Genomic DNA, 54,575 nt, shown 5'->3' with positions numbered 1-54,575 from the left:
CATGGAAATTAATATTCAGCATTCGGCAATTCGATGATTGCCATAATAACGAATTTAATGTAAAATATGTAAAAATAAAAGTACAAAAACCTTTTATCGTTTTCGTGACAATGATCAAACGACAAAGATAGCTATATGCGCAATTTCATATCGTCATCCTTGTTCTTCAAAATGTATAACAATAATTTTTTACTTGTTAGTTACTAAATAAACGAAAGATATGTAAGAGTATTCGCAATAAAAAAATATTTAATAATGGCAACATGGCTTGTCAATTGAAATAAATATGTCACGAGGAGGTTTATCAGGGGTTTTGTCACAAATTGCATGCCATGCTACGGCCACTGGTTAGCTATATTTATAGCGAGATTTTGTTGTTTAGAGAATTAATCAAAAAAATTTGCTTTAGCAACATTAACACTGAAGAATAGGCTTTTGTGAGAATGCTATTGTTCAGGTATCACGTGACGAAGCAGCAGCTGCTGGCGATGATGGACACAATGATGGGTGGTCGCGCCGCTGAGGAACTCATCTTCGGACCTGACAAGATTACCTCAGGCATGTATTTATTTTTTGTTAGTGTTTTTTCATCACACCTGCTCGTAAATAGTATGATGGCATGGTGGTTAACTTGACTCTAAAGTCTAAAACTAAAACCCTCGGCCCTATTTTCTTTCCATTACGGCCATGGTTGGTAAGGATTTTTTAATTTGTAGCACATTTTTTCTCAGATAGGATCAGGTTCAATTTCAATAATACATACATGCTATTTAAATACGTAATTGTTAAGATTTTTTTATAATTGTTTAGCAAATTTTTATTTAGTTACAATCCATAATGGCTGTATACATCTATGCTGTTTGCAACATTGTAGTTCAAGTTGTATTATGTTGGTAAAAAACAAAAAACAAATCGCCATTTGCAAAATGTATAATTATTGTGTTGTGAACCATATTTATTCGTACAAGAAATAAACATTGTGTTTATTTAACTGCCTCCGTGGCCAAACGGTTACCACGCCGGACTGCCACGCAGAGGTCCCAGGTTCGATTCCCGGGCCGGGAGAAATATTTGTATGGCCTACAATTATTTCTCTCGTGAGTTTGGGTGTAATTTGTGGTTGTCTATGTGTTGTAGTGCAGGGCTATGTTGAGTGTGTGCGTTATTATTATTTTTTTTATTTCCTCGCAAATGTGGTGAAAAACATTGTACGTATCACGGACGGTACGCAATGCACCATTACGCCTTTCCTAAGCGTGAGATCCGCCCCGCAGGCGCGTCGTCGGACCTGAAGCAGGCCACGTCCATCGCCAGCCACATGGTGCGCGAGTGGGGCATGAGCGAGAAGGTGGGGCTGCGCACCCTGGACGTGCCGAGGAACTCGCTCAACAACCCCGACCAGCTGGGGCCCAACACCAACGAGGTGGTGAGTGCTCTACCGTCGAGTTAGAACCAGAAACAGAGACGAAATCCCATATTGCCATATTGGACAGTAAATAAAAAATGTTATAGCAACTATACTTCCAAGTCGACTAAAAGCCAAAGGCAAAGACCCCACGACAGCCGGAACACGAAGTTGGCCGAGAGACATTGCGAAAATAGAAGCACTGTACATTCCTTCTTGTTCAAAATCACATGATACCCTGAACAGCTGGCAATAGTAAGCCCGGTGAAAGGTCTTTAATATCTAACTTAACGTTGATGGAAGACGTCGTAATCAGACGTGTGTAAGAGCGCGTTCCCACTATGTCGTGACGACAGATTGTCGTGCAGTTTACAGTGTCCTGGCTTGTATATTTAAATGAAGTTGTTCACATATAGCACGACACGATTAATTGTCGTTCACGATTTTTTATCGTTACAACAAACTGTCGTCACAGTGGGAACAGCTAGAACGACAGTCGTCAGACGATAAAAAAAGTCACGATAAAAACGTGACGACAGATTGTCGCAGCTCCTATTGTCGTCACGTTGTATTTTCTTTTCTTTGTGTGCTTCCTCTTCCGCATTTTTAAAAGTAATATATTATTAATATTTCGTCGTCATCCATTTCGAGCGAACACACACTAACGGCTTCCAAAAGAACATATAAGCGACTGCAGTGCATCATACGATTCTGTCGTGCAAACGACAAGGAGGCTGTCGTGAAACAATAAATTGTCGTCACGATCTAGTGGGAACAGCTTAGTCACGACAGTCGTTCAACGATAAAAAATCGTCCACGACAGATAGTCGTGATATGGGAACAGGCTAGACACGACAGTCGTCTAACGATAATAAAACGTGACGACATAGGGGAACGCGCCCTAACAACGAAGCCCTAAACTCCCTTACACTCAATTTACATTCTCATCATTTGCAGAATCTTTGTAACCAAACTATATTCTCGCCAAATTCGGCATATTTTTTATGTATGTAAGCGACACGCCTATTCATAACAGTCGCAGTGCCACTCAGAGCTTTAAATCGCAAAGAACTGAGGGGCAATATCGCTGCGTTCGTCACTTTGAGACGCAGTTGTGAAGTCCCATGTGCCTGTAATTACATCAGCACCCTTACCCTCCAAAACCGCAGCAGTAATGCTCACATCACTGCTTGGCGGCAGAAATAGGTACGGTGGGCTTGTAAACATTACTTCTATATCGTCGCTTTACTTTCTTAAACTCGTATATTAAAACACAGAGCTACTGAAATGCAAGAAATGGATTGTATATACAAATTTTGCAGGCTGATTTCAGATCACATTTCCTTCGTATTCACACACTGGCTTTTACATATTCTTAAAGTGTTACTCATCCATCCAAATTAACACCCTGGATAAGAAATTTAAAATAAATAGAACGTTTTTCCACCTCTTGAATAATTACTCTTTATGAGATACGAGTTTGAGAAAGTAAGACATAGATGTGACCCATTTACTTACTTCTTATTTAAATTCTAATTACGTGAACAAGCCGTGGACAGAATTAGCCTAAATAATGAACATTGGCCATTGACTTACAAATAAATGGACGACGGGTCTAATACAAAAACCACGAAAAAAATGTCCCATGTAAAGGAATATGAAAAAGCGAAAACGTTAAATTTAAATTGTAATGTCATCGCAGTACTGTCTAATTTTGCTTGCTTCGCTGTCAGTCGAACAAACGAAGACTAAAGCGTGAATGACGCTCTGTATACGATTTTAACGCCCTAGAAGTTCGGACACTTTTTAGCGCGGACCCGACGTCCATATAATTGTAAGTCAATGACATTGGCAATCAATTTTGTTTTCCTTTGCTGTCATTGGTTGCCATGCATCGTTTTGTTAATAGACATTTTATGTCGAATTTGGCTAGTGTATAGGCAGTAGATACTTTGGCAGTTGTTCCGTGGAGTTGGAACACACAGAAGTATGTGTTTACATTAAAAGATATAAAGTAGAATTATACTCCAATTAGTGCGAATCTTTGATACATCCACAACACAACGGTTCGAAGCCCAACCTACATGTAGTCCCGTGATGATAGAGTGGTTTGGAGGAATTATTTCGTGCAATGATTTGCGGCTACGTTGTTCCAGATCACGAAAGAAATAAAAGCAATTGAAGCGCCTTAAGCCTCGATTGTTGTCAGAACCGATGTCGTCAAAACTTACACATTTTTAATTTGAAACACTACAAATTCTGGATTGTTAATATAATTTGAATTTTATTCTGTTGGCATATCGTTGAAAGTTAATACCATCAATACCTATTATTGCAAGTTGCAACGTTTTGATATTATATTGAAATTTCAATCTATGTGCTGCCCTCTAGCGGTTAATTGCTGAACGACGACGAATTGAAGTTATTGAGTTCTCAAAAAAAAAGAAGCGACTATATTGCGAGGGTCTAATTTTTACTTTCGTTCCTTGTCTTACTTCTTTCTTCCACAAAAAAATATTTCGACTGACAGAAATTTGAAAATGTATTAAAATAAGACACGGGAGATATTTTTGGTGCGGCTATCATTCTTCCACTCCAAAACGGCTCAATAAGACATTTTTCTAGGATTTTAGAGAATTTGCACGAGAGACGTACGAAGCGAAAACGGCGAACTGAGCTCAGATAGGTGTTTCGAAACTTGTACTGTATCTACTGTTCCGTGCCCCAGATCGACGGCGAGATCAGGAAGATCTTGAACGAGAGCTACGAGCGCGCGAAGGCGATCCTGCGCATGCACGCGAAGGAACACAAGGCGCTCGCCGAGGCCCTGCTCAAGTGAGTTTGTTGCCGCCTAGTCAAAAGTCAAAGATTATTTATTCCATAGGTAAAATAAATTTACACTTGAAATCGTCACATTTAAGCTACTGCTCGTTCACTACGCTGACCTCCCTGAGAAGAACGAGCAAGAAACTCTAGGGATTGCTCTTTTCAAATAAACTTAAATGCTACGGAATACACTTTGAATCAAATTTGTGTGGATTCTGGAGCCGTGTCATCTTTCCATACATCTTTATCTAACACGTAGTCTTCAATTTTGTAATATGATTTTTCGATCAAAATATTTTTTATGTAGTTTTTAAACTTAGGAAATGATAAACTTAATATATGCTCCGGAATCTTATTGTAAAAACGTGTACAGTTCCCCATAAAAGAGTTGTTTACCTTGGTTAAACGGGAGCAGCGCCGGTGCGCGATTGTTGTAACGAAGGCCGTGGCAGGTACGAGACGCTGGACGCCGAGGACATCAAGGCGCTGATGAGCGGCGCGCCGTCCAAGCTGGAGCGCGGCCGCGCCAAGGAGCCGGGCGGCGCGCCCGCGCCCGCGCCGCAGCCCGCGCCACCGCTGCTGCCCGCGCCGGCGCAGCCGCAGCCCGCCTGGTGAGCGAACGGCCGAGCCCCACTGCTCTTTCTCCCCCTGCAATCCTAGTCTAAACTTCTAAACGTCGACTGATTCATATTGATGAGCACCTTTCCGCGGCCCGTATTCGCCCATGTAACCCCTATTAAAAAAAAGTACCGAGTGCGGGGGTGATGTTCGTTAGTCGAAATACCAACGGCGGGAATCGCGGGATAGACTACAAAAATAACGCACGTAATGTCAAAATAATGAGCAATTTCTATCTAAAGTCACAAAAATGCGTATTAGGTTTACTCTGTACGCTATTTTACTTAAATCAATTTTTTTAGTCCTCAAAATTGTTCCTTTCAAATACCATCTCTCGTAATCATTGATTGTTAAACGTAAACTATGCACTCTACTAACTCTACTTTGTTTCAGAGCCGGATACCTAAATTGTACAAAAATAGGAGCAAAGTGTATTGAAAATTTTGCAGGCCGCTTGTAAAGAAATAAACATAAGCAAACTAGTTAGAGTTACTGCAATGGTGATTAACGTCTCCACTAAATATAGTTTTGAGTCAAATACAAACTTTTTTTGACATAAGCATTTTCATTGATCGATAATATGCCGTATGCGGGATTTAGGAGATTCTCATTGGCCAATACACTAACCGTGGCAAATTACATTAAACTTTCTTCCGAGCACCAGCATTAGTAAATACAAATACGAGATTCGGGTCAAGTTTACCAACGACGGGAAGCGCGGGATAAATCGATATCATAATCGCGCAAACGGACACCGCTATCATTAAATGATAAACTCGACTGCGAAAATTAGGAATTTTTTACTAGACATATTAACCGTAAAATTATATTTAAGTCGCATGCAGGCACCACATTAGTTTAATTACTAAATAGAACCAAGTCGGGTGATGTCCCTTAGTCAAAATACTAGCGACGATTAGCGCAAGATAAATCTATATAGTACACTCGGTAGATTTTCATTGGTCGACACGTAACACTTACACTCGAACTCACCTGCGGACACCAGCATTCGTAAATAGAACCGGGTGCGGGATTCGAAAGTTGTTCGTTGGTCAAAATATCAACGACGTGAAGCACGGGATAAATAGCTTATAAAAATCCCGCGCACGGACATTATTGTTATGACAATGTCACAAATATTATTGTGACAGATTGAGATTTTTAACTTTTTATAATAATTAAACCACAGGTTAGATAAAGTAACTGCGAAAGATTTCTGTAACTTTTCTTTAAAATAATTTTCGGGATAATTCCTGAATGAGTTCTGTGAGATTCGCATTCGTATTGTTATTAGTTAATAAATAAAAATATTTAATAATAAAAGAAAAGAAAACATGGCGGCGCGTAGGAGACTATAACGTGTACATTTAGCGTTAAAGGTACTTTTTTTATTTATTCTTTAAGTTAATTTTAACGTAAACATTATTATGAAAACTAGTAAAATGTTATTAAAACTCGTTTGGAAATATCTTACCGAACTTGTTATAAATAAAAAAATATTTTTTATTCAAAACTTTTGCTATATGCGGAAATTTGTGTCACTAGACAATAAAATTCTAGTAATTTTCCCTTTAATTTTCATTCTTAAATAAATAGATAAAAGTTTATTTTTAGAATTGTACAAAAATCCGTAACGACTAGCTTCCTGATTGTGTAACATAACCCAGACTAAGTTTCGAATAAAAATGTTCGTGAAATTTGACATTTCAATCTGAACTTCAGACTGGGTTTCACAGTTACACAGCCGTCTCCTCTCATTATCGATTAATAAAAATGCCGAAACTTTAGAAACTGTATGAGATTAATCAACCTAAAAAACCTGTGTAAGGCTTTGTCGCGTTTTTATTCTGATTTTGTGGAGTAAGACGACTTGTTTGTTTTTATTATACATATGTAAAATCGCAAGAGGATGAGATATATCGAATTTTAAATTAAAAATTGTATCGTAAAGCTTTTAATTATTGTTTAAAAAAAGAACCTAAAACATTAACGTAAAATTTTACTTTGCCCCACAAAATCAAATAATCTAGACAATTTATTGTTAAATAATAACATTGTATCAATAAAAAATAATGTCTCTCGAGTGCGTTAACGGTCGTTTGTTCATAATTATAATCCCATTTTGTAGTTCTATAATATAGTTAATCGAAAAACTGGTTCAAGTTGAATAAACAATTGAAAATACTTAATTGTTAACTCCTTTTTGTAATGGTCATAAACTGCAAGTCGTCCCTATCGTTGCCAACTACTTTTCTGACAAATTATTCGTAACTTAGTAAGACGTACGATTTGACTCTATCTTTATATGTACCATCAGCAAAGTTAATGCGTTACCACCTTAGGGGTTCTTTTTGCAAGCGGGTAACAACGGTCACCCGCAGCTTATTTGTTCTCGCCAACCGACGACGACGATAATAGGCTAGACCATGTTTTTATAATAAACAAACGGTTTTAACAAAAAAGTTTCAACAAAACAAGGGCTAGGTACTATCGACGGCCCTACTGAATTAAGGTGTATGATCAAAACTTCAACTTTTGAGGAAAAATAAAGAGTATTTTTTAAGAATATTTCATGAATAAAAAAATACCAGGTTCATACTAGAACATTATAGCCTAATAAAAAAATATAAAATATGTAAAAAACAAAGAGGCCGCTATCTCCACGTGGAACGAAACCTGTAATGGAATTGGTAAGCCTTCAACTTCGCTGATAGTACTTCTACGTTTTTCATATATGAATACAACTTATTGATAGAGTGTGACACAAGCTACAACTCTAGATGTAAAGTTACGATAGTCAGGAGAGGGATTATATGACTGTAATTACATTTTAACATAAGAAGTGATAATGGAAGAAATAATTAAACAAAATTCTTATAATAAGAGAGAGGAGATGCTGAAAAACAACCAATGAGAATTAGTTAATTTGACATGTCCTCGACCTCGGGATGAACCCCGGGTCGAGCACAGACGGCTCAACAGGCGTAGTATACCACCGGTGGTTACCTCAGGAATCCTTACCGTCTTGACAGAAAATACTAAATTTAAGATTCCCGTTTTACGCAATATCGAGTTCGATATTGTGTAAGTTAATCAATCCAAAAACAGAACTGCAAATAGCATATTGAAAAAAAATCGTAAAGTCGGCTAGTTCGTCGGCACGGTTTACTGGAAGACGTTGGTTCGAATCCAGCCGGTTCGAAGGAAGTTTAAGTGTTCGATCTTTGTATTAACAATTTTAAAAATCAAGTTTATATTATAAGTATTTATTTGAAAAAAGAATCCGCTAACAAACAAGATACCACGTCTCACAATACATTTTGTCTATGTGGCGGTGATGTCCCACCGGTGGCCATATGTAAAATTTGTTCTGTCGGATATCAAATATGGTCATTTTGATCCCGGTCTAAACGTGTTAAAATAACTGGATTATCTTGGTTGTGCTAGAAAATGAGCCTTTAAGTGTCCAAGTGAAGCGTGGCAGGTGCACATGAAGCACCACCAGCCACATAACCTGGTTCCGCTCCACGCGACATTCGCCTATAGTACTGATAGGGAGCTTCCAATTATGATAAGGGTTGTCACTTAATCATTTTCATATTTTACATAAATTTAATTAAAATGTTTATTATTGGTATCATAAAAAATACACTTAATTCATTAGTTAAAAGTAAAGTTCTTGAAACTTATTAATGAGTGACCTTTGTTATTGTGTTGCTATGGCTCAACTATAGTCTGATTTTTAATCTATAGCTATATATATTTATAGTATAGTGATGTGTTTTCTTAAAAAGAAATTTACAATTTTTTTACCATTAATTTGCTAAATAATATTTAATTTATATTGAGTTTTTATAGTTTTCGTAATGTAAAATTCTCGATTAAAAAAATTAACATTGCATTTTTTTTTTAATTTATCTAAAAGAAAGCAATTGACAGTGGTTCTTAAATCTGACCTACCTTCTGCAATCCGTTTAACTGGTTTAAATACAGGTGGCTACAGCTACAGTCGCCGCACAGCATTATGCGCTTTCTTTTTAGAAAAATATCAGTATAAAAGATATATGACCTACCGAGTACCGACTCCGTCATAATCATTAAAGACAAAGAAATCAATCCTTTAAGACAACATTGTTTTTATTTCATCAGTAACTAGCAACCCACTTGTGCAGTGCAGTGCTTCCATTTACTATATCCAATTAAAAATCAGACTGTACACATGTTATTAAGCACCTTTGAAGGGGTTGTTTGGTGCGTGCTCCAGTAATTGGCCGGTTAAGTAGTTTTTTAATCTAATTTTTACTTCTTATGAAATCATATACTGTTTATATTGCAAGCAACCCTTTCGAATGTTTGCAGTGAATAGACAATTGTATAATTTTTTTTTTTGCCCAAGAACATTCATGTTAACTTTTTAAATTCAAGGTCACCGTAAATAAAACACTTGTTTCTTTAAAAAAGAAACAAAAATCTTAAAATTCGTGTCTGAAATGGCCTTAAGAAGTATCAAATTATAGGTTCTTTCGCAATTGTAAGGTGGTATCACGTGTTTATAACTAGTGCGAAATGTAACATGTAAGTAAACAATATCATTAAAAATATTATATATTTTTTGTTATACACAGTTTTCAGTAAAACATAATATAGTTTGTAACGGTAGTAGAATAACAAAACGGAAACGCCCTCCAGTTTGATGACAATGTTTGAGCGATTGCATGCCCAACAGATTGCAATTTTTTAGAAACAAACGGCATTGAAATTGCAATTATGCAAACTGCACGTAAATTGCAACTTTGCAATTTAAAAAAATATTTCAAATGGTGTATTTTTTCACTATTTCAAAATGCTGTGCGATTAGAATTAAAAATATATTATAATTTATTGAAAACTGTTAGTAATTTTTCTCCTCTCTTAAGGTCGGAATAGACAGTATATATTTACCAAAACTTCAAGTAATAATATATGAGTGTATTCTTAATAGATCTAATACATGGTCTCACGCGCACATGTATCAGTTGGCAGAGGTAGCTCGACCAGGTTGGACGTGCTATTTGATCAGCTATTTTGTGTGTAAGTGAGCTAGTGTTACAGAATACTGTTAAACAGATTTAAAAAGATGCTACCCTCTGAAATGCCGAAATTATTGTATTGTACGTTGCCCCACATTTTTTATTTGTAACTAGTAATTATGGTAGTGTGTTTAGAAGAAAATTTAGTGTGTATTGACTAAACTAATGGACAATTAATCACGTATTTGAGTTTAATTTTTGCTAGATATGTTTCAAACCAGTCTGGTTTGTTAGTTAACGTTGAGTTATCGCCACGGAAGCTTGTGATTAAGAACCACGGTCTGGTTCGAACCACGGTCTAGTTCGAACCACGGCGAGCATTAATATAATATAAATACGTGCGGTATTTCTTACTTTAGTTAATACGTCAGAGTCTCATGGTAGTTTACTATTTAAGAAAGTTTAGCAATTGTAAGTAAAATGTAACAGTTATTGTTTTGAGTTTGTTGCCTTTTATTTTTAATCATTCAATGGGATATCAGAGGGAGGTATTTCCACTCGTAGAAGTTGAGATAAATATGATTTGCCTATTTCGATCTTTGCTCATTTCACAACAGTCAAGTCTGAAAATTGTAGTTTAGTTTGCATATTTTAGTTAATAATAGTAGAAATAGCGTTGTAACTGCCATTTGTTTCCTGTCGTTCAGAAATGTCCTTATAAATACTGAAATGTTATTTTATTTTGAAAATAAAAATGTAGAAAAATGAAAAGAATTTTCTGCGACTATTTTTTCCAATTTAAATTCGTCAACGTCATGACCATGAAGAACGTGATCTACATGTGACTTTTCTATAGTACTAATTTCTTCCATGTCTCTATCAATTAGTGATGTTAGGGTTTTTTTTTCAATGAGACAGTTTGATGAAATCTGAAACCATAGAAGGTACAAGGAATATGTCTTAGGAAGTGTAAAGTCTTTTTTTTGTAAAAACAATTTTGACATAGTAAATTTTTTGGCCATCGTGACTAAAAAATGAATAAAATTGATCAAAATTTTTTTAGTGCTGATCAATACACACAGTTTCATGAAGCGATCAATTGTATGCGACGAAAAAAATAGAGGCAACAAAATTTGGTGAAATTTACTAAAAATTTTTACTAAAACTTTTTTTGAAACAAAATTAATAAAATTGATTGATTTTTTTTTAATGCTGATAAACTCAAGTTTCTTACAAGAACGATTTTATTGTATTGAAAGAAAAGAAATTGGTCAAACGCAACGATCATTTTGAGCCATGTCTTTTTGTGTAGTAGGACAACCAGTACTTATTTATTTTATTTTGAAACTAATTATTATTTACAATTAAATTTTAATATTTACACAATGAATTAAACCTATTTTATTACAATAAAATTTGATTATAACGTATTCTAAATATTATTTACAGATTCTTTTCAATATGTACACAATTCATTAAATCTATCTTATACAATAAGATTTTACCTAATACTGATTATTATTATTTTATTTACAAATCAATCTCAATATTTACACTAAACATTCAATTTTTAAACGTTAACATTTCTTCTACGCCTGAGTGTCCCTATGCGCTCTCGCTATTGTTCTCGAGCGCATTCTTTCGTTTTCGGTTTTTTCTTTTCTATCTTTTTTCATTCTAGGCCGCTGCTAACCGGCCGCTCGTCAGTTCGTCTTATATAGTCATACAGAGAATATCTGTGCGTTCAACGTTCAGATTGTACATAGGGCGCACTATAAGTTTCCGGAACTGGCCACTTACAAAAACAATATTTAAAAAGTAATTACAACATTTGAAAATGGAATTCTTTAGCTGTAGAGTACAGTTTGTTTCATCTGACTGTCACTTGTTATTACATTGTGGCGTCATTTTAGAAATTGGTTGTCTACATCACCAAGGATTTAACTCGTGAAAATTTTCATAGTATGATTTTCTACGACTTTAAGTGTAATTTAACAGCTCAGCGGAACTTCACTCGACTTCAAACTGTTTTTGGCGATGAAGCACCATGCAAGACGACTATTTATAGCTGGTTTACAGAATTCAAACGCGGTCGTGTGAATCTCAGTGACGAATTTCGTGATGGTCGCCCGTCCACTGCTGTGAACAACAAGAACATCGATGCTGTGCGCCGTATGATCAAAACAGACAGGCATGTGACATGCCATGAGACTCGGGCATCTTTAGGCATAGGCATGAGTCAAATACAATCACTACACAAACATTTGGGTGTGAAAAAGCTGTGCTCTCGTTGGATCCCATACAATTTGACTGAGGCTATAAATACGGATCGCGTCACTTGGTGCAATGCCATGATTACCAGATTCAACGAAGGCGCGTCAAATTTGGTGTGGGACATAGTAACTGGTGGCAAAACATGGATTTATAGTTACGATCCCAAAACAAAGCAGCAATCGAGCGTATGGGTTTTTCGAGATGAGCCGAAACCAACCAGTGGCGCGCGTGCAAAGTGCCTCACGGCCAGACAGACAAAGGAATTTTCGAAGGTGAACAACGTTGACCTTATGAACCGTCTCGCGTACAGTCCCGACCTGGCACTTTGTGAGTTTTATTTATTTCCAAAAATTAAGAACCAGTTACGCGGTTAACGAATTTGATCACCTGAAGAAGAGTATGAAAAATATGTTTCAGAGATTGTCACGGAGGAGTGGCATAAATGTTTTCAAAATCGGTTCATTCGTATGAAAAAGTACATTAACGCTAACGGAGAATATTTTGAGAAACAATAAATTCATTTCTGACCATTTACAGTATTTTTTCTTATTCATTCCGGAAACTTATAGTGCGCTCTACTATACTATAGCGCTCGGCGGAACAGTTGAACATTATGTTAAAAGTTTTATACATTGTAATTTATCAATATTCGCAAGCGAACATTCCAGTGCACCCCCGACGTTTCTTCGGGGTACCTTTTATCAACGTAATTAAAACATCTCTCACTCAATTTCGGTAAGTGCAAAGCGTTGACCGTTATTTAAATATTGTTAAGCAGCTTAGCTGTAATCGGAATCTATATCTATCTAAATTGTAATCGTTTTTGTGATTAATATACATATTTTTATTATATTCATGCTTGATCATCTTAATTATTGATTTTATCGAGTATCATGTTATTATTAATTAACATTGTAATCATCTTAATTATATTTCATTTTCTGCTAGAAAGTCATTAGTTAATTTTATTTCTCTTGACGGTGGGCACCACGTAGGTGCCCGCTTGTTTAAATTAGTGCTTGCCTTCTATGATTGTTATATTATGCTTTCTGTAACTCCGTTCTGCTTGTGAACAAAAACACGCTAAATTTCTAACCGGCTTGACCCTACAGTCCCATCTTCAGGGTGTTCACAGGTTTTAAGACTGTGCATTGATTCACCGGGTGCAACATTCAATTTAAAAAGTACTCCTGAAGCTCGAGCAAACACACCCCCGTACCCACCATCACGGCGACGAGCTGACGTCTACATCTTCCTCTCGGCGCCGGTCCTAAAGCTTGTAAACAACCGCTGGTCGTCCAGGCCACCGTCTCCGACGCCTACGACTAGTCAAGGGGAGTGAACCACTCACGACCCATTTTGTAACTTTTTGAAGGGGAAGTATACCCATTTAAAAGGGGAAGTATACCTCCTCATTAAATGTTAAATTATTGATGACTTCGTAGGTTTATTTATTATAATAGAACTCCAAACGTCACAGCTCCTAAAGGTAAGAGCATTTAGTAGGAATACGACCGCAAAGAGGATTATACAATGCTGGTTGAAATCTTCATACGTTTTCATATAGATCTGAAACGTTTAAGTTTACTACACAATGCGTGTAATGAGTGCCTGCAAGCAGTCTTAATGATCGGTGCTACAGACCGAAAAACGAAAGTAGTCTACAAAAAAGGATGAAACAATGAGAACAAAAACAACCTTCGATATGTATCCTTTATTTATAAAAACATCGCAACATTTGTAATACAATAGCCTAAAAACGATTAGAGAAGAAGCTATACATAAAACCCACTAAAATATTTATACCAAAACGTCATTGGAGTACACATACAAAATAAATTCTTTTTAGCCTCCAAGGTTGTCGTTGACCTTCATTTTCCAACAACAAAAGTGACAATGTTGTGCATTTTCTACTATTCATATATGCTAATAAGTGTCACTTTCGCGCCGAGTAAGGTCAACTGCACAGTCACTGCGATATTGCAGTTGACTTGCAGTTCAAATGCAGCAAGTCTGTATAGGCCCTTAGGCCTGTATTACATTCAGAGCGGCAACAGTGCCGCCACTAACAATTCTTTCTCACGTATTAATTATAAAGACAAAAAGTCGCATTATTTTCATTATCATCTGATGATATTAAAGATTGGTGTTTCTTATAATTTGTCATGAGCTTGTAGACGACAGATTTATAGTAATGCTACACTGTAACATTGTAATCATGAATACAAACACATAGGCCGTAACTACTAATATGGGTCTATCTTTAAATTATATAAGTAGGCACTAAAATAATAGCAAAAAATTTTGTTCGTCTAACTTTAGATACAATTTTACACATAAAATAAAAAAAAAACATTGGATAACATTTTTGCAAAATAATGGTCGCCATTTTATATTGCGCACAGTTTAAAAAGTACCTAACAACGGATAATAAATCAAGCCCATGTTAAACTACTGAGCACGGATTTTTTTAAAGACAGATGATTTTGCATTAAAATAAGTTAATAAAAAAATAAACAGAATATTTACCGATTATTACCGAATTTATACCGACACAATCATATTTATCAAGAACTTGTTCAAATCACAATTCTCCGAAAAAAATCTTGCAGTCGGTGCCCTCACTTAGGTATCCACTATTTCTATAGCACTTAGTACAAATAGTGGATACATAAGTGAGGGCACGGACTGTACTTCCGAATAATATTCTAATCTTCCGAAAGAAATACTAGCTGACCGATTTCCCTATGTTGTCACTCATAATAGGTGGGTGATTTATTTTAAAAATGGCTAACATTTTTTAACAAAATATAAAGTTGGTAGTGTAATATTTTATATCTATTAGCAAGTTTTTTCGGAACTTTCAGTAACTCAGCAAACAACGCAGTAATAATCATATGTTAAATAAGCTCATTTTTAACATTTATGTTCAGTGAAATTATTTTTAAGAGAGGTCTCTTCACAAACTGCCGCTAAAGGCTTCATATTTCAGACTGGTCGAAATGACGAATTGAGAGTATTTATTTATATCGTTAAAGATTAACTTTTTTTTAGTTAGTAGCGATAAATAGATACGATTATCGTGACAATTGGAACGAGGCATCGTCTGTGTATGGAGGGGTCTTCTCACTGGTACCGACAGTGTCAGGGAGAGACATAGATGTCAATATTTGCAAATTAAAATAATTACAATAATAGTGCTAGACTGCACTAAGGTTCAGTTTATATTGGCGAGTTAATGTAACCATATAGGCAGCGTAAATGAACTGTATGGCTATTGTGGTAACGTGCAAACTTAACGGAAGAAATAATTGCCCGTGGTCCACCCAGGTGAACCGGTCTCAATTTACTCAATTTATCTATAGACATAATGTTTATTTTCTAGCTAAAATCCTTAAAACGGAACATTTAAATGATTTCAACGTATTTGTTTTTGCAAAGTTATCTTTTTTGACAAAATATTTTACGACAGTGATATCATCGGAACAATTTTTGGTTTTGATATCTTTCCGCCATCGGCTCTCGTCCGTCTCCTAATTCGAATGGGTTCCTTTCACGCGGCGCGTGCGCAATAGTGCGTTGTTGACGTTTTTGTTTTTAGGTGTTACCTTTTTCTTGTCTGTTATTGTTATCAGTTTTTGTTGAATTTTCAACCTTGTTGTTGTGTTTGTATTATTACAAACTGTTTTCAGTGTCAAAGTTTGAAATCAGATCTTTAATTAATATTTTACCAAACGCTCAAGCAAAACCATGCGCCATTGCTACTGTATTGATATATTGTGAAAACTTGTTTTGTATCCCTGACCTGTCAATTTGACAGTGTCATGACATTTCTTTGTTTACAAAAAATATCTTCGATTCTAGGTCAGAGTGTACATTGTACGTTAAAACAGTTGACATAAGTTCAATATGGTATGTACAACTTCGTAACATAACATTTTTTGGTTTGCCACTTTACAATTACTGCTTTAAAAAACCGGTAAACTTGACAAAGAAAAAGAAACTCTAGAACGGAGTAGGAGGATCTAAAATATCAGGGAAGACAATAATAATGTGCATTGCAACCATACCAATAATCTGAAGTCAAGCTCGGGAATTCATTGTGCTATGAGTACCAGAGCAATTCACTCCAGAAAAGTTCATTTTGTAATTTGATTCCATCGACCATTGAACCCGGGACGTCCATATTCAGCGCCAGTAGTGCAAAACATTGGGTCACCGAGATCGTCGAAAAAATATGGTACAATCATCGAGTATATAACCAGAAGCAGAGACGAAATAAGGGCCATCCATCCCTGGCAACTCATCAGGCAAATGGGCCTTATTACACTTTTAAATATCAACCCTCGTTTGCGCTGAAATCACTAATTAGAATGCAGAAATAGTACAGCGCCAACAACTGACTTGTGTGTACGGCTCCGTATATTCCAAAAATATTCTGTATTTATTGTAATAAAGACAATAGCTCTAACTATATGGGGCTGTTCCATTCGGTGGTGTGGGAAAAACAGCAAGACGTCAATTACAAAACAAACTGAATCACATTTTATCGGTAATAAAATGTTAAATATGTAATTTTACAATTATCGTCCATTATAGCAAAGCTAGTCGATTTGAAGTGAAACAATTGACTGTCGGAACGCAGTTATCACAGTAATTATTTGGCAGAATAGTTTTCAAACAAATTAAATTACGTCTCTATTTCTGGTTATATACTCGATGGGTACATTATTTACATAAGATACTTATAGTTTAATAGCATTACGTGTAACACATACGGGTGGTAAATAACAGGGATTTTTAGTAGTAGGCCCAGCTGGGCCCTAAATAAAATGCTTTTTCTTATTGAAATAAAAATAAATATAAATAAACTTAATGTAGGTTGGTGTGCGTTAGTATTTAAATACACGTTCGCGGCGCAACATGATTGGATATAGTAATAGAGAAAAGCTTCCAGTCTAGATTGTACATATTACTCATGATTTAGGTTAGCTAAGTTTGTTTTGTTCGCAATGAATTAAGCAAATATTATCTAAATCGTTCTAGTCATGGTCAATAGATGGCGCTTACTATTAAAAACTGAATGTCAAGAACACGAGGAATATTTTAAAGCGCCCTCTATCGGCATTGTTTTCAACTACGTAATTAAGTGTAGTCACTGAACTGTCAAAAAATTGTTCTAAGGCGCTGTGTACATGCACTGAAAGTGATTCGGACCCAAACAATATTATTCCTGTGACGAAATATTCTCCAATATCGATAATAATATTACTCAGTTTTATTTAGAAACACAGTGAAAATGATGGATGATGATAAACAATAACCTGTCAACCATCATGGTCATAATTTTGCCAAAAAGACACCATAGGATTTTTCTTTGTTTTCGTTAGTTGATATTGTGCTTGTTGTTGTAGGGGAATTATGGCAATAAATCACAACAATTCATAATTCCTGAGGTAACAACAGCAAAAGTTGTCAGTTTACATACATTTTAGAATAATCTATAAAAAATACGATCATGTAGTTTGACACTTTATTGCTTATCAGCATCCAGTTATCCGTTAGTTGAGTTAAATATGTCCGAGTCTCACGGTAGCGTTCAAAACATTAACTGAAATAATTTCAACAACAAGTTCAGTATAAAAACTAAACAATTTAACTAATGGGTCCCGTTTTAAAATGCGAATCAAACAACTCAGCTGTTTCGTACGTGTTGGTCGTGTAGATATGAAATTACTAATTTTTAGACTTAAAATTTCATAAAAAATGGAACACATTTGGCACAGTTCTGCGTCGTTCCTGATTACGATAGGTCCATTTCGTGTCTATTTCTTGGGTGTAATGTATTAGTTTAGGCAAGGACCAATAATTGAAGAGGACCGCTAATCTTGGCACAAGACAGCGTAGTTGTGTATTTAGTACGAAATTTTTATAAGTAATTTGTTTTACATTGACGAACTACAATTGGATGTAGTTAAACAAAAACATTCCAATGCTCATCCAGTCACTTTCGAGATATGGCAGTTTAAAGTTTAAAAGTGTTCCTCACTCTTATTATATTTTCAAAACTTAATGTCATACAACTGCAGAGATATTTATTTACGTTGGATTTTTTTTTTGTTGATACAGGAGAATTTAGGAACCGTTTGGTACATATAACTCATTTTTTGATAATTTTGTTGATTGGATCATTTTTACTTAACCTCGTCCAATTTATCAAAGCTATTCTAATTTCTAGTGATAACAAAGAAATAAACTAGATGGCGCTTACTGAACACTGAACAGAATTAGCGTCATCTGCCCATACCAACAATAGTTAATTTATAAAAGTAGAAAATTTGAATAATATTACAAAGAAAAAGCTGACTACTTATCTTTCATATTAAAGAGCAATTAATTAATTTCCTCAACCATTTAAATAATATAAACAACTTTCGGGCTATTAATTTGCGTCACCTAGATGTAAGCCGTGGTAGCCTGATGGTTTGACCTACTGCCTCTCGAGCAGAGGGTTCGAATCCGGGCTAGCACCTCGTGAGTTTCTCGAAATTTAATTTGAAGTTTATCATGAGCTTCTCGGTTCATGGAAAGCATTGGGACGAAACCTGCACGTCAAAGATGGTTCACATTCCTCTGAAGACGTGTGAAGTTCCCAACCTGCATTGGGTCAGCGTCGCGGACTATGGCCTAGACCCTCGTCTGAAAGGGTACTCGTGCCCGGCAGTGGGACGTATAAATGGGTTGATGGTGATCTAGATATAAGACGGAAATTTGACCTTTTTAAAAGTTACGATCTATAACGGAGTAGCTAGATTAGTAGTCCTCTTGAGCCTTGAGTTTTTCTGTGTATAACAAGATTCACGGACAGATACTGATTTTATTCTATCATCACTTGAAGATACCAATCTATAAGCACCTCTTCAATTTACAATTTTGAAGAAGAAAAACGGTTTATATTTTTTGGAGAATAACGTAGTTTCCATAAAACTAATTAATTATTTACATTACATAACACACTCCCCCGCACACGCGCACGCTCACTCACATTAATATATTATATAGTCAGGTGGTATAAGAGGACCATATTTTGGGTCAAATGATTTAAACTCTAGGAAGAACAAACAGCAGGGCTAAAAAGGGTCGTATTGGCAAAGTCATAATATGATTAATTGACATTTCATATTATGAAATTTCAAACAAAACAAAAAACGCAATTCATCTACTTGACACTGTACTATGAATAGACCTCCATTGTTGTTAAAACACGTTCTATGATAGAACACTGTCAAATAAATGAATTACATTTTTTGTTTTGTTTGAAAATTCATAATATGAATTGTCCGTTAATCATATTATGATTTTGCCCCCAGATAAAGTCTTATGAGAATTGAAGTACAACTAAACTTGCCCTCGTTTATCAGTTTTACATGTTAACAATCATAACGTTAAATTCAATACTTGTGTCGTCTTTGCCGAAAACTTGCAAATTGTGCTAACGTTTCTCTTGTTCCAAAATATGGAGAACAGGCATCGTATTTCTTGTAAAGGTAATGTATATCTCGTGTTCTCAAGATTTCACAATAATCAAATTTGATTTTTACCACCTTTTTGGATTTGGAGCATCGTAGCGACATCTCTTTAAAATAGTTTAAACTAATTTACCTGTTTTACCGACTGAGAGACTATAGTGCTTCAGATTTCCTCTTCCCTCGGTGTTCCTCCTACCCCACCTGACTCTGCTAGTTTCATTTTCCTTTGCATATTTTAAGTACCATACAAACTTTCATTTCTTTGTTTTACGTAAAAAATGTAACATGGAAGAGCGGGGCTAACACAAGTAAAATGTTTACTTTACAAGTAACCCCAACACCGGATACTCTAATTATTATAAAATAGTAAACACATATATCCTTTTCTAAATACAAATCGTTTATTTATAAGAATTTTTATTCAATGTTGTTATTTAAATGGTTCCTTTCTTTCAAAATTGTAAGTGTTCATTGGGTGCTTTTGTAGACAAAATGCGATCCTTTACAATCATGTAATATCTTTGTGTAGCCATGTTTACGCAATAACATTCATGTACAGATGTATAAACGTAGAAAATTGGGTCAAGTCGGAAAGCACGAATACTTCCGAACGCTGTTGCCACGTTAATAATTTTTTAACAGACTTGAAAAAAGGAGGATTGAGAACCTCAATTCGACTGTTTTTTTTATGTATGTTACGCGATAACTCGTAACTATTTGTAAACCGATTTTGATGATTCTTTTATGTTGGAAAGGAGGTACTTCAATAGTGGACCCATTTAAATTTCAAGAAAATATTCCACCTCCAAGGGTGGCAAACTAGGGGATGAACGACTTTTGAGGTCAGTTTTTTATTACTATATACTGAGATCCATTGACTTACAAATAAATGGACGACGGGTCTAATACAAAAACCACGAAAAAAATGTCCCAAGTCAACCTATTCGAAATTTAAATTGTTATGTCATCGCAGTATCGCGCTGTCCGTAGAACAAATGAAGACTAAAGCGGAGTGTCGCGCTCTGTATACGATTTTAGCGCCTTACAAGTGCGGACACTTTTTAGCGCGGACCCGACATCCATATAATTGTAAGTCAATGCTGAGATCAAATAGTTTATATTTCTCGTTTAGAATTTTGCCAGCATCTAGTCAGTCATATATGTTTAACTTCTCAACAGTGCTATTTTAGTCTATTTCGGTTTCTGGGATCATCAAATAATTTTTTCAGTAAAAACGTGTCGAAAAACGTAAAAAATGACCATTATTGATTATCGTGTAAAAAACCATATTATTATATGGTTTTAATTAACATTCTTACACTGGCCTCACAGTACATTTACGAAAATGTAATTTATGTTAAGAGGTATAGTAATTTCTTTAAGAAAAATAGTGACAGACATAACATTAATACGAGGAATAGAAATAAACTAGCTGTTCTTGATAGTCGTCTTCACAAAGTCAAAAAATCATTTAAAGGGCAATGTATACGCTTCTATAACAAGATTCCGGTTGATATACAAAATTTGCCTTTCACGAGGTTTAAAACTATAGTGAAACAAAAACTTTATACTACAGGTTATTATACAATTTCTGCGTAATTGGCTGACAAAAATCCGGTAGTAACCCGTTTAGCTCATGAAGGTAGTCTCGATCTCTGATGTTTCAAAAAAAAATGTGCACAAATGTTATTAACAAAGAGCAACCCCTAGAGTTTCTTACTCATTCTTCTCAGGGGAATCTGCCTTACGAATGAGCGGTAGAGTTTAACCATTGTGTCGATTTTAAGTGTAATAATGTTTACCTATGAAATAAAGATTAAAAAAAAATAAAAATAAATAAATAACTGACGGTCAATAAACGCGGCAACAAAGTTCGGTAATATTCGCGGTTTCCGACTTATTCCGATGTTCAATATTCATTCAATATATTTGTATTCTCAAATACAAGGGAACCGCGCAGCGTTCGGTGTGTACAATCCTTTACATTTACATGATACATACACAGCGATTAACAATTAATCGTGGTAATTATAACAAATCTATGGAAAATTTCAGGGACGGCTGTGTTCAACACACTGATGAGTTAGTTACCACCGAAATTGGTTCAACTGGGAAGTGAACCAATTGCCTTATCCCAATGAGCTCTACACAAGAAGCGAACTCTTTATAAATACAATTAATTTTATACGAATACCGCGCCGCGTTCCGTGTGTAAAGCTCGTAACATTGAACCATAGACAATTATCTAAACAAGACAAAAGAAAGCCAAAAGTCCCGCGACCGCTCTTTTCGAGCGGAGCCCTGATCACTGTACCTCCTCCTCGCCAGGTACCTCTGGAGGTGCGTCAGCAACCTCCTCCTCTCTCAATCTGTTCGGTTCCAGCTCTATAACAGGATCAGCAGTGGCTTCGGCCAGGTTTGTGACAGATTTCGATTTGAAGCATTGAAAGTCAACATGGCGACTCTTTGCTTCTTCCTTTTCCCATGACATATGAATGAAAGGCCGTTGGACGTAGTTGTATATGACTTCGGCGCGGCCACCTGGCAACATAACAATAACATGGTAATAATATTAATTTTATTGAACGTCAGATGTTTTACTAAATTAAAGTAAAAAAAAAATATGATATTAGATTATTGTTTTGTGAAATTACTGCACTATAAGCATTGACTTACAAATAAATGGACGACGGGTCTAATACAAAAACCACGAAAAAAAGTCCCAAGTCAACCTATTCGAAATTTAAATTGTAATGTCATCGCAGTATCGCGCTGTCAGTAGAACAAATGAAGACTAAAGCGGAGTGTCGCGCTCTGTATACGATTTTAGCGCCTTACAAGTGCGGACGCTTTTTAGCGCGGACCCGACGTCCATATAATTGTAAGTCAATGACTATAAGTCTGCCTTTTTTGAAGACGGAGTAAAATGACATTTGGAGGGTTGCCAGTGTTAGTTAGTTGTTGTCGATAGTTTTATCGATAGATTGTGAAAGAAGATAGATTTTTGCCAAAAATGTCAGAATTGTGAATGTTACGACGTTCTAATGATTACTAATTGCATTATTGCCTTTTATATTCTTACTTTGTCAGTTCTAAGATCAATTTTTATTCATATAGAATTTAACAAGAATAGCCGGATTTGAATGAAAAACTTTAAAATATGTCTCCTCTTTGTATTTATCATGAACATAGCCTTAAATACAGTATGTATGTATGAACTTACAAAAATTGACAATTCCAATGAACTTGTGCTCAGTAATTGGATGAATAACGAGTAGATGGTGATTAAAATGAAACAAGGTCGGATATTTATTTCATAAGCCTGACCAATATTTAGTTGATAGTCGATAGAATATTTATCGACTGCAATCACTAGCTGCTCGCAAGCGGGCACCACTTTTACGCAATGAACTGTCATTTCACACTTCAAAAAAGACAAGACTATCGTTTGTAACAATTATTTACAACTGGTGGAGTAATTTCACTTGTTGAGTAAAGAAAAACTTTCATCGATTTGTCATAGATGGCGTTACATTAAAAAGTCGCTAAAAACCAAAAACAAAGACTTGCAATAAGCACTAGAAAAATTCGTAAGGTCTTTTGGTTCGTTCCGTAGCTTAGTTGGCAGAACGTCAGCCACGGTATGTTGAAGGCGTTGCTTCGAAACCAGTCGTATCGAAGAATTATTTCACACACACACATATATATATATATATATCTGCAAGCGAGATAGAAAACCTATAGTCCGTTTCTTTAGCTTTAATGAGAGCAATCTATTGAATATGTCGAAAACAAAGCCGGCGACGTAACTAATAATATTTTTGAATACCAAAATCAAAATAAATTGCAACAGTTATTGAGTTTCACTATAGTCCATAGGATTTCATATTTCATCATGAACATCAGTCTGACTTTCGACTTAAGGCAATTAACCTAGTCTCAAAACTAGGTATTTTGGGATTCTGAGAACCAATCCATATAATATTTTTAGTAACAAGAAAGAAAGATTTCGGCCTCACTGAAAACCAGCGAAACAAGGTTTTTTCACACGTCTTGTTACAAAAAGTTGAGTGGAGACCATTTTGGTAACTTTTAAATGTAATAGGAAATGAAACTATTTTTCCAGTTTGTTTGAAAAAACAAATACATGCGATTTAAATCCGGAAAATTAGTTTCATTTCCTATGTGTAACAATCGCGAAAACCTAAGAACTCGATATTTTAAAAGTAATTCTTTTATTTTGTGGTTTATCATAAGATTATTTTATTTTTGTTATCATTTTGTTATATATATATTTTGTCATAAGTTTATCAAATAAACTACTTTTCTTTCTTTCTTCTTTCTATTTCATCATGTGACGTACAGCCCATACCATACCCACTTCTGGTGCCAAGTAGTAAACTTGATCATTACATTCCGGTATGGGACTTGTCAATGTCTCAGGGTGACGAGTGCAGTGGCAGTGTCCCACAGATCTTTGTGATTTAAACCTCTGAATGGCACTGCAACTGTTATGGACAGGCGTGTCGCTTACCAATAGACACACGACTTGTTTGTCCGTCGTTAAAAGTGCGTTTGCTTAACTGTTAACTGTGTCTACATACCTGGTCTTTTGCGGACTTTTTCCTTGTATGTCGGGTAACCCTCAACGCCGAGGCGGATCTTTTTGAGACCACGCTCTTTCATTACTTGTTTTGCTACATCTCTGTGAAACAAATAGTTAACAATTTCATTATTGCAATATTGATTGTAATGAATATTATGATGTTTCGCACGCAGGGAAGGAATGACAGTGACAATGCAAATTTCTGATTTTGAGTAACGAGCATTGACTTACAAATAAATGGACGACGGGTCTAATACAAAAACTACGAAAAAAATGTCCCAAGTCAACCTATTTAAACGTAGTAACATGTCAAGGAATATGAAAAAGCTAAAACGTTGAATTTAAATTGTAATGTCATCGCAGTACTGTCTAATTTTACTTGCTTCGCTGTCAGTCGAACAAACGAAGACTAGAGCGTGAATGACGCTCTGTATACGATTTTAACGCCCTATAAGTTCGGACACTTTTTAGCGCGGACCCGACGTCCATATAATTGTAAGTCAATGGTAACGAGCAACTAAAGTTCTGAAAATTGTGCCAACTGCAATTTCTTACTCAACGAAGATTTCTGAATGCGGTTTCCAGCTAATATAAAAGGGAACCTTTATAGTTTTAGAAGTATTATAAAAATATTTCTCCCGGCTCGGAAGACGTATCCGACCCGGGTACCACGTGTCACACCACCATGGAAACCGTTTGGCCACGGAAGCAGTTAGTCTTCAAATTTGTAACGACTTTTCAAAGAAAATACTTTTAATCTATATATGCTCCGGAATGTTATTGCAAAAAAATATAATGTGGTTATGTTGAATGTAAGTGACATCTTACCTGTTCTCGATATATTTGAAAAACCTATACAGTGGAGTGGAACAAACTGTCTGACTGTATTCATCTCCCATTTGGGGGGGATACTGCTCGTCCCAGTCTACGGTGTCATCGTCCAGGAGTACCACGACGTGACACTCCCTGTCCCCTATCTCAGCCGACACCACCATGAGGGGCAGGATGAGTCTCTCGAGGAAAGACTCGAACTGACGACGAGCTCCTTCGTTTGATAGCTCGTGGAGAAGGCCTCGGAGATTCTATGAAACGCAAATTTTTTTTTGTGTTCTTGTTTTATTTGCAATTAGTCTCAAACTATAGTTTGTCTTCTTTGAAAACGGAGTAAAATGACATTTGTAGGGTTACCAGTTTTATAAAATTTTGAATTCTTATCGATAGATTGTGAAAGATGAAATTTTGCCAAAAAAAACTGCATTGTGAATGTTACGACGTTCTAATGATTTGAGAGCCTTCTTTATTTTTATTTTAACAGATGACCTACTTGTAGAGAGATCAAATTGAACTGTCATTATATATATATTAATAAGTATCGATAGTAAGTTTCACATATCGAGCGTCTACTCTTTAAATGGTGTTGTCTCTACAGGGAACAAAATATCTTTCCGTTCAAGGCGCATTTTATAGCTTCGCATTGTCAGCTTGGCTGCCAGTTCGTTAGAGTGTTCCTTTTTCGGTATTTGACAGTAACATTGTGGATTTCATCCTTAGCTACATAGTCTATAAACTCTTACCTGGCATCTGACAGTGTTAGCGTCAAATGGCACCAGCAAATAATCGCAAGCTTCCCTCAGTTCCTGTACGGACACTGTAGGTGGACATCGGATGGTGCCTCCACGGTAATACTCCAGTATTGCTCTGAAGACTGTTGCTGATATACCTTCAGCGACTTCGTACTCGCCACGTTCGTTTGGATGGGTAAATTCAAGACCTGGAAAAAAGAAAGGAAAATTTTGGAAGCTTTTATGCAATACAAAACCATTACGTGCAATTCATTTTATAATAATGATGGACAGTCCCATACCTTCTACTTAAGTTTTGTGTATAGAGTCCCTATCAACTTTTTGGTTATATGGGAAGGGTACTATTACTTGTGCAAGCAAGCCTGCACAGGGACCTTATCAGACAGATCAGCCTGTTTATAAACTTCATCCGATGCTCAAAAGGTCTTGGGTAAATAGCGACGATAAAAAAGAGGTAAAAACTCTAAAAAGTAAATTAAAAGTTTTACTGCGTTATTTATTAAACTAGTAAAAACTTTTACGGAAATAAAAATACGGAAAAACTGAATGGAATACTGAAAGTTCCGAAAAACCTTGCCGACGCCGCCGTGATACTACTCTATTAACTTATATTTTACCGTAAATTTATTATTAATTCAAAAGGGACTTTATAATGTTCCTGTTAATTTTGGTGCTCATAATAGCATTTCCATCATACTATTATGGGTGACAACATAGTACATAACTCGGTAAGTTAGTTTTTCTTTCGGCACTTTAACATATTAATCGGAAGTGTAGTTTTATTCGTAGAATTGTGATTTGAACAAGTTCTTGATTGTTTACTAAATATTATTAATTTTGTAGGTATATTCTGCGTTTATTTTTCTGGAAGTCAAGTTTAAAGTTAATAAGAACAGTTAGCCTTAGTCCGCTAAGATAAGTGTACATTTGAACCCAGTCTCACCCGACGGTAAGCGACGATGAGGTCGACGACGTAGTATATACTTAAATAGCGCCTATTCACTCTCGCTTTGAAAAAATATAGCGTTCGGGGAATAAGTCTGCAGGTGGGGAATTCCACTTATTTGCCGTTCGCCATATAAATGTGGAGGCGAAAAAGAAACGCCTCGCGCGAATCTTTAGAATATCAACAGCATAGTCGTGGAACCCCAGCCTACGTTTAGTCCCACGATGATGAAATTGGGCATGCGGAATTAGATCATGTATTTCCATCGCGCTCTGCGTGATATATCCTGCAGAATACTGATTAGCGTATTTGTCAACTCTCATCCTCAATATTTTAAAACACGCGGTGAAGTCATTCAACGGCAAACTAGAGCAAAAATTATGAATCTCTTACACCAACCTCGTTGCCATAAAGTAATTTATAGGAATAACTGCTTCAACATGTGTCTAATTATTTACAATAAATTACCAAACGAAATTAAATTGTTACAAGGACATACTTTCAAATTAAAATCAACAAAATGGCTTTTGACACATTGCTTCTTTTTATTTTACTTAACACCTTTGCAATTACTGTATTCTGGCAAATAAACGTACTCTATTCATATATACAGTGGTTTGAACTCCGCTCTCAGCAGCTTTGTCTCTACTAAATCCGAGTCACCTACAAGCCTCTTGCCACGTTTTTTGGAATTTTTATTATTTTCCATAAAAAAGTTTAGCAATAAAGATATTTAAAATTCAAGGATTATCTTTATTAGTGTAGGAGAATTGTGAAATATTTCAATATACTCCGCAGTTAAGAACTAGTCACGCAGCGCACGCGCAACCTCAAATAAATACAGTATATATTGCACAACAATTTATACATAAATTGATTACAAACTCAGCGTCGTCTCGCAAGTATCATTCTGCTCTTCCATCAAGCATAGCAAGCAAAGTTGCGTAACCAATGAGATTTATTAAATTATTATATAGTAAATACGTTATCTAATTCCAATGTATATATAATACTACAAACCGTGGTAACCTAATGGTTTGACCTACTGCCTCTCAAACAGAGTGTCATGGGCTCGATTCCAGGTACCTCTGAGTTCATAGGATTTGGTGAAGAGAAACAATGTAAGGAAAGCAATTTAATAATTAATGAAAGTCCCAATCGGAATGGGCCCGCTTAGGAACTACAGCAATCGCATTCAATGTGCCCGCTTAGGAACTACAGCAATCGCATTCAATGTGCCCAGCAGTGGGACCATATAGACCAAGTATTATAATTATTTACTCATACAACATATATATTTTTAAAAGTTCTCTAGGTGCCTAGAAGACTGGAAAAGCAACAGTCTTACCTGGAAGGACAGTAGCCTTCTTTGGTATACCGATGGGTCTAAGATGGGACCCAACGTAGGCTGTGGTATACACTGCGTGAGACCCAGGCTCAGCTATAAGCTGAATTTGGGACGACACTCCTCTACTTTCAGGCCGAAATGTACGCCATAATTGCTTGTGTGGAAGAGAGGCTACGTTAACGACGAACGAACGAACTGGCAAAGGTTGGTGCTAGGGAAACCTTTATTATATAATTATAGGGATAGCATACAGCCTGGCAAAGCTCACTCTGCTGAACGAAAGCACACACGTCTCCCGAAAAGTGCTACAGAGTAAGAGTGTTGAGCATTCAAAAGCCCTGATAGCTGCCTACAGTGCCAAACACTGTAGAGAAGCTCTGTCATTGGACAGGAATGACGTCAGAATGCTCACTAGAGTCGTAACAGGACATTGTGGCACGAACAAGCACATGTCAAATATAGGGCAGAGAGAGAATAGAGAGTGTAGATTCTGCCACGAGGCGGATGAAACTCCTGCTCATCTTCTCACCCAATGGGCGTACGAAGCTCCATACTGGGAAGGCACATGCTACAAAGAGAGGACATTAAATCTGTCGGAGCAAGGAAAGTCCTTCAGTTCTTCAATGCTGTCGGCCTTGGTTCCGAACTGTAATTAGTGGTGATCACAATAGAACAACTGATGGTCACAGTGATGAGGGACTACATATGCCCCGAATGAAGCCACCATAATATAAAATATGATAAATACATAAACTCTCCGGTAATGCCCCCACGCAACGCGCTTTCTAAAATCTAAATTGTCTAATCTCTCAGCTTCTGGGTGTAGACATCTTTTATGACAGCATTAGCAAACTAATGTATAAATAAACAAATACTATAACATACAAAATTTTGTAAATAGTATTAGTAATTAGCATGTAAATATTTCGTCGTGAAATTGATCTACCAACAAATGGATGTCGCCATCGGGTCTAATACAAAAATCACGAAAAAAAGGCCGAAGTTAACCTATACAAACATAGTGAAATGTAACGAAATATAAAAAAAACTAATTAATACATTTAATTTTAATTGTAACGTCGTTGCAGTACTGCCTAATTTTGCTTGCAACAATTTAAGGGCGTAAAAACACCATATTCAGCTTCTATTGGAAACTTAACAAAATGCACCATATTTAGCTTCGACTGAAAATTACATGAACTTATTTGTAATTGTATTACAACCACACGCAAAATAGGCGCGTTGACGTCGAGTTGCGGACACCAGTCCGTTACACAAGTACTTGAACACAAGAGAAATAATAAAGAGTTGGGCAAGATACATACAAGTAAATATTACAAATGTGAAAATAAGCGTGTACTATAAGAAATGTACCGATATTCCAACTAAACGTAAACTTTTATACGTAATTAACGTAAATAATAAAACTGTTACGCTTTCAAGTAATTGTGATGCTTTTCACAAAGACAAAATTAGCTTTTGTTTTGTAATATTCCTAAAAAAATACATTTAACATTATGAAATTTCTAGCTAACGTTATTTCGAGCAAATGTATTTTCTGACTTCTGAAAGGTAATCCCAACCCGTAAAACGAGTACAACAATAATTTGTTAGTATTTGCTAAAGTTTAATAAAAAATAATTTTAAAAATAAGATTAAAATGAAAGGGACTCTATCTTTGTTCTAAATATTTCAAGTGCTTGTGGTTCGAACAATTGAAAATGACCAAGAAGTTTATACAAGCTTCTTCAAATTGATGTAATGGGTCTCTGCTCATCTTTTGCGCATGCAATGTGTAGAAGAAGGACTGATAGCTATTTGATTATTTTGTTTGCTTTTGTAATTTATATATAAATTAAATTAAATAATAAACAACTGTACAAAATAACACTTTAAAATGAGAACTATGATAACACAATATATTTGTTTGGTGAAAACATGATACAAAATCCTGTTTTTACACTTAACTGCAGTAATGTTTACAAGTAATTATTTATGGTACTGCATGATTGACAACCGCGCTGGCAGTCGAACAAACGAAGACTGTTGCGCGATTGACACTCTGTATGCGACTTTAACACCATAGTAGTGTCCACATACATACATACAAAAATACAGATTTTAGCGCGAATCCGACGTCCGTTTGTTGGTAGGTCAAATAGTCGTGAATAAATAAATGAATAACAAGTTAGTTTGATGTGTGACCTTTCTATGACATTAAAAAGTCAGGTCAAAATTTGGGGTGCAGAAAACGAGCCTCCTTTATGTATGGCAGTAGGCAGTAGCCTGTGCATAGGGTACCCAAGGCAACAATCGACGAGAACCTTACATCGATTGGCAAATTCTTTCAGCACGATGCCAAGCATTATAGTGTACACCATCGATACGATAATAAGGTAAAACCACCCCAAAATAAACAAGCAAAACATGTATGCAAGGAATGTCGCAAGGGTATTTTTAGTAGAGCTCCTTGGGAAAGAGTTTGTCCAGGGAAGTGCTGCCACATTACTGTCCTAGTTTTTAAGGGTTTACCCTTGGGGTGGGGTGCTGGTGAAAAGATCTTTGCAATTTAAAACTCTGTGTGACACTGCAACTGCTATAGACAGACGCGTCGCTTACCGCCAGCGCACGACTTGTTCGTCGCGTCTCTTGCCATCATGAAAAAGAATCCCATTGGGACTGTGATGATTTGTACCAAACTGTAATTTTGGTAGAGACAGAATTGAAATATATAGTCATGAGTATGAATATAAATTAGTTAATCATTTTCACTAAATGGGTTTCATGTTTTAATGCCATTTTGATGATTCATTTACTTTCTCTTTAGATATCAGCGCCATGCAGCAGTGAGTCACTTTGCAACGTAAATAAAGTGTAAATTTTTCTAATAATAATGAAGTAGGATTGCATTGTCTATCAACACATATTCGCCATACTGCTTGGGGCACAGATCTACTTTTAAGGGGAGACAGTTGCATAGCATTATGTAATAATTCCATACATATAATTTTCACGTTAAAAATGAAATTTTAAAATCTCCAATTGATTACAAATATAAATTTTTATTTGCTATAACTAGCATTAAAAACATCTGTGTTATATTTAGAAGTATGTAATGTGAAGTTTATTTTTATTTTAAGCTATTTGTTCTCCTAAACACTTCTTATTAAAAATTTTTGGTATGTTCATTTTTTTTACCAATTCCGACTAGCATGCATTTACAATATACACATTATGATTGGATAATAGATCTGATAATTACCATACTAACAAGTAATTATCCCCTATTGACTTTGGTTTTATTCCAAGATAGCTTATTGTACTTTATATGCTTTGTTATCAACATTGTATACATTATTATAATTAGGGTGAGTGATTCATTATTTGTGCCCATTATTCATCCCCTTATCATTGTAAATGGCAAATGATCATGTGATCACCACCAATTAGAACCAAAACAATGCATTTTAGGATTTTGTTAGCTCCGATTGTGTAGACTTTTTTAAAATTAAACAGACTTCCTCTTGACCACTACCTAGCCCTGGAGCAAAGATAGGGTTAATGATGGAACGAGTTCGCCAAGAAGATGCCTATTCAGTCGCACCATAAAGATACTAGGGTTGTATGTGCTCGGAAACACACTTGCAGGCAGGGATTTCCATTTCTGGGCTGTGCGCATAATAAAAGATGATGAAAAGCGCTTAGTATGCCTGAAGAGAATATCGATCAAGTAAGGGTTATACCCGATTGTAAAAGGGGGTGGGGGGATGAGCTGACGGACTCCTCTAGCAGGGATTTACTCAAGAGTAACTCTTCAATGTCCCCTTAAAGCAAGCTCCACTAGCTTCCTTGTTATTTAGTTATTCGATTCCCCAATTTTATTATAAACCTCTGTATTCTATTGTCCCCTAACTTTGCACCTTAAAGAAGTTGATGTGGTAAAAAATCAAATAGCCAAGCAGCTCACCATGCCAGAAAGCATATGACAACTAAAAAAAGGTGACTTTGACCACAATAGTCAGCAAAATATCTGACAGCATAACCTATAGGGATGGGCTCCACTGGGAACAGCACCCTATAACCCTGTTGCCATAGCCAATAAGTCTGATTGCAGGGCAAAATAAACAAGAAAAAATATTGTTTATACAGCCTCTGTGGCCTAACAGTTACCATGTGGGCACTGGATGATGAGGTCCCGGATTCAAGTCCCTGACTCTTTTTAATTGGTTCTGGTTAATGTCTCAGATTGAATTTTGGTCATCAGGTAATTACTTAGATTGACTGGCGGAATAGTTTTCATAAAAAACTTACCTGAACTAAACATTCTTCCCAACATGGTGTTGGGATGTGCAGTAAATTGAGCAGGATCGACGACGAATCTTGTGTTATCAACAACCAAGGTTATACGATCGTCACAGAGCTGGTTTTGTGCCTTCTGACCGTTTTTGGGAGGATCCTGCGCGGATGAAGTTGAGGGAGTAGGCTGGTTTGGTGATAAGTTCTTTGGGGGCATATTTGCCGACGGTATCCTGGTTCTTAAAGGCCCGTTGCGTTTGGAAAGCCTCTTACGCCTCTCCTCGTTGTCTCTTCTGTACTCTTCAGTATCACTACTGCTGTCAGGATAGAAAAACGGCCTTCTTTGTTCAGTCATGGCCTCCTGGCCCGTAGTTTGTGTATCCGACATAGAAACGAGCTCGACTAAGAGCTATTCCATTACGTTAGATACAAAAGTGTGGACAGTCGTTTTCTGTAACGTTCTGTGCAAATTTTTCTTCCGTGAAATGGAAAAAGCAAGTTTTAGAAAATTATCGTCAGCACCATTTGACAGGCTTTGCTCCAATTCAATGTGACCAGATTTAAAATGATGATCTTGCAAACTGTTCAGATGAAAACTGCTAACATCCGCTGAATATTTTTGAAAAAATGTTATGGTGGGACTCGTGTGGCACGACAACACGTAACACGGCTATTTGTCTTTTGCGTACCTATTTGATCAATTTGTCAAACAATCATTATGTGTCGAAGTGTGGCAAAGTATTTGCCTTTTTATCTATTCGACAAATACCAAACATGCGTTACCGTGCGCTGTTTGATTTATCGACCCACATCAAAGGAGTCAAATAAGCAAATACGCAAGTCTGCACTATTTCTAATTATTATTTTATCGTCTTATTTAGCTCCTTATACAGACGATCATACCCGTCAGTAACTGCATGTTTGTCATACATCAAACATTCTTCCAAGTAGGTACAGGGTCAATAGCATGTGAAGCCTGACGCTTAACGCGTAAATCAAACTATATGCAACTTACGATAAGAACGGTCCAAAGTACAAAGTGCTGAGCTTGATGTGCTCTTGACGTACGTACACAATATATACCTACAACAACATCCAATAACGAATACGAATAGCCATGTAAAATTGTGAAGAGTCGCCTTTAAAAATTATGCTAACTAATAAGTAATTGTTGTATGGAAATGTCAAAACACACAAACTCTTGTAATTAATAGTATTTATTTATTCCGAAGTGTCAATATTTTTTGAACCTCGGACTAAAAAGGAGGGAGTTATAAGTTTGAATCCTTTGTCTGTGTGTTTGTCAGTGGCATCATAGCTCCCAAATGAATTGACTGATCTCAAAACAGTTAAATTTTAATTTAACTGGAATGATTCTTAACTATATTTGATGAATATGTATTCGAAAGTATTGTATATCATGAACTCTTTTTGTAGTTAGTGTAAGAATTTTTTTTCAGATGTCTATTGGACTTGAAATTTGGTATACACATAAATATAATACATCGATAAATCGTTATCGGATTATAATAATAAATAATGACATTGATTGGATGCTGCAATCAAGATTACTTACAGTAGAACTATCGGTTTTAATTTATTAAATTGGTCTCTATAAAGTAATCTTGCTAAATTTTAGCTAAGGTTTTATTAGTTCTTATCATGTTCTCACAAAATTCATATTTTTTTCTTACTTCGGTAAAATCTGCTGGCTTATTAAATTAGGAATCTTATTCTACCAAAAATGCAGCATCTCACAAGAATCTGGTCACATTGCTTTATCGCAAAAAAAAAGAAAGTAATAAGCCTGTTCTCTATTACAAAATGATATTTTATGATTGTGACAGGGTGGGTTTATGTAGCAAGTGCATTATATGCGCGTATCCGAAATTTAAAAAAAATACCGACCGACTGAATCGGCTGTTGACCTTTTCTGTCAGATGCGGAAATTATTAATTTTGTAATTTGTTTTTTTGCTTTTAATTCTACGAATTCAGTTACCAAACAAACGTAGTTGTTAAAAAATGTGGTAAAGCTGTATTATCGTGTTGAGTCACAGTGTGAAAAGTATCTTTAAATAGGATTCGTAAAATTCGTTTTTTGGGCGCTGGTCCGACGATTGTAGTGATATTTTGTTGGAAAAACAGTGATAAATGGATCGCCAGGAAGAGTATCATGATCCAGACTACCCTGGAACCTCAACATGCGCGACTGACGAGTCGGCGAATCTGTCGGAAGAAGCAAGACTGGAGAAAATTCGTAACGTTGTCCGCCGGGAGTTTGCAAATGAATTAGAAGTCAGAGAAAATGAAGTAATGCTCATAGACCAGCGGTAAGTTGTGAACTTGAACTTGGTTTAAGTTAAAATTATAATTTTGAGGTTATATTTCCGCCTGGTTGTATTTATTAAAATAAAAAAAAACACCACGTGACTAAATCATTGTTTGAGTATATTGTTTTGAAAGCACTCAATGTTGATAATAATCTGTATAGTTATAGTGTAGAGGTATACTGCTAAATTGGTAATGTTATTTTTTAACATGCATTTTATAATGCTGTTAACACTTTCCCTATGTAACTGGAAATCAGGCTACATTTCTTCTTATACATATATAATTAGCTTGATTGACACCACATTTTGTATGAAAACAACCTGAAGATAGATGAGTGCGGTTACAGTAGAACCTGCCACAAAACCAATAATATGTTTTTCCATCATCCACTTAGGACACAGTCCACTTAGGACTTATGATGGAAAGAGCTTGCCTAGATGATTCTTATTTAATCTGTTTTATTAATTACCTTTATTGATCTCTGGTGGGCAAACAATACTCCTTACAAGAGGAAAATAAAGTTATTAACATAGTTGCATTTAGATTATTCAGTAAATTTGTTTTAATTAAAAATTTAAGTTGCGAAACCATTGCAGCTCACAAACACCTTCAGTTCTGTAATTCTAAGGCTTTTGTTTCTTGTGATTTAATTAATAGTCATTCTGAGAGGCTGCACAGGTTTTGAAAAGCCCCACAATTAAAAATAAAGAGCTGTTTGTTTATGTTGATATGTAAGAGTGTGGTGTGTTATTGTGTCTGTACTTATTTGTCCATAGGATGTCAACATCTCGTCGTCTGCTTCATCGCCTTCGATATACACTAGTGAATAATTACTTCAATGACCAAAAACTGCAGCTCAGTGGTGCTCAGGTCCAGGACGAAGTTGCTGCTCAGCATGAGCCCAGGGCTAGGAATGAGGTATATGGTGTTTTGAGTATTTTAAGGTAACGCTGCATTATTACTCTTGAATGCTAATGTTTGTCTGATGTGCGAAGTGAACTACATTTCGAAACCCATTCTCTGTATTCAAAGTTGTTTTTTATGTTACTATGTAATACAACGTGAACAGTAGTGATTCAACATTTAGGTCTTGGTATATACAACACTATGTCTAGTGTGTCAGATTCTCTCTGAGTGGCCCTGTAGGAAATTACTTTTCTAAAGTGATTTATCTCTGGGGACACCTTTTTAGTCGCTTTAGCCTTTTTTTTTCTTAATGAATGGCTTGGAGATTAATTAATCTCAATTCTGCCAGAGTGTCCATTTCCTATTTTTTTTGCACGTCATGGAGGGTGTGTTATACAATACACAGAAAATTTTGTTCAGTTACTCAGAGGGAGTATTTAAGAGATTTTTGCACAACTTGATTGATACCTAGAACAATTCACACAACAATTTGTTGTTCTGGATTATAAAAAGATGGGGAGAAAATGTAAACAAATATGGTTGACTGACATTTTTTTTTACTAATTTTTTGGTATTTGACAAGTTTATACATTGTATATTCCACTTCTGGGCACGGGTCTCCTCCATCTCCGTCTGTCATCGCAAAAGGGTAATGAGCGGGAAATAGTTGAACAGAGGGGAGTAAAATAGTTTTGTCCTTCCACTAGCATATTTTGTCCTTCCTTTCACAAAACAGGTATTCGCCTTCCATACCCAGAGCGCTTGGCCGGCTTGGCGGAGCGAGCTAGGACATGTGGGCGACGGAGTACGTTCAAAACTAGCATGCGACACAATGACTCAATATAAATAAAATACTTTTTTATTTGTACCATCTTGGATCACTGGTACATAGGGCACTCAATAAGTTTTGAGATGCTCGAAATTTAAAAATGAAACGCAGCCGTATTATATGTTTTTAAAAAGCTAATTTCTTTAAAAATAGGTCACCAAAAGCAATTTAGCTAAATTAAAAAAAATATGACATTGTTAGTTATTTTACTACAACGCTTCCCGCGCTTTTTCTTTGCAATAATGGATTTTAACCGTGAACATTTTCGCGCTATGATCTTCTATGATTTTAAATGTGGTTTAACTGAACAATTAAGTTTGGAACGTTTGCAGTCAGCAATAGAGGACTCAGCTCCTTCTCGTGCAACAGTTTTTAGGTGGTTTAAGGAATTTAAAAGAGGCAAAACTAACCTTCAAGATGACCTAAGAGGCGGACGCCCGGAAACAGCAGTTACTGCAGAAAATGTGTGGACATCTGAAATGTTGGTGCGAGAAGACCCACGAATCACGTACACGAACATTGAGAAGATCCTAGGCATTAGTTCGGGTAGCGTCAATACTATCCTGCATCAACATCTTGGAGTCACAAGGAAGCTTTGTTGTCGATGGATCCCACGATTGCTCTCCGGTACTGAAAAACAGGCTCGAGTGGATTGGTGCCGAGAAATGCTTATACGTTTCGAAAACGGGACATCGAGACGTGTTTCAGAAATCGTTACTGGTGATGAAACATGGATCTATCAATATGATCCAGAAAGCAAGAAGCAGTCGTCGGTGTGGGTCTTCGCAGAGGGACAATTACCGACAAAGTTGCAAAGACCTCGAAACGTCGGCAAAAAAATGGTAGCTAGTTTTTTTTTCTCGGAGCGGACATTTGTCGACGTCAATGTTAGAAAATAGTAGGTCTGTTAATTCAGAATGGTACACAACAGTAGCATTGCCAAAAGTTTTCCAAGCTGTGCGGGAGAGGAGACCAAAGACCGGGCTTCGGGGAATCATGCTGCATCACGATAACGCCTCTTCACATACGTCTCTCAGAACAAAGGCGTTTATTGCGGAATCTGGTATAGAAACCTTAAATCACCCGCCGTACAGCCCTGACTTGGCTCCCTGCGATTTGTTTTCGTGCCCAACAGTGCAGGAAAAAATGAAAGGAAAATTTTTTTTGAGTGTCGAAGAAGCAGTGGCTGCCTACGAAATGGCAATTTCAATGCTGACGGATCAAGACTGGCAAAAGTGTTTTCAGAGTTGGTTTAGACGAATGAAACTTTGTGTAGATAAAGATGGAGAGTATTTTGAAAAAATGTAAAATAAATTATATTAATATGTTTGATATTTTTTCTTTATCTCAAAACTTATTGAGTGACCTACGTATTAAGTAGTTCAAATATAGCTACTTATACTATTACTTACTAGTTAGGGCGCGTTCCCACTACGTAGTCACGTTTTATTATCGTTGAACGACTTTCGTGTCTAGCCTGTTCCCATATCACGACTATCTGTCGTGGACGATTTTTTATCGTTGAACGACTGTCGTGACTAGCTGTTCCCACTAGATCGTGACGACAATTTATCATTTCACGACAGCCTCTTTGCCCATCTCTGGCTACGACCCAACGCTACTGCAAAGCGAGCAGAGGGCGCGGGGTACGAGAGGGGAGGGCAGGGAGCAAAATACGTGCGGACAGCGATAAATAAAACGTGACGACAATTCGACAGTCCGACGAATGTCGTTCTAGCTGTTCCTCCCACTGTGACGACAGTTTGTCGTTGTAACGATAAAAAATCGTGAACGACAGTTAATCGTGTCGTGCTATATGTGAACAACTTCATTTAAATATACAAGCCACGACACTGTAAACTGCACGACAATCTGTCGTCACGACATAGTGGGAACGCGCCCTTGCACATAAATTAGTATATCATTCCAATAATTTTATATCTATAATTATATATAATTTAAAATTTCAATTTATGCTACAACTTACAAACAAAATCAAACAAATTAAACCATTAAATCCTAAATGTTATTTAGGAGTTTCCGGTCGATTTAGGTGCTGGGTGGGTGGGAGTTGGTATCAAAACTTGAATTAGAACTAGAAGTTACCGAATGGCGGAAGACCCCAGTAGCGTCCTGAGCTACTCAATTTTTAGTTTAATTTTGGATTCGAGCCTTCAGCTCGCCCTTTTATCCGGTGTCTCAATCAATGCCATCAGTGGCCAACTGCAAAGTGTCAGAGTAAAAAAAAAAAAATTGACGCGCAGAACAGAATTACGGCGAGCATTCATGACGTGTGCAGCTACATCATAATAATTGTTAAAATTATTTATATGACCCCGCCGCAATGACACAGCAGAACCGTGACAATGCAGAGCATCTTAACTAAGCTGATTAAGCTTCGAACGCACTTCTAGGAAATTGACTGTTGGGAGTCAAATTACATAGGTAATGCATTTTGCTTTGGGGTAATGTCGCCGATATTAATACAGTCTTTGTCCTGCAGAAACATGCAGTTAGAGCAATTTGCAATCTGGGCTCCTAAGTGTCTTTGAGGGCAACCTATCACAAAGTCGAAATTTTTTTTGTCCAAAATAAGGTTTCTTCGAATTTTCATTACACCGAAAACCGAATTATAACGAAACAGTTGTTCTTTCAGGATATGTTGAATGTTTATCGCAAAGACACGATTAGGTTCGGTTAAGTGAGGTTTAAAAGAAAAAACATTTTCCTCTCAAAATTACTTTCGAGGTTATGAAATTTCGTGCAAACGTAATTTCGGACTACCGATAGGTAGGCCTTTGAGAAATAAGTTTAAAGAGATTAACATTCTTACACTAGTGTCACAGTATATTTATGAAAACATTATTTGTGTTAACAACAATGGTATTTTTTTTAATTAAAAATAGTGACAGACATAACATTAACACGAGGAATAAAAATAAATTAACTATATTTGACAGTCGTCTTCACATAGTCACAAATTCATTTAAGGGTGAAATTACAGGCACATGGGACTTGTCAACTTATGTCTCAGGGTGACGGGCGCATTGGCAGTGCTTCTCAGATCTTTGCGATTTAAAGCTCTGAATGACACTGCAACTGTTATGGACAGGCGTGTAGTTAGCACTAGGCGCACGACTTGTTAATCATGATATTATAAAAAAAAGGGGCAATGTATAACCTTCTATAATAAGATTCCAGTTGATCTTCAAGCTTTGCCTTTTACGAGGTTTAAAACTATAGTGAAACAAAAACTTACTTATGCGTATTTGGATGACAACAATCCGTGGTAGTGAGTGAGCTCCCGTTTAGCTCTTGCAAGTAGCCTCAATCTAAGATGTTTAAAATAAATATTGTAAATGTTAAATACGTTCAAATGTATATTTACAAAGAGCAACCCCTATAGTTTCTTGCTTATTCTTCTTAGATGACAATATCAAGTTTAATTTGCTTACCTATCAAATAAAGGATGATTTCAATTTAACCGGAGCCCGTAACAACGGAAACCTGTTTAACTGTCTCCGTGGCCGAACTGTTACAATGCTGGACTGACACTCAGAGGTCCCAGGTTCGATTCCCGGGCCGGGAGAAATATTTGTATGGCCTACTTTTATTTCTGTCGTAAGTTTGGGTGTCATTTGTGGTTGTCTGTGTGTGTGTGCATGGTACCCGCGATACAGGGTGTCCCTAGTTGTGGGGCTATGTTGAATGTGTGCGTTATTTATGCTGTATAACGCTTTTGTACGTTTTAGATTGGAATACTATTCGGTGGTCTGCGATCCCTGGGAAAAAAATATGAACTTTTGCTGGATACGGAGGCAGTTCTGTAGGTATCTCTGTAAGAGAGAGTACGGGTACTATCCTCTACTGTAATACATTACAGTAAGATTCTTATAAGTGACATAGTTAGCCCAGTAGTACTTCAGTCAGTTCGTTTGTGCCTCAAAATGATACGCGATTAGGTATTCGACGCCGACTTCGACTGTTTACGTACCCAGACGGTGTTCGCACGAACCACGCCTGCTACTCCCCCATGCCACGGGCTCTTGCCTTGCTCAATACTCTCCTGAACGAGGTCCGTGATGCCGATGTGCTCACCGACAAGTCACCGAAACTAATATACATAATTTTGTCGTTTTTTTTAATAACTACTTGACATGATCATAGAGTAACTTAACATTATTTATTGATTATTTCATTGTTTTATTTTCTTTCTGTCTTATTGTTTATAATTTTATGTATTGACTTGTACTTATGACTAGCACTGTGAGTGCTTTGGGTGACACTGTAAACTCTAAATGTATATTTATAAATAAATAAAGTATATTATTAATACAAAGATCGAACACTCAGAAAAAACACTCAGAAAAAATTCCTTCGATCCGGTTGGATTCGAATCGACGTCTTCTTGCATACCGTGCCAGACGCTATACCAACTAAGCCACGGAACGAACCAACGGACCTCACGAATTTTTCTATGTGCTTGCGTCGTGTCTTTGTACTTGGTCTTTGAACGACTTTTTAGTCGTAGCGCCATCTATGAGAAATCTATTGCAGATTTATCACCCAGTTAGTACCTTTACAGCTACCAGTCCTGGCGAGAGATGTCGCTATTCACTTTTTTTTTCTGAGTGTTCGATCTTTGTATTAATAATTATAACAAACTAGTGGAGTAATTTCACAAAAAATAATTGAATATCAATTCAATAAAAAATTAATTTATATTATTATTATTAACTCTGCGACCTCTTTGGAACTCTTTGGTTTCGTTCAGTAGTCAAATGGAGTCGACTCCGTTCATTACCCTTTCGTTGCTGAAGGCGAGCACAGGAGTGGGCATTAGGCCGTAGTCTACCATTCTGGTCTAATACAGGCTTGATAATACTACAGCATTGTTTGTCTCCACAGGTATCTGCGATCCTACGCGACGGGCAACGTCGTCTACATCCGTCAGTGCGCAAGCTTCTTGGCAAACAGACGGTGGACTTGGATGAGATCCTGTTTCGCAGTAGAGCGCCAAGGAACAAGATACGTAGGGATTATTCGGTATGTGTATAGTCTTTTTTGAAGATGGAGTAAAATGACAGTCCATTGCACAAAAGTGTTGCCCGCGTGCAAGAAACTAGTGATTGCAGTAGATAAAATATTCTATCGATTATCGACTGTCATATATTATGTATAGTAATTGTATGGTATTTTATTTCTTTTGGAATCAATTATTTCTATTTGTTACGCAGATATTAATATATAATATAAATGACTTTTTTCTTGTGGCAACCCAGTGGAATGTATATTTGTCAATTTTTTGAATTGAACCACTGCAAACTTTTGTAAATTGGTTCTAATCTTGGTGTTGCATAATACATAGTATAATAATAAATAAATAATTAAATCTTTATTTCTTAAAAACATGGTATCTTAAACAATAGTGGCTGGAGCTTTCTTTTAAGCAAAGCCTGTGTCAGGAAGCACCGCTCTTCGTTCGCTACACGCATTAAATTACATAAACTAACTAATCATCAGTACAATCATTACAACAAATTTAGGTAGTTTGAGACTAAGTATTTTTTGATCGTCTGGCACATTATTCCGATAAATTAGTGTTGTTTTTTGTCAAAATAACCAAGTGTATCTGGAAGCTAAAACTTAAAAACATTTGCTATATTTCGCTAGATACCTCCCATTCCTTTCTACATAAGTTTTGATTGTAGTGACCCTCCCTACCGACCCTTCAGGTATACGACTATAGCCGGGGCTCCGTCACTCGCTGAAGGTACGATAAGTGCTTACCGCTGATTGCGCCTACGTCGGCGCTAACTCTCATACAAATCTTTCATTTATGAGCATTCGGTTCCGCACGACTGCACACGGCGGGCAACGTTATTTTCACCTCCTTTTTTCTCGTGAGTGTCTGGTGTCATTAGTCAGATTTAGTAGGCTATTACAGCATAGGTATTTTCGATTTTGTATGAGAGTCATGTGCTTGTTACGTAGTAACTATTAAGCGATCTGTGCTATAGCCTGTGCAAGCACGGACCTTCTTATTCAGGTCCTGACCCCAGATGGGCCTGTTTGCACGGACTTCAGGCAGTTTTCATAAGGCTAGTGTCGCGGGTGGCTGCCCCGGGTGCACGTACAGCACTCTCCTTATTTTCCAGATAGGTACCGGAGTATAGAGTTAACGAGGCAAGTTTATTTCTCTCCAGGCGATGCTCCAAACTCGCAACTACACGATAGCGGCGGACGCGACGAAGTCGCTCCGCCCGGACAAGGACGGGCCCGACGCGGCGCCCGAGGAGCCCGGCTCGAGCAAGCCGAAGAAGGTTCCCCGCCACCTGGACCCCAAGGCCGCGAACGTGGTCACGCTGGACAAGGCCACTCGGAACCAGACCAAGTACCGCTACCGCATCATCGTGGGCAACACGTCGAAGTACGCGCCGCCCGCGTCCCGCGCGGACCGCTCGACGCACAAGTGGCTGCTGTACGTGCGCGGGCCGCCGGCGCAGCCCGACGTGTCGCGCGTCGTGTCGGCCGTCACCGTGCGCCTGCACCACTCCTACGCGCCGCACCACACCGTGCACATCGAGTGAGTGCACCCCTTACTCTCCTGACAACTGTTTTACACGGACACGTGCACGCGGCTCAAGTGCACGAATGTTTTTCAATCCGCGGAGAGATCACGTGCGCCCTTGCAACTAAAGGCGACAGTGTAGTAGTGTGTTTAGCACCCAATTTATCCCTTATTGTAAGTACATAAATGCTTTTCTAATATTTATAATTTTGTAATCATAGCATCAAATTAGATCAATATTAAAATGTAATAGAATAATTTATTTCATAATTATCAATGCCGTGCACGGTACTGTCACGAGGGGTATAGCTCTAATGCATTGCGAGAGGTACTTCTATAAATTCAAACTGTAATAATCTTTAAGATATTTGGTTTATTTCACTTTTTTACATAATTTTAGTATTGCGTTACAAATCAATCTCTCTGTCTGTCAAGATCTTCTGTTTTCTTACTTATTTCATTTCTTCGAAAGCATTCTAAATACGAACTAACTCATTCAGCCAGAGATTCTACTCATAGAGTACAGCCTAGTCTACAGTACTACAGTTTAAATTGCAATGACTAATATGATAAATATATGCAAAATATTGTCAAAGTACAATGCTGTCTAATAAAAATAAAATTAATTATACAATTTCTTTGAACGGTATTCCCATATTACTTCGCTACAAGCTCATCTTCTATGTGATATTTTTTAACCGAATTCAACCGATCTGTACGTATTCTTCTCTCTTTTCAACTAATAGAGAGGGAAAGAGATAACAAAGTTTTAAGATCTATTAATGTCCAGAAGAATTTGATAATTTTTTAACTTATCAATCTGTAAATATTTATGTCTCTCTTTGACCATTAGAGAAAGAAAGAGATGACAACATTTTAAGGTCTGTTAAATCCATACAATTTGGACAGGGTTTTTGACGGTTTATGTTTATGGACAATACCTACCGATAATACTGTCCAAATGACACTGGAGACCTGGACCTCGATTCAGAACTCTTCGATATTTTAACCGAATCTTTCGATTGGATGTCGTTCTCGAATCGAAAGGCGCTTTCCGAGCTATTCAGAACATTCCGAGTTAAACGATCGATATCGTTATCCAACAGCGTTTACGGAGTTAGTAAAATATTAAGAAAAATAAGAAAAATTAAAATCCTTCTATATATACATTTTTAAGACTTCAAAGGCCTAAAATATATGAATGCATTAGTCTTGCATTAAAATACATTAATAAAATTGAACAAAAGCCAGACTTTATTTCAAATAATAAGAGATTTCCATATTGCATTCTTGTTTTGTGAACAATAGGACGTTTGGTAATATTTTATTCGATAACCAGTGTTCTGAATAACGTTTGTAGCCTTTGCCGGTCGAGAAGTTCGAGTAATCGTACGGGTGTGAGGTCATTTAGGTTCGGTTTCGAATACGACAGTTTGAGTACGATTCGGGTGTTGTGAATAAAAATGAAAAGAAATCGGTCGGCAACTGAGTTATCGTAAGCTTCTGAATCGACCTGCTGGTCTAATGGTAAAATGTTTGTTCATAGCAAACCTCCATTCCATATATCCCGCCGCGGCTGGGGTGAGTTCCCTGCGCGGGTGGAGCTTCACTTCACGCTGCCGGAACGCAACCGCCCCGCTAACATAGAACACACCATCAAGCTTGACAGGAATTACACCGGTTTGCAAACGTTGGGTAAGAAGTGATTTAAATTTTTTTTTAAATAGCCTTACTATAGTTTTTTTTATTAATAATTTTGGCTTGGATACAAGCCTTTGAGCCATGTCTTCGTTTAATTATGTTTCTGTAAATATGGCTGCCACAAAGAGGATAGGCAATTTGAGGCGGCGGCGTGCTTGGATTGACTCGGGATTCCTTAAAACGGGCCGATACGGGTATTTTAGTTCGAGATTCGTATAATTTCGCGTTTTAATCTTCGATTAAGGCACAATAGCACTATCCTATTCCACTTTAAACTAGATTTCACAAAATAAAAACGACACTTTTCCCTCCAAAAGGCCCAGAGCGAATCCTTTACTTAAAGTTCTAAAGCAATCACTCAATATATCGAATAAGTAACACTTTCACGTGTATTTCGAAGATTTCGACTTGATATATCACTTTTTCCAACAATATTCATTTGAATAGCATCGTAAAATAGTATTTGAAAAATGGTAGTCCAAAAGTGAGGCTGTTATTCCTCTATACTTCTATGACTTGCCTATGGTTGCATTGTGCTGTTCGAAAAAAAAAACATTCGGTTCAATCAATTAAAGTTTAGTAATCGATTATTAAATCGAACATTTCAATCGCAATCGAACGAGTATCTAAGTGTAAGGATTTGAAGGAGGATTTAAATTGAAATTTTAAATATGCTCATATACCTATATGTAAGGAAAACTGTTAGTATGACTCAATTGAACAAATCTATTCATTCAATTAATTAATCGATTTGTAGTTGGCGTTACAATTGGCCATCACTAAACCGCCTATGGTCAAGTCAGTGACTTGATTGTTTACTTTTTAGAAATTATAGGATTTTCATTCTATAAAGAATACCCAATGTATCTGTGCACTGGGAGAACTCAATATTGAATCATGGAATGGAGTAGTTCTGTATAATAAATAAGAACTGTACACTAAAGATTATTAATTATTATACAGCTTCTACATACTAGGATGACATAAACGACAGTACCGTAGTAGTGACACGTTTAGCTCTTGCTGGTTGTCTTGATCTGATATTTGAAATAAATATTAGTAATAATAATAAAAAGGCACACACCCTACAGGGAAACCCTGCAAGACACAATCATAAATTACACTCAAACTCACGAGAATCGAACCTGAGACCTATGCGTGGCAGTCCGGCATGGTAACCGTTCGGCCACAGAGGCAGTTAAAGTATTTTAAATCGATTGAGAGAGAGAGAGAGAGAGAGAGAGAGTCTTAATTGTTTACATGATACTTTTAAGTTATACGCTCGTAATGTTAAATAATTTGATTTTTTCTACATTTTAGGCGCTGAAACAATAATCGACGTATGGCTATACAGTACCCAAGATATGTTACAATATGAATACAAAGAGGACTTTGAAATTGAACATAAAATCGAATCCGAAACAGTCGTATCGAAGCTGGAACCCATGGAAACTGTGCCTGAGGAACAGACAGACAGACAGGACAACTGGCTGGATTTCTTCTCCAATACAACGGAATTGGATGTCGATGAAATGATTATCAAACCAGAGAAGAAAACTGAAGAAAGAAACGATGTGGAGAATTTGATAGAACCTAGCATAATACCTAAACAAGACGTGGATGGAAATCATATAGATCCTAAAGACATGAAAGTAATACGAGAAAATGATATAAGTAATCATACTGAGAACGAAGAAGTGACGAATTGTAAAAGTTTTGAAAACCATGAGGATTTACCCAACGAGTTGTTAACTCAACCGACATCACCCAAAAAACGAATCATGAAGTATATGGACCCGACAACGGGCAAAATATATTACTTAGAAATGGATAGAAACTTAGATTTAAGTAAAGTACAAGAAATTGTCATAAATTCGCAAGGAAAAGTGAAAACTGCAAAAATAAGCCCAATCAAACCAAACGGTTTGAAAAACGTTAGGAAAAACTCTAAGAAACCTGGCATGTCGTTGTTGAAACCTGAAGTTAAAAGTTTGCTTAAGAATGAGAATTTAAATCAAAAAAAATCTATATTAAAAAAAAATTATACACATATAGAGAATGATCACTGTTATTTGGGCACGAACTGGGCGAAAAATCTGTCATTTAATTCAAATGTAACGGAATTAGTGTTGCCAGATCATAGTGAAGTAACAGAAAATGTTGCCCATGAAGAAATTGTAATAAAAAAAGAAAAAAGTTTATACGAATGCCTGTGTAGTGCGATGACTCGGTTTACAAGTGTAAAAGTAGCCGTGAATTACCTGTTAAAGAAAATACCTGTTATTTGTGGCGATGCTAGGGATCCTGATTATTTGAAATATTTCCCCTTTTCTGTGGATAGTGAAGAGAGGTATTGGAAAATGGATTTTGCAAAACGGCGGAACATAGAGGTAAGTCGGATCTCACCCTTCGGACAACACCCTTTCATCTACAATTATATAACTACACAACTCTTTACTCATGAACTTACAAATTTCTCCTTTCTTACCAATTACCTTGTCCACGTTTTATACGTTACTCTCTTATACAGTTAATATTATAACTGCATGCCTTACATTCTGACACTATATTGATTCTCTATTCTGAATTTCTAGACTTATGGTCTGGAGTGTGGACCCGCAAAACCTAGCATTTTTCTTTATCATTACCATTGTACCTATGTCATATGCTTGTTTGTAACGTTTTATATTCTATTTATCTATCTATCTACATAGCTTAAACTGTATTTCCAACAAACCGGCTTCACAATCTTTTATAAAAGCATTGTAAGAGAATGTGTCCTCTTCATCAAAAATGGACTCAAACTCAAAATTTTGATGGAATATAGATATTTACATACTTAGACTCAGGATTTAATGTTTCTATGTTGTGATAAATAATACATTTTCGGTAAAATACGCCCATTAGAGTTGGAAGGAATGACGTAAGCTGGTTTTACTGATGAAACAAGAAACGCAGTAAGTAGCGACATCTGGCGGACCATATCTATACATTACAGTACAGCGTGCCATATCGTATTGACATTGGTACGCCGATTCTTAGAAAACTTAGCATCGTGGTCACATGACGTCATTTTGTTATTTATTCAAAATAGAGAAACGACACGCCTGTATACAGATGTTGGAATACCACTCGCAACTTGAAATCGCAAAGACTTGAGGGACATTGCCACTGTGCCCGTCACCCTGAGACATAAGTTGACAAGTTCCACGTGCCTGTAATTTCACCAACACCCTATACCCTTGAAAACCGAAACGCAGTAATGCTCTCATTACTAGTTGGCGGCAAAAATATGTAAGATGGCTGTCTTATAAGAAGTGCAACTAAAATACATCGTGTACTATCCTCTTTTTCTTCGGAAATGTACTTTCCTGATGGGTGTTTGAATTGCAAACCTCGTCCAAATCTTAACACACACATAGTACATTTGTTTTTATTATTATTATTTTGTTAATACACTAGCAGCTCTACGACCTGATGCGTGTGTATCACTGCACTTGTATATTGTTAGTTTTCAAAATGTTTGTCAAGTCTAGCTTTGAAACTATTCACTGTAGGAGCACTAATTACTATTTCTGGTAGCGAATTCCATAAGTTCGTAACGCGAAGTATCAAGGAATGTTTTCTGGGGTTATAAAATAAAAAATAAAGTGCAGTTGTGATTCTTTAGGTGTTGAGTATTTTATACTCACTATGAGACCCATTGAGTATTTTATAAGTTTAATTCGTTGTTCCAAAGTACTCAATGTTGGTTCTTGGAATGTGGCGTTCTTCGTAAGATTTGTTTTTTAAGACTGAACCATATCTGTTGCTCTCCTTTGGACCAACTCCAACAGAAGAAAGTCTTTTTTAAAATAGGGACACCAAATTTGAAAACCATATTCCAGCAATGGACATATATAGGTTTTGTATATTTGGATAAATAACTCCTTGGTAATACTGTGAAATGCTTTTCTAATCATGTACATCATAGAATTAGCTTATGATGTGTATGTCCCATTTAAGGAAATGGGTTATTGTAACGCCAATGTCATTTTGTGCATTAATCGCCTGAAGAGGTATGTTAGTAACAAAGGCTTTTTTGTCTTTTCCAGTGGTCCCGAGCTAAATTAATAAACAAACTCCTCACTGAACACTTTGTTCATGAGACTATATGGAGGACGAAGCAGATTCTAATTTACTCTCGTCTTCATGGATTCTATCCGGTCCGTACGGAAACCATACAGAACATCAAATCAAACGACACAGATTGGTCATCATGGACAGATTTAGAGAACTCTAGAATATCAGAGAGTAATATAAAAGAACTTTATCCAAATGCTGAAGATATATCTAGTCTAACGATATTCAACTCTGAAGAATTTCTTCAAAATGTAATGGACACTTCGGATATATCCGATGATGAGGAAGTGGAAATAGTGACAACTGTGCCAGAAGCAGTGAAAAATGAGTGTAGTGATACGCATAGTGATTTAACAGTGTTGCCAGTGGAGAATGATGAAGATAGACTCAGGTTTTTGTTTGTGGAGAAGAAGTGTGCCGATATTGGTATAGAGTTACGGAATGAGGATGTTGGCAGTGGATATTCATATAGGTGAGTTTTATATTTAACTGTATGGTGTAATATTAGATCCGCATATTTCAGCTGGTATTTGTACACATTAAACAAACTCATGACATGAGCCCGTAATGGAATATTGCACCAAAGTCAGAGATGGTTTGGAGTCCCTTAGTTTACAGAGAGATGTTGGCTCCCTTTGTGTGTACTATCGGCTTTATAACGGGGAGTGCTCAAAGGAACTGTGTGACTGCTTCATTTCCACTATCGCATCTCCAAAGGAGTAGAGTCCATCCCCACGTCCTTGATGCTTGGCATCCTAAGGATGTTACCACACCAATCGTTCAATAGTTGATCGATACCATCAAGTGATGGTTGATCGACAGTTGTTGTACACACGAACCGGTCGACGTCGATCCGTAGCTCGAGGTACTAGCCTCTTGAGAACTGGATGAAGTCAGTGACAATGGTCTGTGACAACCCTATATACTGGCTAATCTGTGCAAGGTTCCTATGCATGCACAGGTTATAGTGCCCTTTTCGTATACCCTAAGGGTTGTTAGGGAGTGTCACTGTAATCAAAATTAATGTAGTAAGATATGGGGCTGACCATCGAATGATTGGTGTAGTAACACCCTAAGACCATGCGGGCAACACTTTCGTTCCAGCAAAATGTGGATTAGTCTCCCTCCTGAAGTATTGTACTATGACATGGAATCCTTCGACGAAAAGCGATTCAACATGGCTCTCAAAGGCAGGCAATGCATAAGCATCTCTGATGGTGTATTATGTCCATGGGCAGTGACTTATCTGCTTGTTAACCTCCTAGTTTACACTGTATCAGATAGCGTTTTTTCTTTAAAAACATCTCAAACACCAACTGAAACTTTGTTCCTCGCTATAGCTTAGAGATGTATGTAATTAATTAAAAGTAAACAAACTTCAGCAGTGACTTGGTTAAACGGTCAAATACAATATTTAGTACTGAGTTTCAAACGTCGTATTACTTCTGTACTCTTTAATTTGGTTATGCTATCATCTTTTTAAAGGTTTGGATTTTAGGTTTATTTTTTTAGGTTTTTTATCATGTGAAAGTTGTTATACATGTTATTTTATTAAACACCTTTAATTAAATATTATAATTATACTCATATTTATAGTTATTACTATTTTAAATAGGCACGTCAAAATGTTGTCTATTACCTGAAAATATAATCATATATTTAGGGCCGTTACATCATGCTCCTACTGGTAGAACCAAAAGCATAGTTGTTCTTGATATCCGTCTTCACAATGTTTGCTACTTACAAGGTTTAAAACTATAGTAAAAGAAAAACTTTATACTTTGGATGACAAAATCCAAGGTAGTCCGTTTAGCTATTTCAAGTTGTTTCAGTATGTACATTTAAATTACTGTATTAATTTTAAAGAACAACCTCTAGAGATTCTTGATCAATCTTTTCCGGGGAATCTGCCTAACGAAAGAGCGCAAAGTGACGATTTCAAGTGTAATTTTCTTTTTACCCCTGAAATAAAGATATTTTTGACTTGTTTTTTCATATTTTTTTTATTTTAGTTCAGTGTACTTACGACGTCACGATAGGAGCATATTAGTCATCTTGCTCTGACATGACATCTTGCTGACATCTTGCTGGAACATATTAGTCCTCTTGCTCCTACCAGCAGGAGCACCCAGTAGGAGCGTGAGGAAATGGCCATATTTAGAACCATTTTCAAAAAGTTCATTGTAATTTTACATTATACACATAAGTAACCAGGTAATGCCTCAGAAAGTACTTCATTATTGTTTGCTACATTTAGTTAAATAAACCTTTGTAGTATTATAGTTCATGATATGAAATTTTACTGTGCTTTCAAACAGGAACACTCTCTACTACTATTATGTCAAAAATTTTCATATTTTCACTTTCGCCTTCAAAGAAGGAGGGTCGCATTCGATTGCATTTTTTTTGTCTATGTTACTCCGACGTCGACGTTCTTTTTTTTGTTGGAAAGGGGGTACCGCAGTAGTGGTTTCATTCAATAAAATAAACACATCTACTTAGAATAATAATGCATAGAATGATAGTTGCGTATCAAACGAACTGTCACAAGTGAGGCAAAAATCAAATTCACGTAGGCTAGTTTTAGTAGTAGGTTAATTTTCGGTTTTAGTGAATATTTATATAAAAATACAAGTTGAAACGCGTTACTTCCTTGTGGAATGTGATGTTAGTATCTATTTTATGTTTGTCTGACGTATTTTTACACTCGTTTACCGCACATTTCGTCATTTTTAGCTAAAATTCTTGATCTGTCCGCGGTGCAAGTTGACCTTGAGCACTGGCGGCCCGCCCGCTCGTGTAGGCCCTTTGGGAGCGCTTCAATTTGCCTCACTTAGCGTGTGCGGACAGGTTTCTATGCGTTATTATTCTAAGCACATCTATTGATTGTTCAAGACAGCTTGGTAAATAATAATTCATAATTCATTTAATCATTGCATGTGGTTTCACTGAGGTGTTAACAATTAAAATATTACAACACATGAACCCTGTAAGGGCACTAATGATTTTACCTTAATTACACTGCATGCTGTGTCATTCAATAATTCTATTCCTATACGCTAAATACAATATAAAAATCCAAATCTCAATAATTAAAATCATAAATGGTACAAATATAGTAAACTTAATTTGTTATATAATGCAATTCATAATTCATTCATTAATTTGATAAAACAATGAAAATATAAAAAGTGAATAATCTTAACCATGTCTTAAATTATTATTATGTCAAAAACGTGCTAAAGACAATTAATGATTTGTTAATAAGGAGTTGATAATGGAAGTCAGTCGTTATTAAAATATTATGTCATGCCATGTCAAATTGTAGTTTTTGTTTAAGTAGTCATTGAAAAATCATTCAAATTTTGATCATTCAAAAATTCATAAATTGTATAATAGGTTTTTTGTATTAGCAAATGTTTTAGTTTTTTTATAAAGGATGCTGTGTTTTGTTCTATTTTGATATTTTCCGGTATTTTGTTAAATATTTTAATTGACATAGCTAGGGGGCCGGATCCATACATTTCCATTTTGGATTTTGGCAATAGAGCCTTGAATTTTGTCAATTTACTATCGTTTTGTTTTACTACAAGAAAAATTATGAACACATTCCAGTGCCGTACATGCTGTTCTGCTATCAGCAATGAAAAACTTCGCAGAAGACTTGATACGAAGCGCGTTGGCTTCGAAGCTGCAAGACGCGAGGTCTGCAGAACAGTTACCTCCCGTTTGGATCGGGTAAGCTATATAGTCGGAAAGCATATCGCACATGACAACTAACGTAGTATTATCTCAAAAGGGCTTTAATTTATATTAATATTACCTATTTAGTTTCAAAGCGACTATGTTGTTCTATCACTTTGATTACTAAATCGTATATGAATAACATATGAATATAACGTAATTTTGAGATAAAAATATATAATATAACGCATTTTTGAGATAATACTACGTGATTTGTCAAGGGCGATGTGATGTTTCGCATTTTGTGCGCTATAACCCAGGGCCCCAAATCTTTGAAACTCTAGAAAACTAAGATTGTATTGCAATAGTGATAATATTTGTAATTCTGCTAAAAATCTTGCAATAGCAGTTAAGTCAAAATAGAGTGGAATGGTAGGGATGCATTAATTCATTCAATCACTAACGATCCATGTTGCCTTACCGAAACTACCACGGAAATTGCATCGAGTTCGTGCCGCGACCGGAATGAATGAATGCCATCATTCATTAATTCAATCACTAACGATCGAAGTTGCCTGCAATGTTACCTTTTCAAATGAAATTAAATGTTACATCAAAGTGGGCAATAATTACGACTATTAGAAAGTAGCCGCTTGCCAAAACCGTATATCGTGATGTAAGTGACAGGCGTGACAAAACACGGTGATTTGTCGCTGTGATTTTTTTTGTAACTGTAATGATAGTCGCGGTGATAGTAATGTAACGCTCTTCTCACATGTTTAACCCAGACCCGAGACAATATAGAAAAGTTAGTTTTTTACATTGACCCAGGCATGGATTTAACCCGGAGCCTCAGATGTGGCGACTCCATGAAAACAGGTGTGCATCGAGTATATAACCAGCAATAGAGACGAAATAAAAGCCATGCTTCCCTGTCAACTCATCAGTCACATGGTACTGATATCACTATTAAATATCAACTCTCGTTTGCGCTACAATCACAAATTAGAAAAGTGAAATAGTACAGCGCCAACAACTGACCTGTGTGTACGTCTCCGTATATTCCAAAAATATTCTGTATTTATTATAATAAAGATAATATCTCTAACAATGGGACGCTATTCTACTCGGTGGTGTGGGAAAAACAGCAAAACATCTAATTACAAAACAAACGGAATCACATTTCATCGGTAATTAAATATTAAATATGTAATTTTGCAATTGTCGTCCATTATAGCAAAGCTCCTGTTAAACTGGTCGATTTGAAGTGAAACAATTGACGACACCCGTCAATTGTTTCGAATTCGGGCTGGCCAAGCGGATCGCATTTGTCACCGTAATGATTTGGCAGAATAGTTTTCAAACAAATTAAATAACATTTTGTCTCTATTTCTGGTTATTTACTCAATGAACGGTGTGCAAGCCACTGCAGAACACCAAACGTGCAAAATCTCCCATTGACACTACCGACACACAACTGAGAATGATTTGAAATTAACAGACTTGGAGCCCTGAACTTCCATTCAGAGGGCATTCGTACTCCACAGTGAACCGTACAGGATTGTTGGGGTAATTTAGATGCTTGTCTTTTCAGGTCGTCATCATCCCGCAGTGTGGTTTCCTTAGAACACGTCTACCGCGGTGCACAGAGCTCTCGATTACAAGTGTTATCATCTAAAAACATCGCCACGACACGAGTTCATACATATTACATCTAATACAATTACTAATTGACATTTTGAGCATTTTATTTTATTTTCATTCCTTAACTTAATAGTCAGTGATCGGAATTGAGGGTGTTAATTTACCTAAACTATGAACATTTTCTTAGTATGGACATACTCATTTCGTCATCATATTTATAAAAAAATATTTTTTATTGTTTATTTTCTAAACATCTCAAAGTATGGGTAGTCTCATGTTTATTATAGAAATGGTCATAGTATTTAAATACACAAGTGCCTATGGAAACACAACTACAATATTAAT

At 36.4% G+C, this 54,575-nt stretch overlaps 3 protein-coding genes across 3 annotated transcripts in view; 2 read left to right on the top strand and 1 right to left on the bottom strand.

Moving 5' to 3' along the window:
• The window catches only part of LOC113227680 (ATP-dependent zinc metalloprotease YME1L1), a 26,133-nt gene extending 20,222 nt beyond the window's left edge, over nucleotides 1-5,911 (top strand). Inside the window, exons 7-11 of the mRNA XM_026460650.1 lie at nucleotides 458-558; nucleotides 1,275-1,426; nucleotides 4,134-4,240; nucleotides 4,684-4,842; nucleotides 5,243-5,911. Coding sequence (XP_026316435.1) covers nucleotides 458-558; nucleotides 1,275-1,426; nucleotides 4,134-4,240; nucleotides 4,684-4,842; nucleotide 5,243 — 520 coding nt within the window. The 3' untranslated portion in view covers nucleotides 5,244-5,911. The remainder of the gene's footprint in view (nucleotides 1-457; nucleotides 559-1,274; nucleotides 1,427-4,133; nucleotides 4,241-4,683; nucleotides 4,843-5,242) is intronic.
• A 15,481-nt stretch (nucleotides 5,912-21,392) lies between these two features.
• LOC113227698 (BTB/POZ domain-containing protein 10) lies at nucleotides 21,393-33,064 on the bottom strand. Its single transcript, XM_026460678.1, has 5 exons — nucleotides 32,456-33,064; nucleotides 25,842-26,038; nucleotides 25,096-25,349; nucleotides 24,266-24,366; nucleotides 21,393-22,202 (listed from the first exon to the last, which is right to left on the bottom strand). Exons 1-5 carry the CDS (start codon nucleotides 32,826-32,828, stop codon nucleotides 21,967-21,969), a joined length of 1,161 nt encoding a protein of 386 aa, XP_026316463.1. The 5' UTR covers nucleotides 32,829-33,064; the 3' UTR covers nucleotides 21,393-21,966.
• A 1,485-nt stretch (nucleotides 33,065-34,549) lies between these two features.
• Nucleotides 34,550-54,317, top strand: LOC113227699. Its single transcript, XM_026460679.1, has 9 exons — nucleotides 34,550-34,772; nucleotides 35,550-35,691; nucleotides 41,417-41,554; nucleotides 42,715-43,094; nucleotides 44,626-44,774; nucleotides 46,101-47,170; nucleotides 48,875-49,374; nucleotides 52,518-52,640; nucleotides 54,181-54,317. The coding sequence occupies exons 1-9, from the start codon at nucleotides 34,594-34,596 to the stop codon at nucleotides 54,302-54,304; spliced, it is 2,805 nt and encodes a 934-aa protein (XP_026316464.1). The 5' UTR covers nucleotides 34,550-34,593; the 3' UTR covers nucleotides 54,305-54,317.
• Nucleotides 54,318-54,575: the final 258 nt, after the last annotated feature.

The sequence above is a fragment of the Hyposmocoma kahamanoa genome, unplaced genomic scaffold, assembly GCF_003589595.1.
Source record: "Hyposmocoma kahamanoa isolate Upper Pololo Valley unplaced genomic scaffold, ASM358959v1 213, whole genome shotgun sequence".
Classification (NCBI taxonomy): Eukaryota; Metazoa; Arthropoda; class Insecta; order Lepidoptera; family Cosmopterigidae; genus Hyposmocoma; species Hyposmocoma kahamanoa.
This window is presented reverse-complemented; position numbering and strand designations above follow the sequence as displayed.

Bases quoted from the DNA above. Each gene is read 5' to 3' on its own strand.
- LOC113227698 (XM_026460678.1), bottom strand. From the start codon at position 32,828: ATGTCGGATACACAAACTACGGGCCAGGAGGCCATGACTGAACAAAGA. The intron at 25,350-25,841 runs GTAAGAGTTTAT...TGCGTTTCATAG, and splicing joins CTAACACTGTCAGATGCCAG to AATCTCCGAGGCCTTCTCCA. The intron at 24,367-25,095 runs GTAAGATGTCAC...TTTGTTTCACAG, and splicing joins TTCAAATATATCGAGAACAG to AGATGTAGCAAAACAAGTAA.
- LOC113227699 (XM_026460679.1), top strand. From the start codon at position 34,594: ATGGATCGCCAGGAAGAGTATCATGATCCAGACTACCCTGGAACCTCA. The intron at 44,775-46,100 runs GTAAGAAGTGAT...TCTACATTTTAG, and splicing joins CACCGGTTTGCAAACGTTGG to GCGCTGAAACAATAATCGAC. The intron at 47,171-48,874 runs GTAAGTCGGATC...TGTCTTTTCCAG, and splicing joins CAAAACGGCGGAACATAGAG to TGGTCCCGAGCTAAATTAAT.